The following is a 72,089-nucleotide window of genomic DNA, read 5'->3' on the forward strand; positions in this document are numbered from 1 at the left end:
TAGCTCAGGTAAGGCATTTAGCTGATATAATAATTTGGTTATAATATGGTTAAGTTATAGCCACTATTTAGTTCTAATTGAAAAAAGAATCTTGCATGTCAGAATTTTCTTCAGGGAATGAGCTGGAGCATATTCAAGGGAATTTAGTGGTACCTGTGGAAAAACTTTGCGCAGGCATGGAAGCAGCAGCTGGCTTGATTGCATTTATTCACCATGGGGTAATGAAGCCAAAAAAGAAGAGATAGTGGATGTATGCATACAATGAATGGGCAAAGAGCTGGGTTCTATCTGTGCTTATAGCATAGCAACAAGATCTACTCACTGAGAGGTTCTGCACAACACATAGCATTCAAAGCCACCATATTTTTCGTGATTACATTTTGAATCTCATTTTCACAGTTCGTTGAAGCTAAAGGCTTACCAATATTAGATGTATAATAGGGATACTGAGTTGTAATAGCGAGTACTAATATATAATTCAATATTTGAGTTTAAAAGCTCTGTAGTAATGTATCATTTTAATATTGCATGTCAAGCCTAAGTGAAACAAATACTTGCACATCCCTCCAAGGCCTTCATAATTCGATTTTAAATGACTTAATCTTAGTAAAAAAAATGCAAATAAGTCTTAGCATAAAAATTAGATCACTCCACAGGAGTATATTTTGGGGTGGGGGGAGGGAAGGAAAGCATTTTTCTGACAGTCACTGCGATATGTATAACCTTCACATTATGAGGGGTTTTGAATTCACTGCAGATATTTTCTATACCAAAGAGGATGTATAGTTTCTAACACAAGGTTAAAGATAACTTTGCAATGAAGTAAGAGCTGGAGGATGTAAGGGGAGGGATGATAGGGAGGGAGGGAGTCTGAACTGGAACATTACTAATTCTCACAATGGTAGCTCAGTGAAAAAAAATACTGCAGAACAAACCTGCCTTCATCCAGTCAATTTTTGGAAAGAATTGCAGCCCTTTGGAGCTGAGTTTTTACTTGAAAACCTTTGGAAACTGGATACTGCTCCCAAGAACTTTCAGGCCTTTTGGAGCTGGGATGAGATTCATCTCACTCAGCTTCAGACATCTGCACTGTAGCTGCCTATATCTGAAACCTATCTCCCTTTGTCTCTAGAAAGAAATACACATTTGTAATGTGCAATTCATCTAACCCGTTATGGACGTGTACTGTAGAGTGAAATGAATAGCATGTGTGAAGTGCCAATTTTATCCCTGTTCAATCTAAAAGGCACCTATAAAGACTGTTTCAGATGCAGATTTGAAAGTCCATGAGAGAAAACCCCTCCCCACTGTCAAAATAGGTTTTTAAATCTTTTGGAAGACTATGAAACAGTTGCTACAATTTTATGTATTTAGACTTTAAAAAAAAATAGTAATAGGAACAGTGTAATACACTCTTGGCAGACAAAATGCTACTGGAATAATTTATGACATCAGTGTTTGTCTTTATAGACCAACTTGCATAGAAGTCAACCATTGTACCATAGGGCAGTCTGTAGAGCAGTTGGAGGTCAGGGATGGATTTGCCTGGTCAAAGGTGGAAGCCTTCTCCATATCTAATAACCTAAACCCATGGAGAGAAACAAGAGCTTGTGGGCCCTGTTCATCTTACCCTAAGGTCAATGGCAAGAGCCACAAGTTTGAGTGCCTGCTTTTCTGTCAATTAGCACAGGTGCCTAGGCTGACTAAATAAAGCCACTTGAAGAGCTACTGTAGGTAGGACCGATGCTCCTGTCTGCTGCGGGGAACTGCTTCCTTCTGTGGATGCAGCTACAAGGGGGGACCTGAAAGAAACAAATGGCTGAGAATGTCAACCTGATGCTGAAAGCAGCTGTGAAAAATCCTGTTAAAGGAGGAACAGTTGTTTTATATCACTATTTTGGAGCCTAGAAGACCATGGTATGTTCCTGGCTGTGTTTCTGCTCACTGTGTGACTTAAAACAGGGTAATTATGACTTTTATGTCTTCCAGTTGCTTCAGCTGGGAAACAGGGGCAAGGGTATCTTCTGGTGCCTCTTTGTTTGTCATCACTTCATTTGACCTGTGTAAGCATAGGCAAATTCTGAAATCTTGCAGCTCAACTTCACCATTAAGGGAAATGTGGGGATATTTGATTAGGATTATGCTTCAAATGGCAACACTTTCTTTGAGCTAGGTTAGTCCTGGATCAACCCAGCATAGCTTGTTTGGGAGAAAATCCAAGCAATGAATCAGTGAATCCTTGGAGATGCAAACTTCATTTTGTGGCATCATTCGTATATGCTTTGCCTTTTCTTCTAATTTCTTTTCATTCTCCTGTTGTTGCAATGCATGTTGGCTCAGGTTTGGGAATTGGAGACAAAAGCAGTGAGCAGACATCCCTGTTGGTGTGCAACCTTCTTTTTTGAAACTACTCCACAGAGGGGGCTCATGTAACTCTGCCATTAGCCACACAACTTGCTTGCACACCAAGAACATGCGTGAGGGGGCCTCTTGATGACTCCTGCCATTAAGCTAACCAGTGGGAAGGCATTTCTAAATACTCTGAAGTCCTATTGCAATAGCTCTTTATGTTTATTGATTTATAGAAGCTAAAATGCCTAACATAGCTATATAATACATCACTTGCATGGAGGCAGTGAAAATAATTTTGAAGGCAAAAATCTCAGTAAGGCTGGTACTTCATGGGGAGAAAAAGAGTTTTAATCAGTGAGAACTGCATTAACACAGCATACTAGGCAATGCTGAGCTTGGAAGCATAACTGTAGTAATATCGTCCTCACAATTTTGGATTGGACCTGTATCTCTGCTGTTACTTTTCCTTTCCCTATATTTTTCATAACTTCAGGCTTGTACTGTATGTGCTTTTGGGTGCTTGCACTGTCTACACTGTGTTTCTGCAATTTGTTTGCAAAGTATCTTGTAGGCTGAAGCTACTGTGGTGGAAATTATTAATGATCACCATGTGCAATGCCTAATTAGTACTGGAACTTGAGCCTTGTCTTCTCACACACCACCAAAAATCTCAAAGTGACTTGTATCATGATGGTTGTGTTGCATGTTAATAAAACTTCCAAATTTAGTCAATAAGAGAACTCCTGCTTTTTAAGTGGCTGTTCGTCTCATTGTTGTCACAGTTCTTGATTAATTTGATTTTTTGACATTCTTGCACATTTGTATTAACTTGCTATACAGGGGCTTGAAAGAACAGCACATGAAACTGTTTGCTCAAGTGGCCTGTTACAATTTTTTCTCATAATAAAAGAGCATGAAATCATCCAGCTATCTGCTGGAAAATGTACTAATTATTTTGTGAGTGGGTAAAAGGTCACAGCCAACAGGGCAAGGGAAAGACAAGGAAGCTCCACATAACTGTGCATTGGAATAATGTCTAGGGAGAGAAAATAATATTTATAAATACAGTCAATAAAAATAATTGTAAAGCTTTTCTAAAAGCTTTACCCTGTTGTCAAACAGGAAATTTAGAATTATTTGTGTCAAGACCAGAAAGGCCTGCTCATAGAAGCAGAGTTTTGTACTAGCAAAGCACAGGAACATTTTATTTTCAAATTCATAAAGCAAACTTTGATCATCATGCAGGAAATATGCGAGACTCAAGAAATCCTGCCACTGACCTCTATGGTAGAATAAAACTAAGACAGAAGGGGAAATAACTAACAAATTTTTTAATTACTATTATGGCAAGACTTTTAAGTCCGTTTGAATCCCAAACATGCATTCTAAGAAAGGAAAACATTTTCTTTCATTGAACAGCCCTGGAGAGTGGCTGGGTTTTTCTCTACCATAACCCGCTCCCCCACCCCCCCCACCCCCCACCCCCTGAGATTTTTTTTTTTTCTTTTTTCTTGCATGTACGTGTAAAAATACAAAGTCATTTGCAAGAAGTTCACTTAATTCCTCACTCTTAGCTCACATTTGTTACAGATTTTGTTTTGGCTTCCAGTTTGCCAGAAGGGAAGGGAAGTGTGCTCAAGCCAGGGAATGCTGCTGTCCACTGAAAAATGTGTTTGGATGGAGGAGCTCTTTTTCATGGATGGATTGTGGCTTTTGGCAGCAGAGGTGGCAGGTTGCCATAACTACTATACCATTAAAGAAAAAAAAAAAAGGTTTTAAGTAAAGAGACATTTTTGAAATTACTCTTTTATTAACAGCGCTGGTAGAATCAATCAGTTCAGTATGATGGGTGACAGGTTACTGAATGTGGTCTCTTGGGTGTATGCTAAGGGTATCCTTTTAGGGCTATATTCAGGCATTGGCTTGTAAGGTACATAGGGGAGGAAAATATGTAGACAGCCAGAGAACTGAACTTAATCTGCCTTGCGTGGGATTTCAGGGCTTGGCTAGAATCACAGTATGGTGTTAAATAGCGCACTAAAAAAATAAAAATATATGTTTTTCAAAAACTGTAAGGATGGGATTTACAAATTCACTGAAATGATTTAGAAATATGAGTTACATTTTAAGTCAACACTAAGGGCTGCCTTAACTGTAAATATAACTTAATATGTATCTGTATTCAAGTGACAGATACTACTCAGATAAAAAGCCCAGATATAGCTGGTTAACACTGAATATTACTGGAGTAGACCCAGAGATGGTTTATACTGGGTCAAACCCAGACAAAGGTTTTTCATCCTCGACATTGCACCACATATTATTGTCACTGGCAAATTGCTTTGGCACTTTTTTTTGTGTGCTGTTGGAGTCAGAAAACATTTCACACTGCTAAAATAACCTCTGTCTGTTGCCATACAGATACCAATATAGTTTTTGTGGTCCTCTGGCTACTCCCCTGCAGTGCTTTGAGATGTGTCCCAAATGACCGAGCTATTTATTTACTCACGGGACCTTTATTGAACTAGTCACGTGAGTTGGACTCATACCCCTGCTTAAACAGTGGCTGCCGGGCAGGCTTTATTCCTTCATTCTCACAAATTTCTGGGGTCAGAACCTATGAGACTGTCTCTCAAAGAGCCTTTGCAACCCATGGTCACGGTGCACCTTTAGCTGCGACCTTTACTCTGGTCCCGTGGAGAGAAGTGCTCCCACGTTTTGTTCAGCCTGTGGCTTTCTCTTGTGTGACAACATCAAGACCCCTTGGGGTATTTGTTAATCAATCTGAAATCTAAATCCTTTGTCTGTGAGGTGCGTTTCCTATGGTACATCTTACTAGCCTAAGCACGTGTATCAAAGAAACTTTTTAGTTTACCCACCAACCCTTTGCTTTAAAAGCAGGTGTTACACGAGGAAGTACATTAGGAATGACTGATTCACTCACACCCCTTTGTGAGTTGTAATGTATATTACAGCTACAATTGCTTCCATGCAGCAGTAGGAACCTCCTGGCATATCTAACTAAATAAATCACCTAAGATTTTATTTCAAGCTTTAAACCGGCTTAAAATGATGAACCCATCTGGGCTGCAATCTTCAGGGTTTTTTTAGTAACAATATCCACATTGTCATAAAAAATTGGGCCATGAAGTGTTCAGCTATTACTTCTAATGGAAATCCATATTTATCCTTATAGAATCAAAAATTTTTGTTCTTTACATTTATCTGATAAGTTTAATCTTGTATGAAATTATCCTAAACTGTCTGAGCTCCCTTCTGAGTTACTTCTTGTCCCTTGCTGTATCTAACTGAAAAGTAAAGCATTTTTTCCTCTGTCACTACTCCCTTCTCTTATTTTAGCTGTTCTGCTTTGTATCTTGAAGTTTACCCCAATGGATGGATTTCTGTAAGATCTAAATTAACTCCTTGAGCTTTCCAAAGGTTTTGGATGCTGTCTGGTTATAGCTTACACCCAGCCTCAAGATAGAAAAGATACTGTTTGTAGATACTGTTCCTTCTCAGAGCTTTCCCCCCTCTTTTTCTTTGTAGTTGTAAATAAGAAGTAACTACATCTCCTACTTTTTTTTGCTGATGTGGTTTTTTTTCCCCTCCTTAATCTACTTGGTCTTCAACATCCTCTTTTATATATTTCTAGAAACCTGACTAGCTCTGAAAACAAACCAGGTGATGACTTAAACATTATGAGTGCAGCCAAAGGAAATGGCTCCTGGGGCAGAAGGTGCAGGCTCTGGGGAACAGGAGCCTGAGACTGGAGCTGTACTGGGAAGGCCTTCAGCAGGCTGAGGCAGGCAGAGACTTTTTGGAGGCAAAGTTGTTCCACAGTAACCTCGTAACTTGTTTTAGGTTCTAGCTCTGGCTTGCCTTAGGAAACTTTTTTTTGGGGAAAAAAAAGTGCCAAAAATACACAATGAACTCATCCCAAAATAATAATTACTCTGATGGAAAGGGAAAGAAAACATCCTTTGGTTCTTTCTCCTCTTCTCTGAAGAAAAAGTTCATATATATTACTTCAGATCACTATTTTGTTTTAACTCGGTGAAGGGATAGCGTTTTGATGGTGATTTCCTGCATACATGAAGAGGCTGAGGTTTGCACAGAGAAGTCCTGCAACTTCCCTTCTCCTTTGAAATGAAGCTGAAGAGCATTACAGCGTGCCTGTGCAGCCAAGAGTCTGACTGTGTATTTTGGCATTTGAATGCCAGACTGGTTGGTAATTTCCCCTTAAATCCTTTCATAGCTCAAATTCCTGTTGAAAGAACCTATATCTCCGTAGCCACTGGTTTACCATACGGAGTCTGTCTGTGCTCTCTGCGGCTGCTCTGCCGTTCAGTGTACCCCTCAGAAGCAATGCCGTTTCATGTGCTTTTATTCGGTTGTGTGCAGCATATATTTAAAATGAAATACTGGCTGAACCCCCTTTGGATGGCTGTCAGATCTTAGTATGCCACATAAATATCAGTGTGAAAACATTCCTCCCAGCCCACACAGAATGCATCTAACACTGTTTTTTCTGGACAAAACCAGTGCTAGCACAGCGAGGCCTTCAGCAAAGGACCACTTCCAGTGGGCAGGGCCCTGTCTTAAATTGACCACTTTAAAGTGCTCTGAAAGTTTCCAGTATAATTTTCGTTGCCCTTTAGTTACAGACCACCTTTACTAGGTAACTAAGCTTGTTTGCCAACCCGTTGGGTAGCTGCCATCTAAGCAATTGCCTAGGTGGCCTGCTGCCAGCTTCCAACTGTTTCAAGATGTGAGTTACCTGATGCTTTCAGGCACTATGGGACCAGAGCGATGTTCGCTGCGCCGGTGCCTTCCTGCTTACCAAGCAGATGTTTCTCTGTGGTACCTTCATGGCCTTAGGGCTGCACGGGGTTGGTTTCCAATGGGCCTCCCTACCGGATTGACAGTCAAGTGCAATTTGCACATTTTTTTTGCAAGGATGTGCACCAATACATGCATATGGACCTTCTGTGGTTATCTGCCTGGCTCGAGAAGAATTTACGTCTGCAAACCTTATAAGGGCATATGGCCTTCAATCATCACAGCAGATAAGCAAAATTATCAATGGGCACGAGAATACCCAGCTCCCACCAGCCAAGGGCCTGGGCAAAACACCTGCCTCCGCAGCAATTTAAACCTTGAAAGGAGTAAATGCCTCAGTGCCCCTGGCGCAAAAAATGCAAAATCCACTTCGACTGCATTCCCACAAAGTAACACCCCAAATATGCAAGGGGGGGGGGGGGGGAAAGATGACTAACAGAGCCAGCTCTATAAAAAGGTTTAATTTCTGATGCACACCTGTGCAAAGCACTCGGATGAGCTAGAGATAGGCATGTTCTTGCACATACACAGGATCTGAACGTTCAGGCAGCTTCACCCCTCGAGACAGCCCCAGAGTCAGTGCCAGCGGGGCTCTTGTGCAGTGCTGCCAGGCTCACCCCCTGCTCTCCTCTTCTTCCAACAGTCCCGAGAACAGGGGACACTGTTCCTTTGCTGCCCATCTGGCAGCAGTCATGTCTTACTGGGAAGCATTGCTGCTCACCTGATTCAGCAGAACTCAGGCTTGTGCAGTCAGAGATGTGCAGGAGGGTTTGGCTTTAATTCTACATATTTGGGTCCCTTAGGTAAAGTCTTACTGAGACAAAGGAATAGATGGAAGAAATAAAGACACAGCAGTGAACCAAATTACAGGTAGGCAAAAACATATGCTTATGAGGTTCCTGTGGCAAAATTCATTAAAGCCAACAAAGATTACAGAATGTAACACTTCTTACCCCTTATGCGTTTCCAGGCATCTCTCTCTCTCTCCCATACCTATGCACATGCATTCTCCAGAACTTCATCTGACTATCCTGTCTTACTGTATTTGTTTAGCAACACTTGGAGCAGTGAGACTGTGGCGGCAATGGCTGTTTTAATAAGCTCATCCTTAAGTTGCATGTGATTGCTACAACAAAGCTTTCTTGAGCAGCTGCTTAAAAAAATGTCTGTGCACTTTCACTTAGACATACTTTTCCCAGAATAATCAAGGGAAAGAAAAGAGATTGCCGCCCTGGTCCTCCAAGCATGGAAAATAATATTTTTTCCTTGACTTTTGTTAAATTATTTTTCCCACACGTTTACTCTTCAACCCTATCCTTGGGTCAGCTTAGAATGCCAAGTGATCTAAGTATGATGAATTTATTACTTTGAACTTTGCAGAGCACAGCATAAGGAGAGTGAGGTAACAGTGTAAGCACTGTGGAAAACTTGAATGTTTTCTAGTTTAATTATTGGATATAATTTGAGGTTTCCAAACTTTTTTTGTTGTTTTTTGTTTTGTTTTGTTAACAGGATCAGTTTGACTAGAGGATTGAAATTGGATCAAATCCATCTTGCATCCTCACCTAAAAATGAGATTTGGGTCTTCAAGTTCAGAATCTTGGGAATAGAAGTCTCCCTCCTCATGTGTAACTACATGTAATTTCTGAAGAGGTGAAATGCCACATTGTGAAGAGATGGAAAATACATTAAGAGAGAATGACTTCATCTTCCTGATACAGAACAGTCCCTGCACTGTAATGGGATTATGACAGTGCTGGACATCTGAGAAATTCTATACTGCTGTGTCAGCCCTATCTAATTTGTATACAAATGGATTTCCATTCCCAGTAATGGCTTTCTCTGAGCTACTGTGGAAATAAAAATGGAATTTTGGCAAGATAGGACTTGCCAGAATCACTTGGTGATATTGCAGCTCGCTATGCAGCCAAAAATACAGAAGAGGTACTGATGTATCTCTGAGATGGTAACACTTGTGGAATTCTGTAAGAGACAAAAAGTATCTATAAAGTAGAGGACAAAGTTGTGGCATAGTTTGCACATCTTCTATTTCTACCTGCAGGTGGGCAGGAGGAGACAAGGAGTTCATGGAGGTTTTGCTCTGCTCTGGGACTATGGCTGAGGAAAGATGCAGGGAGGGAAGAAAACCTGTTAGCTAATTTTTACTGAAGAGCGTAGTAGATGGCTGATCTCCCTAAAACCCTTTATGCAGGGTAAACGGTAAAACCGCCTTCTAGCATGGGGCTTCCACTGCACCCTTCACTGATGTTGACCACTGTGTGCTTTCTGATGGGTGGCAACCCGTCTCATAACCAACAACTGTAAATGTATAAGCAAGATCTTCTGAAACATCTTTATATAGACTATGTAGTAGTAGTAATACAAGTATGTAATATTGTGCATACATATAGACATACCCTGTACAAGCACTAGCAGGACAGTTCTCTTGCAATGTGGTTCCAGCAGATTTATATATAGTCTTAATAGAAAAATTTGTCTAATAAGGACAATTTTTTCTGAAGACATTGGGACGCTCTATAGGTATTTGCAGCTCTGTAAAGCTTCACTGCCTTTGAACAGCCTAGGAAAAAAGCTATTCTGAGGCATATGTAAATTGTTTCTGTAAATAAGAATCAATTTAATTTACAATTTGTAAAAGAAAGTAAAGCAAAACCTCCACATTAATAAAAGGCAAAATCCAAAATTAATTAAAAGGCCAGCAATCAATAGATTAGACATGCACATGGGGTAAGATTTAGACAGGATGAGTTTGCTTTCACTTTTGGAAAGAAAGCATCATTTCCAGGAACAAGAAAAACTCCAGCTTAGTGATGTGGAATGAGAAAGGATAAGCAAGAAATCAGCATGAAAATTGAACTGTAATGCATAATAATAGGGTTCTATTAGAAATATAAGTCTTGGTAATAACCCATCTTAAGAGCTACACTTCAACTGTCTCACCAGCCCAATCCCCTAATTACTGCTCTTATCTTTCCTGCGACACGTATGCTGTGCCACCACTTCTGCACGTATCATACACGGCCATTACCTGTTCCGGCAGGCTTTTCCTCCTCTTAGATTAGTTTATATGGCTAATTATGAATCTCATTCTGAATATCTAATCCACTAATTCTGCAGGATGTTGCTTTTGGACAGATCCCCTGGATTTCATGGGGACTTTGGGGAGGCTCAGATCTCAGTACGTACAGTCTTTCTGAACTGCAGCAAACAGGAACTTTGTCCAAGGCTCTGGAAGGGCACCGAATGCCACTTCCTACGCTTCCCTGTTCAGTTTCATGACTTACAAATCCACTTTGACAGAACTCCACTCCACCACAACTGAAGTACAGTGTTTACATATAGAAAGAATATTTATGTTTTAATGCAGGGATCAGCTCAATCTCTTTATGCTTGTCTGTCTCTAGTGGGGCACAAATGGCACACAGTAGCACACAAACATACCATATAGAACACAAATGTTGGACCTATGATACAGTTTATATTTATTACTTTTACTGAAATCACAGAATCAAATGTTTTAAGATTACAACTGGTAAATTATACATAAGTAATAGTTTACAAAACAAAATATTGGCCTTCAATGTGTCACAGTACAGTGTAGACCTTGTACAATTCAGTTTAAATGAATTTATATTTTGCATAACATATTATTTATGATGTAAACTGGCTGACATAGTAGTGCTCTAAAAATGTTAAGTCTCTTTGATTAGACACATACTGGGATGAAAAAAAATTTTGTGACACATCTTGTGTTTTCAAAGGGTACTGGTATTTCAGCCAAGTTATCTGTAATGCACAAAGTGACACTTCCCAGAATATGCTGACACCAATAGCATGTATAAAGAGGCACATGAAATAAACTAAGCAAAACCAAACATTGTGCTTTCCTTTTAGTCTTCCCTACAATACCTCTCTTGTTTTATCTTATCTGATGTTAGGCCGATGACCTGGCAACCGAAATTAAATGGATTTACTGCTATACAGGAGTATACACTTTCTGCAATTTACTTGAATTCAGTATATTATTTCCTGTATCTGATGGGATTTTAACAGTGCATATATGCATATATTCTTGACCGTCAGTATGTTTCATACGATAAACTATCTGAAAATTTCACAGTTCATATGATAAATTGTGTAAACCAGTTCCTAAAAATTAAGACAAATTATGCTGTCACTTAAAGTGGTCTAAGTCTGAAGCAGCTCCTGCAAAGCCAAAAGACGTAATGAAGTTACTCTGATTTCACACAGGTGTAACTAAACCCGGTGTAAATATTTTGCCCTGTGAGTGGGAGTAATGAAGACCCAAGTACCTGTTTGTGTATGTATGTACATGTATGTGTTTATATATTAACAAGTATACACATGCACACACAAAAAATACGCATTTTCATTTAGCCATAGTTAAGTTCTACATGTGCCCATGTGTGTGTTACAACACTGACTGTGCAAGGCTGATGTATGTGGAAATTATCTTAGTGTCCTTATAGCAACTCTGAGCCTCTACAGACAACTTGCAGGGCAAATGACATTGTGAGTTTAGTTTTCGAACTGCAACTCTGCAGTGTGAAGAGCAGCGGAACATTATCACGGTGTTTGGTACAGTGTGCCTGGAGAGAAGTGCTTATACCCACTCCCTGGAAGACTAAGAGTATGTTTGGGGCATTTCAAATTTTGTATGTTATCACTGAAAACTTGGACTTGTAATAACATCTTCTAAACCCCAGAGCTACATGTTGTGGTGCCAGCTGAGGACCTAGTAATTTCTCTTGTGTTAAGAGTTATTACCAGTCCACATGATAAACCAGACACACCTGCATTTGCAACATTATTTGATGCAAGAATGTTGAACTGATACAAGCTACTATCAGTGTACCCACAGCAAAAAACCCTCTTGAAAATGTTACAAATGACAAGTATGAATGCAATAATGCACTCTGGCAACTCTATAAAAACTAATCACTCAATTAAAAGAAGGAACACACCCCTCCAAACAAGCAACTTTCTTTAAAAAAATCACGGTCCTTGCTCAGAAAATTGAATTTTGGCTCTTGGCATAGGCTCCATCTTCCTCAGTGTCGAGGAATAGCAGGGCATTCATTAGCACAAGGAGAAACACTCACCTAAACATATTGCTGAAACCCCACAATTATTAATGTTCATCCTTACGAGTCCTATTTAAAACCTGTCCTACCAATTTCAAAGTCACGGCTTATCGTCATTCCCTGGCATTTTGGAGTGGGTCTTAAGTGAGGAAGTGTCACCCGCTGGCCGTCACAAATTCATCTAAAGCCTTGTGGCTGCTCTGGGTCTCCAGTAGTGCTGGACTGCAGCAGCCACTGGGCAGAGAGGCTAAGCTGGAATTTAACTTGTGTGAATGCGGGCACTGATAAGCAAGGTAACTTTCACCAGTTTGAAATAGATTATCTGTGGTCTGTATTACTGCCCTTACTGTGAAGTTGCTACAGAAGTAATTTGTATTGCTAAATAACCGACTGTAGAAAAGCTGTAGGTTTGTCTATATTGCAGTTTTTTCCTTACGCTGGACACAATACAAGTTCCCTTGAGTTCAGCAGCAGTTGGACTGGATGGAAAGTGGAAGCAAACAGATATTGTTATGTTCAAGGAAACACTGGGAACGCTTTACAGGCTTTTTTGCATCTACCTTTGCTCGATGTGGTGCAAAGAGGTAGAATACAATGAAGTCAAACATTGCAAAGCCTTCCAAATAAGGCTTTTGATTTTTTATAGCTATATATACATATCTATAAATGCATATAAATGGCAGAAAGACTGAAAAAGCAGCTTTCTTAATGGTCCAGTCTTCATAAACCAAATCATACATTGTTTCAGATACATTTTTAAAGAGGCACATGAGTTTCTCTACGCTGTTTTCACTTAAACGTAAGAAGCTGCATAAGAGAAGACTCACGTGCTGTCCTGACAACTCAGAGAAACTTCGTTCACATACAGAGGATGCCCATTGACTAAAAGCCTGAACTTGCTCCCACTGAAGTAAAGGGTAAGACTCCTGCCAGCTTTGGTGGTAAATCATTGAGGCATGCAGCATGAATTGCATGTGCCTATGCAAGGCAAGCCTGTAGCCTGGCTTTTTTAGGAGCTGGTATGGGGTTATTATTTTGGTCCGCAGACCTTTATGACTTGCTGGTTGAGAGATTTTCAAAGTGAAGTGTAACAAGGAGCTTTGAGCATGAGGTGTCACAAAATCAAAAATCTATAACTTCTGTAAGAAAAAGATGGTAGCAGAAAAAGAATATAAATCTATACAGTGTGCACACATGTATACACATATACTCCTGTTTCATGCAGAAAGCTTTCTAAATAAAAACATACAAAAAATAACCAGTGCCATACATTATGTAAACTCACAAGGCGTACTTTCAACACAAATCTGAAGCATAAATTAAAAGAGCAAGAAAGAGAAAGACAGAGACGACAGCAAAACATTTTAAATATAGAATTTGCACAATTGGTACTTTTGTTAAATAAGAATAAATAAATTCATTACATCTGTTCACATACCAGTTGTAAAAACAATAAATTATTTTATTTTTTTTCAGTGCTGTGTTGCTTTTTATTTTTTTACAGTTGTGATTAATCCACAAGATTACTCCCTCTCCCCCTTGTGATAAAACTGTTTCCACAGGAGGGCAGCTAATTTAATTTCCTGTATACAGTCAAACCAAAGATGATGTAGGCTTTTTCCTAACGAGAACGTCTTATTTGAAAAACAGGTGCTCTAAAAACCACCAATGCTTAGGGGTCCAACTCCACCTAATGGCACTGGAGATGTGCCCCAAAAAGTCAGCAGTGAATTTAACACTGAGGATAGTTTCTTTCTACGCAAAGAGTAATACTCCATGTTTCTATCCCCTACACGCGTTTTATGAATTCTGTTTGGCAACACTTGGTAGTAATGTAAACAATGACGTAACAGTGTGAGTGACAAGGAATTCAGTTGAGAACAGAAGTTGAAAGGACAAAGCCACATACCCTGCACCAATTTTTCATTCATCAGTTACATGAGACAGCTATGACTGACAAAAGCAAAGGCTGGAATTGGAAACTGATTAGAAAGAACAGTTAAAAAGCAAGTGTTAACTCGAGCAGGCTGACCTAGTTTAACTTACACTTTTAGGGTTGCTTCCTCGGTCTATCCCCTTTGCCCTCTCACCACGTAAAGGCAACTACTTTTTGCTCATGTTAATTTGCTTCATTACTATGCTGGTGAAAAGAGAAAAGTCACTATAGTGGTTTGATCTCATTTACTTGTCATAAATAAACTCTTCCTATAAAAAAGATACTCTTGATCTAAGGAAGCTGGAAGCTTTAAATTTATACCCGCGTACGATATTACTCTTCTGGAGCCTGAATAGCATCCAAAAGCTTTAACCATCCTGTTGAATATATAATAAATTATTACTATGATGCAAAGACAAATACTTGCATATTCTCCCTCTATTATAATAAAACACAGGAAAAGCAAATGCCGCTTAACGCAGCAGCTGTATGCCGAGACAAATGTAAGTCTATGCTGAGACACATTAAGTCTCCTTAATTTTCCTCTCACGATGGTTTCTACTTGTTATGAAATGTTTTGAGAGGTTCTAGAACATCTGTAATACATACATAAGAGTAAAAATTAGATTACTTGAAAGGAAAATAAGACACTTCAAAGTGATCTTATGTTAATAGGTAGAGAAGGCATAAATCTTAACTTTCCAGACTCTGCAAATATTCAGAGCCTTGATCTCAGTTCTTAGCGTGGGATCAGAGATTAAGTGGGGAATTTTCCTAAAGATCCACAGTTTTGCATAGGACTACTCCTAAAAAGAAGGCCACACCATTTTTGAAAACTGATGATGACTAGTAACATTCATTGGTAATTCATTTTGCCAGAGGAGGCAGCCCTGCCCCTATTACTGTTTATTTAGAACAGGGTACAAAAATAGATACTTCCCCAGGTTTCATACTTGTAGATACAGCAATGCTGGGCTGTTTCGAAATCATCACATGCTTTCTAAGAGTTCATACAAACATGCCACAGTTGCAAAAACATGTTTGTGTCAGCCTGGAGCAAGACCTGCCCTTGCTACACATGCCAACAAGTTTTCTCTACTGATTCCATGACTGGGATTTTCAGAACAGCCTGGGGTATTTCAGAGCTTGAGTACCACTGACTTACAGCTGTGAGGCTTGTCTGAAAATCCTCCTGCAGTCTCCTCTCTCGTGTGTGGATGAATGAAATAATAAAAGACAGATGGGATACTATTTTCGTTAGTGTATTATAACCATTTCTTTTGGTACCTGTTATCCTCGGGCTTAATTCAAAGCCTGCTGATATAAAAGGAAGCAATTTTATCAGGGTTGCTATCAGGCCTCCAGCTGTTACCTGCATATGGTGAAATGCCCATCCTTGGTCACAGAACTTCTACCAAACCATACTGGGATTTAGAAGTTGCTGCCAATGAAAACTATTATGAGCTACTGCCTGTACTGTGGAAACAGTCTTATTGATATTGGGCAAGTCCTCCACATCCTGATGTGGTTCGACTTCCTAGTGACCCCTCTTCCTCCCAAATATGGTAGATATACAAAACATGAATGCCTTTTATAGCTCTAAAAAAACCCCAAACACACACAAAACAATCAAAAAAGACAAATAGATACAAACTTTTGCTGGTAAGATGAATACCAGAGTTAGACATGATGGACAAAACAGTGATAAAATATTAACTGCTTGCTGTGTTTTTTTGACCTTTATAGCCTCTTCAGAAGATGTAGGTACATTACACATTGTTAGATTCAAGGTGGAAGCCATAGAGAAAACAACAGAGAAAGCAGTTGAACACAGCCTCAGAATATCTGAGTTAGAAGACACTTGATTATCTTACCTGTAATTTTTGGTTCTCTAACTAGTTTCTACAAAATACAGTATGCCTTTATTTTATGGAAAGAAGCAGCTAGCAGCTCTTGCTCATTGACAAGGATCCCAAGCTGTGACACAGCTGGAACTAGTGGAAGGTTCACAAGCAAAGTGTACACAAATTCCTCCCAGAAGCCAAATCCTCCTTCTGTGTGTGCCTGACATATAAATGGTGAGGAGTTGCTGATGGTGCTGGTATTTGAGCAATGTACATGTGGGAATCCCTGGTCAGCAAGCTGCTGCAGTGCTCCTTCTGAGAACTTATTGGTGGAAACACAGTATTCATCACAGAATAATGATCTGCTGTCAGGAAATTCCTAGCATGAAAATGTGTTTCCTTTTGTCAAAACCAAAAGGTATTATTTTTTAAAACCAGCAGCAAGCTCTTCATTTTCCAGTAAAACATCTGCAGCCCTTTCTGAAGAATGGAACAAGTCCACAAGGGCTGCAGATATACTTTGGTCAATCACTTTGCTGATGTAGTTTGTCTTTTGATTTTTTTAATAGAACCAAGTGATATAAAGTGACATACCAAATGAAAGATATTTACAAAACAGTATAAAATAAGCTACTGTGGTATCATGGGTACATGTGACATTTTCTAAGGACATACTGTATTAGAGGTAGGTGAAAAAGGGGAGATGATTCTGTAACCTTCAAATAATCCAGGATCCTCCATTCACTAGTTTTTCTTCTTTTGCATTATTTTATTTTATATTTTTGCAGACACAGAGGGCTTATAACAACTTTAATGCTTCTTTTTTTTTTTTTTGACATATTTAGATCACCCTACTATTATTCAAAGCAGTGCACATCTTCATTTGGTCCAAATAGGCAGATTCTGCCCATAATTTGAGACTGTATGTAAGTACATTGAAGCCTTTGCTTCTCTCTGTCTGGGCAGACCTAATACCAGTATGTCAACAATGGCTTAATCAAACCTCTTTTAAAGAAGATCAGAACCACAGGTTAACACTTTTTCAACAAGCACTGTTTAAATGCTGATGGTCTCTGAGAGAGAAGACATCCCTTAGCTAATTTTCCATGCCCGTCTTTGCACTGGACAGTCCTGGTGTGCCATCCCGTGTCGCACGTTCGAGAACAAGAAAGCCACGGCCCTGTAACCCAGCGTGGTTGCATGAGCTGTGGAGTTACTTTGCTGCTGCTGCTGCCACTGCTGGTGACAGAATTAGTCATTTGCCCTTGCTTCTTTGGCACAAAGAAACTATAGCGGACATCCACTGGCTGAGTTGGATCAGTTGCAAGTATCTGCACAATAAGAATCTCTTTTGTGGCAGAGTGTCCCATTGCGTGCAAGAAATCATCTTTGTGACTCCAGCCGCTGTAGTTCATGACAGTCCCGTTGATGTCAATGATTGTTTCTGATGTGGAGATCATATATTTTCCATTGACAAGGTACTCACCGTTTTTCTTTTTGAGGGCCAGGTAGGCAGTGAACCTGCTCTGGTCCTTAGTCTTGAACTGCCGAACTTTGATGTGAGTTGCCCCTTCCGGGATTTTCACTACATCTGTGTAGCCCTTGCTGAACGAAGGAAAAGAACAAAAGAGCATTCAGTAGCTAGCTCGCCACAAGCCTCGAGTCTTACAGCAACGCCTAATGAAGTCGTGGGCGTGACACACCTTGCTTCGTTTTGGTTCAGGCCCTGAATCCATCTGGCTTGAGGCGCATCTAAGATTCATTTAACCAGGTTCCACTGTTTGTCTATTGTATCGTTCTTTATGTTTTTGAAGAGATCTCTACTGCACTTATTTCAAGTTGCTTAATCTTTAGCTTTAGTAACAATTTTATGTGAGTCAGATACAAGAGGAATGAAAAATAACAGATAGCTTATATATTTCAGCAAAGGGTGGGAGATATGAAATACGATGCACGCTTTGCCTGCCAAGGAAAAGATAATGAGATATGCATTGGTTACAGCTGTTTCTTGCTGGTTTTGCTATAATGATGATTAAGGAAAGCAAGAGCAGAGGAACAGCTGGGCAGAGGTACCTTGGGAACATTTGAAAATAATCTTGATCACTGAGAAAAAAATTGTTTACTTTGAAATTCACAAAGCCAAAGATTAATTTTCAAGTGTCTAATATGGGGTGCACCCAAATGTTTAATTTGTACCATCACAGAGTCCTCTCCATTGCTACTTACTAAATATCTTAATTCAGATTTTGAAAAAGTTATTTAACTTTTCCACCAAAAGTGACAAGCATTCAAAACCTGCAAGTCTGCTGGAACTTAGCACTATCTCAAGTATGTTATTTAGTTTAACTTTACTGATACATAGAAAAAATCTAAAGCCTATACAGAGCTATAAGCTACCAGCTGGACTTTGGAGACCTGATTTTCATTTCTAAATCTGTGACAAAACCATTTTGCAAATATCTCATATCTGAAAAGTTTAGCGCTGAAACTTCTAGGAAAAAAAGAATGAGAAGATATACTAAAAATATATAAAAGTGAAGGGGTCTCTTTTGGAACTGTTTAAAGGACAGACTGCTAATTTTTGAGAGTTTTTGACTGCACAAGTAGAGACCACACAAACGACAGATTAAACGTCTGGTCTATTCTGCTGCTATTTCCAATTACGGGACAACTGAAACTCTATTGGTGTAGCATCTCCAAAAAGCTGAAGGAATATGGTGTGAAAAACAGGCTGGGGGGCAACTCTGCTCTACAGCACTGCACAAATCTTTTTACATAACAGTTGCCAAAATAATTCTGTTAAAATATGTTATTAAAGTTACAAAATCATTTGTTCAAAAACGAAAAGCAATGCTGGAACATTTAAGTCATTTACACAAAGAACTGTAACACTCCATGTGCACAAAGAAGCACGGCAGCCCTAATTCTCCTCTTTCCAATTTTCTGACAATTTGGCATTACTGCCTTGTGATGAAAGTTCTTAGGACACAAGTTTTCCAGAAGATTATGTTTTGACTGCTTTAAAAGTAAGAAGTACAAACAAAAGTTACTGCAATTTTCTGCAATGGGAATTATTAGTTTCTCCTTGTACATTTAATAGTTTTCCTGGATATTTAATGTACAGACTGCTACAGTTTGGTTTATAATGGACATCAATGCAGGAGCTGCTAATTTTCAGTGGAGAAAAGATAATTTTACTGTAGCCACTGCCCTTTCATATGTAAAAACAGTTTACAGACAATTACTATTCCACTATTTTAATGACAGGTTTATTTTAAAGTCAATTACTCACAGGCTAAGGGAACTGTCTCAAACAGTATTTCTAGTAAAAAAAGAATCCTTGTCACTCCAAAATTCAATCAAAATCATGTTAGAACATACTTGTTACTTACAGGTTGACTATTACTTTCTAAATGAGGCAACTTTCTGAATGCATTGAGGTTGAATTAGTATTTTACTCTCCAACCAGTCTCATTTCAGTTAAAGGTGTGATTTGAGGAGTAAGATGGTAACCTCATCGAAATAATTATAATAGAAAATCTCCATTTCCAAATATACCTATGCTACAAATCTGGCCTCACTGAAACTGATGGAGACCCTTTAAGATTTTTGCTGGAGCTTGGATTCCAGCACGAGGATCAATACTGAACCACATGAAATATATCTCACACTTTCTTCATTTACACATCCTAGACATTTCAGTATTGACAAACTGGAAAAGATTTGGTTTATATAATTACTAATTCGGATGGAAAGTCATTCTTTTTGGCAGAGGTGTTTTGGCACCCTTAGGTGAGTAATCATTGGTTTACCAGGAAGAAAATCAGTTATGCTTATTTTTAGAATAAATTCACTCTCAAAGCCATTTTTGACCACAACTAATCAGTGTTTTGAAATGTATAGAAATAAAAGGTCATTTCAGAAGTCAGATTTCAACTTTTGATAGCTTTCAATATCCTATGTAAAAAAATGCAAGATATAAAAGAAAACCAAGTTTATGTACATTTTTAAAGATGATACACTAATGCAGTTACAGATACTGAGTAGAAATTGTCAACTGAAAGTTTCTAAGAGTAGATCAGTACAGCAGTCCTTTGAGACCTTGGAAACTATATAAATGATATTTAAAAATCCTCATTTTTCTATGAATCTTAAAGACTTGAAGAGGGAGGGAAACCGGAGTGCAGACAGAAGGCAGACTTACTTGAAATTGGTATCTCAGTACAAAGCTTAATGCTGCCCGCAATGTGGTCAGGGAAAACCATGGAGGTGTTTCTTTTTATTTTACTTGTATTAAGTTTTATTATAGTTAAAAGCTGAATTCTGACAGAAAAAGGGATAACTGCTATAAATATTTTCAATATATAAAAAAAAATATCTATCTGGAGATTGATATTTTACCAATGGACATGAAGGGACATAGCAAATGCCATGCTTAAACCTACATTTACTTCTGACAACTCATCTAGTCATCTAAGCTCCACATACACTCAGCAGTGTGAAAAAGTATTTTTTGGGTATAATCCTTCTCAGCTATTAAGGAAGGCTTTCACAGCTGCTGTCTGCTTATCTCCACTAACTACACAAGGAATACGTATCACTACATCAGGTGGGATGTCCTCATTGCTATTCAAAGTTAGATGAGATGAAACACATTCTCAGCACATAACTTGCTAACACAGCATCATCTGGGAAACGCAGAGTTTCAGATATACCCACGTTAATCTGAACCCAACAACTTTCTGATTCACTCCTCTCTTCCCTTTCCTCTCGTAACCATAAGCCATCTGACACAGCAAGATTAGCAAGGAGCACGTGATGCTGTGCCTTACTGTAGGCAGACTTCCCATTAATGGGGTGTTCACCTGTATTACTGGCACTTTATGTCAGAAATGAACTGGGCACAGTGTTTGCCAGTTGATTATTTGCCAGTTTCAGGGTCATTAAAAGGACAGATGTAAACATCTGGAAAATGCAATGAAGCACAGGTAATGTACTTTTTTGCTCAATCTTCATATGAAAGTAAATTGCATTTAGAGACAGAAAGAAAGCAAGCACATAGCAGTTACTATCTGTACAACAACATACATTTACTAATACTCAAGATCAATACCTCTTTTTGGTAAAGGTTCCCATGACTTTTGTGCAGCTGGAATTGTCTCCTCCACACACACCACATTTGTCATACTGGAGCTTTGAACCAATGATGCCATCACAACCAGTTCGGATGCATTTTCCCCGGACACAGACTGAATTACTATATGGTCGACATTCAGTACCGTCAGTTACCTAGGCAATCAAATGACCATTAGTTAAAAGTACCAGGGAAAAGATTTGCTTTTGTCGATCTGACTGGCAAACCCCATTTACTTATTTACATCACCTATTCAGAACAGAGCGCCTATCCTGACAGGCCAGACTTGAGTTTCTCTAACATTCCCAGCACAAAACGATGAAATTTAGCAAAAGGCTGAAAGCAATGACAGATAATTCCACTGAAACACACTACAATGACCCTGGCTTTAATAATGATCTAACAACTTTATTAAAAACAGTACTTGTAGATAGCCTTGCATTTGAGCTATCTACACCTAAATGTTACCTTTGTAGCATTTAGAGGCAGAAAATTGCAAGCATAAGCATGGAAGACATTTCAGTTCAAATTGCATCTGATATAATAAACTGACTACAAGTCACATCTATACTAATTGGCTAATTATTCTGCAGTAATTGGCTCCATAAGAGTTATTCTGAACTCCCTCAACATAAATCAGGGTAAAACTTACTCTCTTACTTATAGTATTCTTTTTTTCCTCCAGAAAACCCCAGAATGACAGATGACTCTCCAGGCAGAAACTCCTTCCTCCACAACTGAAAGCAAACTAGTGCAGAACGCACTAAGAGGCCCATATTTTTCATGGATCCACATACTGAGATGTGGAGAAACTTACCTCATTTTAGAGGCCAGTTCTAGTCCTAATGTATAACCAGTGGGTCAAGCCATTAAATCTAACCACACAGTTAAATCTTTGAATCATATGACTAACTTCTTTTCCGTTTTGTAAGGAACGATTTCTAAGACACAAGACATTTCTAAACTGGAGTATGAAATCATGATTGGAGATGCCATTACCTTCTGAGAAAATACCACATAATAGCCAGTTCCTTTGGCTCGGCAGGTGAGCTTGCAAACATCCCCGGGAAGTACTCCAGCATACTTGGGGACCCATTCAACAAACGTCTTGACACCCTTTGCGTCAGACTGATAGCCATTCCTTGCTTCACACTGCTCTTGTCGAAAAGATTTAGCTGTAGAATTATTCACATCATTAGTGACTATTTCAGATCATGCTGCAAATATCATTACGCCCATCTATTATTCCCACTTATTTTTTACGTAATTTTTAAGTTACGTCACTTCACCTCTTTACTTGGAACTGGCCTTCAAATGCTTCAACTGTTTTAGCTTGGAAAGCTTCCCATGACATAATAAGCACTAAAGGACTATAGTTTGCATTACGGTTCATTTTCCATGACTGAAACTTCTTTTCATTCAAGTGTCCTTTCTGTATGGTGTCAGGGTGGGAATGGGGGAAGAATTACAGTACTGTATTAATGACGAATGTCTTGCCTTGGTAAATACAGTTTGGAGAAATGACAACGGACCTTTGTTGTTTCCTTTCACAGTAGATATTAAATATTTACTATCTATGAACTTAAGAGACTGGAGCACGAAGGCACTCACCATTTGCCGGGCAGGGTGCGACATTGCAGGAGCGGTAGATGGCCCTCTTGCCGGTGCAGTACCGGCCGTTGTTTCTAGGAGCTGGGTTATTGCAGTGACGATAAGCAAACTGAACTCCTCCGCCACAAGTACGGGAGCACTGTCCCCAAGGTCCCCAGGACCCCCAGTTACCGTGGCTTGAAGCCTGCAATATATGGAACAGTGGGAGGTAAGGACATTATCCAAGTATGAACAAAGGTGCTACATCTCAAAGACACTGCTAATGTTTTCCTCGATTGAAGGTGACTCCTTGGTCATTTTAATGAGGGGTAACAGTCTTAGGAGCCTTCTTTCTCCCAGCAGAGTTCATTTCTGTCTTTTACCTGCACATTGATACACCTCATTTGGCACCGTGCATGAAACAAGTCAGTACCAGACCTTGCTCTGCACAGCCACCTTCAGCCTGTTTCATAGCAGACACCCATGCACCAGAAACACTGTCCATAGTCTCATGTGTTGTGCTCTTATTTTTTACTATTCCTACCAACAGGGCCCCTTAAACTAGCTCCAGGGGATTTGGCTCCCAGAATACGTTCATAAGAGTAACCTATGATTAATTAAATATAATTATTGTGATGGGTAGGTATTGCTTTGAATTACTGGCAAGAGATGGAGTTGTCAGATACAGTTTGCAACTCTGCTCAATTGGCTACCTAGAAAGAGTACTGCAACAGCACGTAAAAGTATATAATTCCATAAAAAAGGGTGTTGTAAGGGCTGTAACTTGATCTGAATGACTCTCATGGTAAGCTCTGCATGTCTTCTGTGGGCTACTGTCTACCCAGTAGATTTAGAAGTATCTGAGCTCTGCAGCTGACAGCTCTCATGAGCCTGGGGGACTCTTCAGATGTATAAAGTTGACAGAGGGGACTTTGTCATTGGAGGTACAAACTCTTCCGATCCAGAAATTGTCTTCTGGATGAACTTCATCCACCTTTCTCTTCACTACAGTTAGGGCCCTGGAGCCTTTCAGGTGAGGGCTGTAAATTAAATTTACAGATTTAATTTATCTTGCAGTCCATTGCCAAGAAGTCAGGAAGCTAAGAATAGGCCCCTGACAATTTCCATTTGCCTGAGACCTGACTTACTGAATGGACAAACCTTCCACTCTGAAGGGATGCTCCCAATTTTCCACGAATGAAGGCTTTCACACTTTGAGAAGAAATTATGTTTCCTGAAACTCAGCAGCACTTTTCCTATATCCCTTACCACTATCAGTCCAATTACATGCTAAAAAATAAGACAGCTTTCAATTTGACTTCCATAAAGTCCCTTTCACTCCCACAAAAATCAACGCCTTTGAGGATCATGCCTTCTAACATTCCCTAGGGTCACAGCTGGTAACTTACTGAGTAGTATTTCTTCTTGGTTTTGTCAACACATTTTCCCTGGAGGCAGATCCTCCCTTTTCCACATGGTGTTCCCTCCACAGCAGGCAGCTTCTTAGTCAGACAAACCATCTGACCTTGGCGCACAACTGCACACCAGAGGCGAGAGCACACATCCATACCGGGGCACACTGTATATTCGGGTCCAAACGCCAGTTTGCACTGACGAATGGCATCGTAGGTTTGGCCGGGAAGCTCCTCAGGACCCAGGATGTGCTTTCTTGGTTGGTCCAGCAAACAGTTACCTAAAAGAGCAAACCGACCTATTATTACTCATTTCCTAGTTTTCTCTGCAGTGCTGCAAATCTGTCATTCAAGTTAGGCAGACCGATAATGACAGCAAACCTCATTCAAAGGATGCTGATGTGAATGGAAAGGCTCTCTGAGGTGTCTTCAGGTTTTGCACAAGGTCATACCATTGCGACTGCGTTCTCACCCAGCAGCATACTCAGTGCCAAGCTGCCTATTTCCAATTTGAGGGTGTAAAGGAGTTTTACTCAGGTCCCTGTGGCCTTTCATCCTGGTTTCCTTTATTTGAATCGTCTCTGAACACATTCCACTCTATTCATCAATTTGTGATTTAAGGAATGATTAAGACTCATGGCAAAGTAAGCAAAATTTTCATTTGAATTTTGAGACAATGTCAGAAACAGTAAAGCTTCTAAAGGGATGCCAGAAAAATCACAATCAGCAGATCGGTAGCCAGTGAGGCACTTAAAAAAAAAAAAAAACAACCAAGAAAAAACCCCCAGCAGATCAAAAGAAAAATACAAGCTGCATATCAAAACTGATGTTGGTGGTAAATCTGGACTGGGCTTTCCTTGTAAGGAATGATACCTGGCTGCTTCTGGAATTAGTTTGAAGAGGGCTATCTGTTTTATACAAAACTACATGAATAACGGAAAGAAAAGAGAAAAATAGCATAAACAAAGAACTGTATCTGTGTTTTCAGATATATGGCAGAGGTCAACATTTGTCTGGCCCACTCTAAACAATGAGAATTCACATTTACATTCTAGAGGATCTACTGATATATTTTTTTTACTATTGAAAACCTCACTGGTTGACATGCAGAACTATTTATTCAGTATAAACTCTTTTACACTTCATGAAAGGGGTATGTGGTCTGGGCAAGCTTCACTTATCCTTGGCCAAAATAATTTACCACAATTTACCTCACTTTGGAAACTACACTAGTATTCTTCAGTTGGATCACGTGTGAAAAAAAAGGTTATCTATAAACACCTCACTATTTACACAAAATGGAAGAGAATTTCAAGCTATGGCAGTGAATTTAAACAAACCAAAGACGCCATCTCTCAATGGCTTGGTTTTTCCCTCCAGAACACACACTTACTGCAATTATTTTTTTCCTCTAATGACTAAGGCCATTTAGCCAAATCAGCCAAAAATTATTTCTGCATCATCACTTACTAGCAAAAAACCCTGTCTTGTTAAAACTGTTCCATTTGTCCTTTGCTGACCCTGATTCACCCCAGCCTTATCTTTAATCTGAATTACCCTGACTTTTTTAATGCAGACAAGGTGTGCCAATGCTACTGAGGAGCTGAGTGCCCTGAGATAAAGATAATTAAAAGTATTGAGGCTTTCAAGGCCTGTTGTAGTGTAAAATATTAGAGACACAGTGAGGAACCACAGATTTTTTTTTCCTGGAGTTTCTGAAAAGCGCATAATTGGCAAAAGTTGCTGTGAAAAATATACTTTGTAGAAGTAACAGCAGAAGCCCTACTTCATACACCTTGTGATTAGGGAGGAAGCTAGTACAGTGTTAGGGCAGCGGTAGGAAGGCACTAGCACGTCGACATTCAGTAGTAGACACTACTGTTGTATATATACTGCAGTCTATTGAATTCCCAAGTGGAACAATTATTCAGTATTTTAAAACATCTTAATAACACTTAATTTCACCATGACAGACACTGCTGCCCATCACTGAGATCTACTGTGACTGAAATATTTGCATATACTTGATCTGTCAGTCATTCTACTTAACCCATTTGAATGCCTTTCAGATGTAACGAAGTTTCACAAGCTTACTTAGCAAATACAGCATTTTCCCCCCTCCAGAACACAGGGGAATGAGATTCAAACTTCTCCTTAACTGATACTGCTCTGAGGAAACATGTATAATTTCTATAAAGCCAGGTGTTCCAGCTGATCTCACATGATAAATTCAAAACTGAAGATAGCAAAGGCCCCTAAGGATTCCCCACAGGAAAAATAGTGGCAGTGTCTATGTTTAGACAGGTTGCAATGAAGTGCAGGTGTTTCTACCGCCAGCTGGTCCAACCTCCTACTTGTCATGGTAACAAAAGACAGAGTTACGAAGTCGGAGAACGGTTTGCCCTGGGCCCCCTAGTTGAGAAGGCAGAGAGGGCTTCAGTCCACTACGTTATATTGCAACATACAGAGTACACCTATACTGCTATTCCCATTTTTTGTCCTGTGTACCAAAGAACATCTGTGTGCCCTGGGACACAGCAACATTGTTGGCTGATGACAGTATTAATTAAGCCATCTCATTATCTCCTCAACGTTATGTGTAATATATGTGGAAAAAAATAGGCAGAATAAATCTGTGCTGGAAGCAGTTTACCAGGATACACGTTAATTAAACCAGAAATAGTCCTTGTTTCAGGTTGCACAGAGCACTGAGTTCTGACTAAACACAATAAATCGCAAGCAATCATACCACAGCCTAGTTAGTGGTTGGCATGACAATAAAGGCAATTAGTACCTTAGGAGAGGGCTGGCTAAAAGCAGATGAAAATAGATGTCGCTGTCTTCTGGGCACTAACTGAGCCTTTTCTTCCTAAATGTCAAACTGCCGTCTGGGCTTATCTCATGAGTGTAAACCCAATAGTGATATCATGACAATGATGTTTATAGTTCTCAGAGTGAGCCTCAGGGAATCAGCACCTTGATCTTCCCCAGACCTCCTGGTTGACCTTGGATGGGACATTTATACTGGGATTTATTCAGCTGACTTTAACTGCATGTGATGCTGGTATCTGCAATTCAGTCAGCTGTCAGATGTTTCACTACTCAGGCAAATGAGTTTATGCTGCAATTCAGCACCACTAATGGAACTGATGAGGTCAGTCAAACCACTGATGCCACTGATTAGAACCCTCTGCACTACGATGGGAACTTAACTAGCCAGTTTAGCAGTAGCTACCTACATAGTAAATACCCACATTTTATATAGCAAGTCCACTCCCCAACATCGCTTTCCAAACTCAGAAAGTAGGAACATCAGCACTTGAAAAAGTGATGTTAAAGAATTAAGAGAGTCAAGACTGTAGTGTTTTCTGTTACAGCACTATGGGATGAATATCCAAATCTATATGGGAAACTTACTTAAAGCTTTGATAAGACACTGTCTGTTCTTATGTAATGGACTATTGCTCACAGATCCAAACTTCTGGACTTCACATTTCACTATGCTTACCCATAAGAAGCAGAAGATGAAGCACTTTTATTTCCTTACACCAGTGCTGCCATGCCCTATTTGTCACAAAGCACAATTTATAACCTTATGCCTATTCACGCCAAAAGCCCAGTGCAAACTGCTTACGTGGCCTACCAGAGAATGGAAGAGTCTCCTCTTGTTCAGGGTTTCCCACTTAAGCTTCCTGTGACTATGCAAAATTCAATCACAAAGATCCTAAAAGAAAGTCTGGTGTGTGAATATCTGTATTCTTTTGTTGCAACTGCTGTTTTGTGCCTTTCTTACCTACATTAAGCCTGCAACACTGCTCAAAATTACACCTGAATGGTTATGTTTTTTCCCCTCTGCCTAGCAGCACTTGAGAGGGAGAGGATTTTCTTCTTTCTATGGGAAGACTGCAGGAGAGCTCCTTCTTGAAAACAGAAGGGAGGGAAAAGACTGCAATGGTACGACAGTACACCTGCCCCAGCTAAGCAAAAAAATGAGCAACCCAAAAAGCAGACATATGCTTATTCTGAAGGAAAGACAGAAATATGGCACATTTGAACTGGTTTATTATCAGCCCAAAGCAGTGTGAAAGGCGGCATCAGCATGCTTTGCTAGGATCCTGTGGTTCTGGTACACTCAGTGTACATTACAAACGGGAATTATGGAGCTATGGATTCATCCACTGGCTGGAAGAAGAAAATAAAACCAGAAGTTCCCTTCCTAAAATAACACATCTCCTTTCAACACAATAATTTGAAGAAACTGCAATTTAAATCATTGACTTCTATTTTTACTTCATAGATACTGTTTGTATTCTAAGACAAATTTTTGATTTAAAATAAATAACTGAAAAATTATAAACTCTAACAGAAAAGAAAGACTGTTACTTAGAAAAGGTCTCTGAAGGCCTGATCTATCAAGAAAAGATTCCTTCAACACTGTATATTTGAAATCACACCAATAGCAGCAGTAAGAAAATTAATTCCCTGAGGACTATGGAACTCTATGATGAGAGGTTAAAATTTTCTATGAATTATTTCACCATATCGATAACTGTTTGAGACTACACGCTTGAGTGATAACTACTGATGAGTATTAGAAAGGGCAATGTACCCTAACTCATCCATTAACAGACTGGCAGATCCTAAGCCCTCTACATGCAGTAAAGAACACATGATTTTCTGAAGAGTGTCAGCAGCTGAGGACTGCCAAACTTCTTGTACACGAAGTCAGCACTCATGACTAACAAGGAGACCATAATGCAGCTCTGAAGGATGGGAAGCTCCTACCTAATTTTACTGGAAAAAAACCTGGCAGAATTATATTCTTAGACCTGTAAGACTAATTGTTACAGCCTTCCCTTACTTCCACATTGAGACTGGGTCCAGCTCATGGATAAGGGTCCAAATTTCAAGCATCCCTCCAGGTACAAACAAGCCAAAGGTTAGGTGGGTGGGAGAAACGCTCTTTTCTTTCTATATTGTTGGAGAAAGTAGCTAGCTGGATACATAGTAAAGAGAAGAAGTCAGGTCACAAAAAAGGGAAAAAATGAGAACAACGTTTCTACTTGCCTGCAGCAGGAAAGGAACAGAAGAGAAAAGATAGTTCAGAGTTCCTTGCACTCTTCAAGAAGACATTCATGGATGGCGAGGGAGGTCCCTTTTTTATTTTTGCCCCAGTGAACTGTACTGTACCTCAGTAACTAAACTCAAAAAGAAAAGCTCTCTTCATATCTGGAAACTAACTTGTAATATTAAGTCAATGCCAGAGCAATATGGGCCACAAAACAGGGCAGTACAGATTAATGGATCCAGTAAAATTGAAAGAAAAAATGAAGTCATTCTTCAACAGAGGAAAACAGGAGAAAGTATCTCGGAGAGCACTGAAATTAGCCAACAAAATATTTAAAAGCAGAAAAGCCTTTACATTCAGCAGACATACCATACTTTTTATCCATAAGCATTTTGGTTACCATAACAACTTGATCCATTCACTCAATTATGTCATTTTTATCTCAGCATTTTGGAATTTGAACAGTTTGTTTAAGAACTGCAGTTGCTTTGGGAGCACAATGAAGACTTTAAAATTCATTACAGAGGGAAGACTATGCTTTTTTATTACCACTTTTGGAAAATGAAAGTCTTGCACTTATCCTCCAAAGGGTAAATGACATATTTAACAAATACTAGTTACACGACATAGAAGGTAAGCTCCTGGCGCAGAAGTAATCTTTTATCATGTACAGCAGAGGAGTCTTAATTTTTGCTTACAGACCCTCTACATAAACATAATAAATACAATGGTATTACAAATGTCATAAATATAATGGCATTATAAGTAAAAGAAATGTCATTAATAGTAAGAACACATACACTCTGCTAGCTGTAGTCTAACACTATGTAGAGCATTATCAACCATTTTAACTTCTGTGAGGAAAAAGCCATTTCCTTGTGTCCTCTGTTTGAAGTACTCTCTGAGCTATTACCTATGGCATTTGGGAAGACAAGACTAATTCCATGCTTTTGAAAAAACCTCTCCATGTTCCAACCAAATTATTGCCAACACACACTCCATCAACTCTTTCTTTTCTTTCATGCAAAGGGAGGGTGAGACTCTGCCAGCCTTTCAGAACTTTGCCTGGTTTTGCAAGCACTTCCAAGATAGACCTGAAGATGAAGAAGCTGGTACGGAATGTTCTTATTAAAAAAACAGAACGCAGTAAAAATTAACATGTAGCTGACACAAGGTGTGATAATACATACCATGTCCATCATCGAAAAATTCTGTTATAGTTGCTGAAGTGCATTTGGACCAGGGTTTTGAAGCATCAATGCTAGTCAGAATGGAGGACATCAGGCGCTTATCTTCCATGGAGCCGAAGTTCTCCTCACAGAATTTGGAGTCATCATGAGAAAGCCCAAGCAAATGCCCTATATAAATGAAATAAATAAATAAAATGACCTGGCTATCCATAACAGAGTTTACCAGCTGGAGCTCACAGTCAAGGTAAAATGAATTGCATAATTTGTTCTCAAATTCTGAACAGTAGCCCAAAGCAGGCCACTTGAAACAAGGTATCTCTCCTTGAAGACAGAAAAACTGTGACAGTTTACGCCATTACATATAGCAAGGCAGTAATACCATCAGCTGACATGTCATTGAGCTGTGCTAACTGAAACCTGATGAAGACTAAAGTGAACTTTACTAATTTATATCAGTCAAAAATTTAGTTCTTACTGTTTCACCAAATCATCTTCAGCAAGAAAGCCAGATACTTCACTCTGTAAAGATGTTCTGCAACTGTTTAGAAAAGTGCTACAATATCTTCCTAAATGGACAAAAATGCTAGTATTTATGGAGCAACTAAACAAACTGTATGCAAATTCTTAAAGTGCGCTCCTCACTGAAGTGCAAGTACCCTGTAGAATACATCAAACAATCTGAATAATGATTTCAAATAGTCTCTTCCACTTAAGTCTTGTCTTGTGGAAGGGTTCTTTTTAGTGTTGTTTTGGTTAGTGTTTTAGTTTTGCTGCTTTTTATTTTTAAATGTATATGCTATTGGAAATTTATACTCCAGAACACAAAAGAATGTGCACACAAAGCAGCACATAATGGAACCTGCAAAAATCCTTAAAGTCCGGGGGAGTTCAGTCCAGTGCTATGTAAGTTCTTGAAAGTGTGACAGCAACCTCTTCTGTAGATCAGTGATCCCCATCTCTTGTCTCTGGGCAACAATAATAGATTGCAGGCCACACGCTTTGTTCCCTCTGTAAACATTAGGATTAATTTTTAATTTCTATGCCCACACTGGATTATTTCACAGCCAATTTACTATCCAAGAGGTAGAAGACTGAATGTGAACAGCAGCTGCAGGGAGTTCAAGGCTGAACTTAACACTCACGTCTTCAACCTAGGCCAGAAGATGATTCATCTGAGACCCAGGGCTGGACCAAGAGTGCTTTAATGATAAAGACAAAGACTACCTACCCATCAAAGCTGCCACAGAAGAAATTAACTTGATGGTCTCAAACAGCAGCTGAAGAGACACATTGTATTATTCTGTAATAACTAAAAGCCTGCTGTGTGCCATCAGCTTCAAGTTTTGGTGTAACTGCTGTAGATTGGCTGTAAGGTGACACAGGTAGGGACTGATAAGATATCCATAGGAATAGGCTTGACAATAGTAATAACAACAGTAATACCTACCATACAGGCTGGAAAAGAAGAAAATCAGGAAATTTTACCTATTTGCCTTATATAAACTTGTTGTTACGCTGTTTTCATCTGCTCTGGGGGAGAAGCCAAGAGGAACGAGATGGAGGCAGCACTCACTGGCAAGCTGTATCTGAGATTAGGAAAGTTGCTATCTGACCAGAACTATGTGTTAAGGCTGCCGAAGATTAGAAATCAGGGTTTCTGTCTTGTGAGAGAAGCCGAGGTAGCATCTGGCAGCCTTGCTCAAATGCTGGGTTCCTGAGCCAAGGGTGGAGCTACAGGAAAAGTGACAAGAGGACTTTGGTCTGTCACTTCCAGTTGTAACAGTGATGGCTGAGAACAGCCAGTCTGTCTTCTGCAGCTACTGAATCCTCACTGGAAGGGAGGCGGGAAGGAGAACGAAGAGGGCTTTTCTCTTTTTTTTCTTTCTTCCCCTGATGGGCACACATTTATCAACATCATTCAAATACAGCCACTATTTAAATAAAAGGACCTGTAGTATTTTAAATGCTAGCGAGAATTTTTTCAAGGAACCTGGGTTAACACTTAGGACAGCTAATACTACTTTGCCTGTTACTACTGTTGCTAATTGCTATTGCAATTGCATCACAAGTACATTGCTGCAAAAAACATAATGAATCAAACTTTCATACAGAAGGCATGTCTAATTACTGGTGTGTTTTATATGCAAAACTTGGGCTTTTCTTTTCTGATAGGTAAAATCACTTTTCTTTGACAATACTTGTTATATATGGGCCAGATAATACTACTTTTATTTCGTGCTGAGACGTGGCTGAATATCAGTAGGTATATGTCACATTTCAATCTGATATAGCACTATATAAATACTTGCTCTGAAGAGATGACAATGTCTGTATTTTTAAAGCCAAATGCTGGTGTTGAGCAAAATAATTCACTAGTAAGATTATTATTTCAGACGCATTTCTCTGACAGAGTAACCAAATAATCAGCATACCACTTCTAGCCCACTGAACAAATTCTGTGGAAGCATCACAAGCTGAGCATTCAAGGATTCAGCAACTACTGTGCCAATGAGGACTACCTCTGATTTTGCCAAAATCCTAGATACTGACAACGAGCGTCTCTTCAGGAAATGCAGATTATGTTATTTTTGGCTGCTGTTCTGTACAGTGTTATCACTAAGCTTGCATTCATGCTAATGCACTGAATGGCACCAGGTCACACCCCATGTCTGAGAACTACAAGCAGAGCTGACAGGTTAATGAACTTCAACACATGCCTAGTAGTAATATAACTAGAACCATTTTCTGCTGACATTGAATAACTCCTTGTAGCATGTTAACCAGTGCCCTGCTAACTTAAGCAAACATTTACTAGAGAGGGCTTCAGGCCTATCCCCTAGCTTTTGTTGATGGACACTCAACATGTGGCACAGCTCCCCCTTTACATCAGAATGACACACACTCTGCTTTGCAAAGCTGTTCAGGAGCTTCAGCCAGTTTCTTCTATTTACTTGAATCCATGCACCTGAATATTCATATACATATGTATATGATATACATATAATATCAATTAAACAGAAATACTTGCAAAAAATTAGCCCAGCAAGCAAGAAAATACCATGCTGGTTAGACCTAAGCCTCGCTATAGCAATCTTCTCTGAGACAACTTGCATGCTTAAAGGTTGCAGGAGGAATGCTTTTGTATTTAATGTCCCAAGACTGTTCATAGTTGTAGAAATTACTTCACTGCCGCATGCTTGTGGAATAAAGTAATGAGGTTCTGTCAGTGGAAAAGGAGTTCATTTCTAAGTCATTGGACTTGGTACTAAACAGCTCTGGGAGAATAACAAAAGCTGGAGAATTTTCTAAAACATTCAGCAGACTAATGTCACATGGCACAACATAATGCACGTTCAGTGTAGGGTATGAATAATAGTTGGGTACAAACCAGCAAACTGAGAATTTTTCATAGTGCTTAACATTTTATAGCACCATTCAGGACAACCAGAACTCTGTGATATGAAGGACTCAGTCTTGTAGGGCAGAATTCAAATTTCTTAACACCCTCTGACACCACTCTGCAACACTCTACCCATTTAAGATACAACTTTGCTCTCTATATGAATTCCTTTCTTGCACCAACCTCATCAGCCCTGGCTTTGGAAAGACCCCTCTGTCTTTCCTACGTGCATTTTTCAGCCCCAGCTCCTCCTGCAGTGCAGTCTGTAAGCAACCCCAGCTTAGACTACCTCCTATCAGAGCAATGCGGTCACACCACATCAAACTATGGAAATCCTACAGTCAGACAATATGAATGCCCCTGGAGAAGGCCTACAAGTATATTGTGCTTCAGCTTGCTCCTGGCTTCCCTAGCTAAAGATGATGTAGTTTCCTTCCCTCTCTATACTGAAAGATGCTCTGACTCTGCAGAGAATGTTATCGTTGAACTGTGGACTGAAGTTGTTGTTCTTCCCTTTTTTTCCTCTTTCATACAGACAAAAAAAAAATAAATCCTTCAGATATGATAAAGCTTGCAGCCAAATTTCAAGCTCTTCACTCTGAGCATAGGGACTGAAAATTTTTCCATAAAATGACTGCAAATTAGTGTCCCTCTCAGAAGTGGCTGGACAGTCTCTGTGGAGAAGTTCTGAGTAAATAAATAAAATGAAATGCTTCTCAGGTGACTATTCAGCACAGAACATTTCATCCCAAGTACTTTGGCAAAAGCGCAGGGAACTGCAATAGGGTCATCTTCTGGTAAGTGTCAAGCTACCGGTTTCACCTTTAATTAGACTGCAGCATAACTTCTATACTTTACAGTGATAAATGGGGTGAACTGAGGATATACCGCATTAACCGTGTCTACTTTGTCATATTAAATCAGGGTATTGTTCTAATGCATGACAAGAACTAAGTCACTTGGCAGATTTCAGCTTTTTGAGGAGAGGCTTCCCAAAGTATTTGTGAATCTCTCGTTACTTTTAAATTTTTCAAAAATAATATTTAAAAATCGTGACAAGGAAAGAAGCAGTAAGTAGCAAGTAATTGCCAAAATATGTAATTCTCATTGTCAGTATTTCAGCTTCTAAATCAGCCACCAGTGATAGTGAGGATAGTAGCTGTTTATAGCATTAAGTGTATGGATTCTAGCTGTTCATACCAATTTGCCAGTTAACTTTGTATGCATGCTTACAAACACTGTGAATGCAACTTTCAAAGTTTTATGGAACTAAAATTCATCACAGCATAAAGCTCGCTCCATCCTAACTTTGCCTTTTAAGATATTCTGACCAGACTTAAAACAGATTACAGCATATGACAAACTTCCAGTGACTCTTAAAACTGTTTGCATTTCATTAAAAATAATCAATATTCAAGATGTCACTGCAATCTGTAATCTCTAAATACTGCCTTGCTAAGGTATGCTCTTTTTAGCAGAGAAGTGAGAACAACAAAATACTTGTAGGCCTGTGCCCTTCATCCTTTTGCATCCAAACTGAAGAAGGGACACTCCCCCTCCTACTCGAGAGGTCTTCCCATCACCACCCCTTGCATGCGCGAACATGCTGGCATTATCACATATTGCTCAGGATATTAGGGTGGTTTCTGGCATTTACTTGTGGGGCGTTTCCTTTCATAAGAACACAAGTGAAAAGGTTACAGGTGATTCTTCAAGTGATCCTGTATGTAAGCATAATTCCAGAGAAAGCTCTGGCCAAAAGCAAAGGCTTAAGAAACACAAATCTTACAAAAAAGGCATTTAGAAACAATGCCAATTTTAGCATAACACCATTTTGTACTACTATGACCTTCAAACCAGGCTATTGAAAAAAGAGAAAAAAAAAAAAAGGCTCCCAGCAGCTGTGTAAAATGATGACTGATTGAGAATGGGTTAGTAGATCATCTGATGTTTTCTAGTTAATGAAGCATCTTACTGGTGTTGACAGTTCCCACTGAGTGAAAATGACATAATATAATTTTACCAGCAGGATGGTGTTTAGTTAAGTTATGTTGTAGGAATGCACAAAATGGTAAAAGAAACAGATGGCCAGGAAGCAGGGTTTACCCTCATGCAAGTGAAGAGGAGCTAGCCTTCTTGTAAACTGGTTGCTTCCCAAACAGCAAAAAGACCAACCACCTAACACAGCCCTTCCTCACAGCCTCCCTTCTCCCCCTGAGGTGAGACGAAGTGTGACTACATCAGTAAGCTGTTGAAAGCAGCATGAAAGCAACCTGCAGACTTTGGACCCTAGTATATTTTGGAATACCATCTGCAAGGGGATCTTGGCACAGCTCAGTCTGTTTAGATGAAGTGAAGCAAGAAACGAAGCAGTCACCAGCCCCCGGATCCCGGTTCACCTGCACTGTCTGCATTCCTGATAGCGGACCTTGCACTGCACAAGCTTCCCTACTCCAGCAACAACTGAAGGTCAACACTTGTTGTAGCCAACAGGAAATAATACCTGCAATGGCTTCAAAAGAATTCCTACACCTTGTAGGAATGGGGTGTATATTCCTAATAGAAGGTGAGAATACTCCAAAGCAATTATGACAAGTCAGCTAAAACTTACATCCTCTCTAAATATCAGGACACAAAGAGCTCTGCTGGTAAATCAGGAGGGCATCAGAGCTATGTTGGATGTGTGGTGAAGCACACTGAAGTGCAGCTATCTTCTTCCCAGGAGTGCTGGGAAGAAAAACAGAAGTTTGAATACTTTGAATTTTCTTAAAATATGTTGCCAGACAATATGCAGAGATCCTCTGAATGAATAGCATGCAAAAAATATTCTCATTTATTTGCCACTGGTGTCTCAAGCATAGGAATAAACAAAATAGAGTGTCTCTAGTGCATAGCAAGAAAACCCCAGTTTTTGTTAAAACACAAATTGTGGTGGCCCTTCTGGAGAAAAACCTCAATAACCTTGTTTATGGAAATACACAGATCTCTAGTGCTTGAACTGAACAGCATGTCAAAGCACAGCTTTTGCACTGAATTTGACCACAGGACACATGCAAAGTGACACGGCATGCTAAAAAATGCTGCAGGCATCATAATTTGTTTTCTCAGAAAAGCTCAGCTCTGATGAAGCATGTGTTTTTCAGTGAGGTCATGCCTTTCACCTAATTTTCAGTGGAGATGACTGGAGTACAAAAGAAGGTCAAGTGATTTGCCCAAGGTTACTCATTGAGTCCCTGGCTCTCACAGGATCAGGATTCAGGAAGCTCCTGGCTCAACATTCCTTGGTCTAATCACCAGCCCCTACCTTCTGCAGGAGCCTCTCGCTCTCTTCATTGCTAAACAAAGATTGCATGTGGTAGCTTTCTTAAAATAAAACCATTTCTTTCTGCATGTACTGTGTTTTTTAACTTGTGTGAGTACTTGACTCCTTATTAATAACTGCATACTGATATGACTCAGAAATCTTCCTGAAGTCATGAGAATTTTGCAACAACGATGGACCTAAGCAATAACGATTAATAAAGTTGTTTTTTCATTAAAAAGAAGTGCTTTGAATTGCATAAGCTTACAAAAAACCATGCACAGAATATAAAACTGGCTATTCCTCTTTCTTCATACTTGAACTTTCCTTCCAATTTTCTTTTGACTGCTATCCATCACTTATGAAAGAAAAAAGGAAAAAAATAATCACTCTTTAAAATATCCAGCCCAGAGACAGTTTTTAATATTTCTGTCTAAAAAGAGTTCTTCAGACTGAATGAAACAATAGTCTGAAGTGTCGCTTCTTTTCAGGAGCAGACATAAAATAAAGCCACAATCATTCATACACCAGTCCTGCAGACTTTACACAAAACAAACTTCTGCTAAAATGGCTTGTTATAACATACTTGTATGGGAGATCACAGATATATTACCCCCATTTGCAGGTAAGAGTCTGTCCAGGCAATGTGGACTAGGCAATCAGAAACCACCATGGCCACACAGACTCAAATAATCATTAAAAAGATGTGGTCTTGGAGGTCTACACTACATCTGCTATGCTAATTAATGGGGCATGTAGAAGATAAATATTAATTTTAATGAAAAAGTGGGAGATGGTGACACCTATTTCACATCTGTCCAACTCAGCATAACCTGCAAAGAATGTAATTCGTGGCAGCTCATGCTAAATGAATGAACTGTCGGAGAGCAGACAGTGCAAGAATGTAAAAATTGCATTGCCTGCTGCCCATTTATTGGGTAATTCTGCCTTCCTCTCTGTGCTGGAAGTACTTTCTGCACAAAACTACATGATCATATCAGTAGTATTTACCTGCCAAGAAGGAAAGTAATCCCTACTTTCCCCTGCAGTCTGGAAGACTGGGGGTTCAGGCACACACAGATGAAGTGGACTTCTTTTAGAATCACGGAATCATAGAATAATATAGGTTGGAAAAGACCCTTAAGATCATTAAGTCCAACCATAAATCTAACACTGCCAAGTCCACCCCTAAAGCTGTCCCTAAAATAATTTTTGATAATGATTGTTCTGAAACATCAGGCAAAACACAGTTTCATTCCCAATTTTCTTATGGTTGCAGAGATGCTGGTATTTCACTCTATATATTTGGCTTAAAGTTATGATGTTTCAGGATCTGTAGCAGCTTGTCAAAGCATAGCACCTGTTTAATCTAATTCGTTATGAGGTTACATATACACAAAGATCAGCACAACTCAAGAAAACCTCCTAAAACTCAGGCAATGTTAGTGCTGTGTCTGAGTCGCTTCCTGAAGTCTCTGGTTGGGAACTTGGCCCTCCATCTCCTCACTGCTCTGGCTGAATCGCTTCACAGGCATTGAGGTGGCAAAGATCCCAATCAGATTTAAAAGTACATGACAGATAAAGAAAAGCTCAAGCATATTCAGAACCTGAGGATTCAGTTTTTCTACATCATATCAATTTCCCCCTTCCATCTCTCCACTTTTCCACACAAAACTGTCTCAGCTTCACTAAAAATGGTCTAAGCACTATGTGTGCTGCATGTGGAACAAGTTTAAGTTATATGTAACATTATAAGTTAATTAAAATATTGTTGGGCAAGCCAAGATTTTTTACCCAAAATTTTACCCAACAACCATTTGTACAGCTGATGTTTGGTTTTAGAAGCATCAGTTAACTTTTCTGCTCCGCTCTTCACCTCTTGTGAAGGCTTAGATTTGACTGCCCATCTTTGCTCTTAACCAAAGGGGGATATATGTTCATGAGAGCTTAATTCAACAGCTTTTGGAAGCAGAAGTTTAGATAGAACTTTGAAAAAGGTTCAAAAAGAAGGAATCAAGGAATTTTCCTGATGTATGTAATCAGAGAGGAACTGGACAAGGGTATTCTCTCCCTCTTTTTTGTTAAGAAAGCAAACCTGCCTAATTACGATTACCTGGATACTTGCCTAAACTTCATCTGTCATGAAGGAAACATTAACGCAAAAGTCAGAGAACCTTCACAATTTTTTTCCTGTGCTTGTGAAATTCTGTGCCCTTGGCAAAGAATCCCCCTTGAAATGAAAGGAAGATTTGTATCTGTCAAGTCTGAAGCTTGTCTTTATCTGCTTTATCTTGACAGCCTTGAAATCAAAGGGCTACATGTTCAGCAGCAGAAAAGAAAAGATGACTGTATTTAGTTAGTTTTGAGTGTATACAAAACCAGCACACGTGGTAAAATATGGAATGAGCATATTTTTGGACTCTTCTATGGACACTGAAAGCAAGACTTCCATTTAAATACCATGCACATCATCCTTGGTTTCGTTTTTTTCTCAAGAAGGGTCAGAATCATAGAGTTTGCTATAATGGTTACATAGGTCAGACACGGTAGACACGGCCCTCTTCCTAGAGAGGCCTACAGCTCAAACACAGGCTCATGCTCTGAATAAATACTTTCAATCCACTGAGAATTCAGCAAAATGGTATTTTGATGTATCTCAGTGAACCACCCAGGCAGGGACCCCAAGAGTGACACCTCACTTCTAAAATGGCTTCTTTACGTACAATTATTCTTTCTTATACAGCACTACACTTTGCTGACAGGACTCACGACATTTTTGTTTTAAGTGGTGCAAATGCCACCAAATGGCAGCACGCTGAAAGAGATTTGGTATTAAATGCATCATTTTCTAGTTTTAGTTTCTCTACAATTCCTTGACTTTAGGTGTTGCATGGTATAGCTGCGGAGGAAGTTGTGATAACTTCACGTAACTGTAGAAAATGAGGTTCTGAGGAGACCCTGAAAAGCCACCTTGTGCACCCCTCCACCCCAGGGCAGGATCAGTGTCCCCTAAGCCACAGCTGCGTTAGCCAGGTGGCTCCTGTGAACCTCCAGTAATGGAGAACTCACAGCCTCCCCAAGCAATTCATTCCTGCCCTTAACTGTCCTTCTGGTTAGATGATTTTGGCTAATGCTTAAAGTAAATCTCCCTCGCTGCAATTTAAGGCCATTAGCCCTTGTGCTGTCCCAGGTGGACATGGAGAATGATTTATTACGTGAATTTTTGCAATGATTTTTAAAATATATTTGAAGACTGCTTTTATGTCCCCCTTTGGCCTTCCTTTGCTAAAGTCACATGTAAAAGATAAAAGAAAACTAATGAACAGAGGTTTAATTAGTTCCATGTAGCAATTTTAAAGCTATATTCTAAAAATAAAATACTTGGAAAGAACATCAGTGAACCATATTACTCAGGAGGATAGAAGGAGTAAGAGCGTGCCAGCATAGTTGCAAAACAAAGAAATAGGAACTTTGCAAAAGGTCAAATGAACATTACCACTGAGCAAAAAGGCAGCGCCTTCTGTGCGTCTCCTTTAAAAATAATTAAAAAAAAAGTTCTTCAAGACTGATGGAAGAATAAAGATACACTCAATTTAAGTTATTAAACCCATGTAACTGTCACTGGACTAAATGGGAGCTTTGCCTGCTTAAAGACTCCAGGAAGGATGTTTTTGTGTTTAAAGACTAGATTAAAACTCAAGAGACAAGTTTAATCCTTGGCTTTCCTTGAGATTTTGTGATTTTGGGAAATTACCTATTGGTAAAATGAGCAGTAGCGCCACGCATTTTCTTTTGAATTCTTCTCATTTAGTTTTTTGTAGATGACAAGCACTTTAGGATGGTAGGCTGCCTGTACTGAAGCACGGAGGACTTCTGACCATGACTGCATCACAAAATGTGACACCAGGCTATTAAACAAGGAATTGTCATGCATTGGATATATCCCATCACAAGAGATGTTAAAGGTAACTTCAAATTGATTGACTGTGTCTGTTGGTGGTGTTGGACCATGCTTATTTTCATGGGATGCACAGGTTAGCTTGTAATTCAACACTGTAAAATCTCCAATCCCAAAGTCCAGAGTATTACAGTGAGAATCTAGAGATTTTTGTTTCTTGATGGTTAGTATAATAAGGGATATATGGAGATGCAATATGGTAGTGCTGACCTATGAAAAACATTAAATAAATACTGAGATAATGAGCAATCATAGGTTCTTTAATGGTTTTCTCCAGATGTCTCTGTGAAGCAGGGAAGCGTATGAAATAAGGAAACATGGTTTTTATACAGACCATAGGCTGATAGTAACAAAGATGTGGAGAATGTCTACATACTGTGCCTAGGCTAGCTCAGATATCCCTGCAAAGCTATGGAAGCATAGCTGAAGGAGTTGCTTAGAGTTAAAAAAGACATCTATATGCCACAACATGGAGCTGAACTGATGATTTCAGGCAAGAATCCAGAAGACTATTTTTGCAACAGCAAAGCTAGTGCTGTCCAAACTGATAGCAGCATGTCCTCTGCTAGAAAATAACCATATATGGATCTACTGTTAGTGGCTGGATGTCTTGACAGGCATTTAAAAATAACATTTATGCTATTAGCACTGCTTTCCTTTATTCTGAGGAGAAACTGGATTATCACTTTCAAAGTTACAAGGTTTCCTCCTGTTTTTTGTTGCATTTTCCTGATTTTCTGCATTTGACACTGGAGACAAATTATTCCTGATTTTCCTACAGACATGTAGGACACAAGATTCAGGTCGTACTTCATCAATCTTTGTATATGGATCTCCACCTCTTACTGTCAGCTAATCAGCTGTACTAAGAATTTGGTTGCATCTATTTCTTTCTGTGCTGTCATTTACAGCTCTCATTCATACTCCTCCCCTCATAAACCACTGGTCAAACTCCATCATCTATTTTAACTGAAAGATATAAAATAAACATCTAAAACATAATGTGGTAGAAACCCTGGCAACAGAAGCAGCAGGCTTTATTCCATAGCAGGCTACTTTTTGGCTTCCTATGCACGTATCCAACCTGAGCCCCTAGGCTGTGCATCGTCCTGTTTGGTTGAGCTGCAGTTCCATTTACATTGGTTGCCTTCCAGAGAAAGAATTTGATCCTCAAAAACGCTCTTGGGTCCTTCAGAGAGGAAACAAGAGCATTCAGATCCCCTTGGAAGTCAAAGTGAGGACACACAGCCGTTCTGCGGATCAAGTCAATGGTAATGATGCTGCATCTGCTACCCATGCACGTGCAGCAGGGTTATTTAAAAAACTGCAGACAGTGACTCCTGATTCACTTAGCGGCTCACCTTGCTCTTCCTACTGACAGAAAGGAGCATGTAAGGCTCAGAGCCCTTAGCATCCCCTCTGTCTTGCAGGGCATCTCCTATGTTGCCAGGTGAATTCCACCAAATAATTAAGCGGCTATAAAATTAAAGCTACACCCTACCCACAGGACAGGGGGAACTTTAAGACTTCTGAATTGTAGGAAGAAATCTGGTCTCCAAATAAAGCAAGGTTTTCCCCAAAGTGCTTAACTAAAGGGTATCCATGCCACACTTTTATTTTTCATCCTTTTTTGACCTTTAATTTAATTTAAGTATTCAAGCAATTTTAGCTGTGTTTTCTTCTCAACTTCTCCCACTTCAGGCCACACACACAAAAATCATTCTGTGACTTGACACCCCTCCTTTCTTAAAATCTTATGGTGAGGAAAAAAAAAGGGGATGTTATTTTAAACAACTTCAAACTGAAGTTTTTTTGTCCATTAGGGTACTTATTTATTCATTTCAATTCATGCCTTTTTACATTGAAAATTATAGCTTTTACAGATTCCTGTAAATGTCTAAGTATGAAAATGGCTCTTTTTCAAAAATGTGCTTCTAGATCGCCAAAAATAATTTACTTTTGTTCACATTTTCTTTGTGTGGAATTCAAGGTAGTAATATGTATATTTACTGCTCATCCCTGTCTCTATTGATCTGTGTTCTTTCATTTTTAATCTAACTAAACATTTCTTTCTTGTTGATAAAATAGTAGTCGAGACACATTACTCACCTCTTCACACCCCAGATATATGAACACTGGTATCACAAGAAGGTCCCTCATCCGACCTGGCCAACGGGCACTAACCTTCAGCAGTAAGCATCACTTCTGGATGAGAGAAGGTACAAGCAGTCTGTCTAGCAGACTGGCCTTTGAGTGACAGGCTAAGTTTGCAATCACTTGCCCAAGTTCTAGACCAGGTTCATGACGGGGCATTAGCTTCACAGCATCCAGGTCTGATGCCACTAAACTCGTCTGATGTCAGGTTGTATTTGACGTATTGCTATACTTATCTCCAAATGCTCTGAATTAGTGATTTCAGAGGGCTTTTTTTCTTAATTCTATTCTTGTTTATTAAAATAAGATTTATGGTTTGGGGACTCATTCTGCCACAAAATTTTATGTTTTCATGCAAACCATGATCCCTTTCCAGCCACTACTGACTGCATTTTTTTGTAGCACCGTAACAGCAGTAGGGTTAGGTTCACTCATCATTGAAGGGTCATGTCACTGATATGTCAGCTGCTTTTTCATACTCAGTGACCTCCAATTGCTGAGCCAGATGTATATATAAGACACACAACTCCTGGGCTCTACCTGCTAGCTACTTGAAAATTGAACTACTGCAATGATACTCCCAGAGCAAACTTTACTTTGGTTTGGCATGATGTACAAGGCAATTCAGCAATTGGCTCACTCTGAAAGTTCTCCCTTCCTTGTTATTTCCTTCTAAAAATGTTTAAAAATTAAAAAAAATAAAAATAAAAATAAAAAATAAAATGTTCTCCACTTTTAAATTGCTGTTCACCTACCAAAGTGAATAGCCCTCATCCTGAATGTATTTCCAGAACACAGCTCACAGAACATTAGTAAATTAAAAATAATCAAGATGGCAGCAGTCTCTCTGAAGGACTTTATCATGACAGATGTAATATCCCAAAATACGAACTTTCTTCTGCCACTAATTCTATCTTAAAGCCTTTTGAAGGGCACATGTAAGGCTCCTACATCAAACTGCTGATCTGGGGTGGAAACTGAAACAAAGTCAAACAGTTTTTTTGACCAAACCTTTATCACCTAAATACTATTTAACTTATTTCAGGATTCACGTTAGTACCATATTTTACCATAAAGGTGGGATTTCCATACATTTAGAAAAAGATTAGAATTCTGTTTTTTTCCACAAAAGCCTTCCTCTGCAGGTAAGGTTGTGCCAAGTTTTGCCACAGTAGAGCACACAAGTAGTTCAAAAAGGTTTTTTTTCCACTGTGTATGCACTAAATGCATACGATGGGCTAAATGCTTTCTCAGGAGGGACACAATCACATCTTTGGACAGTAGCAGCAGCCTTTGAATTTTCACTTCAACTACTGCTTAGAAACGACACTGTCAGAAAGGAAACACCTACTGTGCGCCTTCACTTGCCTTCTGATCCCTTATTAGTTAACCCTGAAGTGCATATGTATACAGCCTTAATCCCCAAGTGAGTATCTGGACCAGGGGAAATCTGGAATTAATTGCGAAGTATTTTGGTTACTAATGCAGCTGTTACAAGTGTTTGATTTGGCAAGCGAACAGAAAAGGCACTGCATACCAATTTCGTGAGCCACTGTAAAAGCTGCATGGAGGCCGTCATCTTCAATCACTGCACAGCTGCGCTCAGGAGAGCATATGGTCCCAACGTCTGCCATTCCCAGAGTATCACATGAATGATGCCCACATAAATCCTGCCCAGGAAGGGAAAAAAATTAAAAAATTGTTAAAATAAACTTCTACACCCATAGGTAACAACAGGTTAAAGTCACCAGCCCTTTGCAGACATCAGAACCTAGATAAAAACATCAATATAAGCTTCCATCTAAAGACATCAATGCAGTTTAAAAGCACAATGACCTAATCCCACCCTTGGTAAAGTCTTTTTTTTTTAAAGCATTTTCATTGACTTTAGTAGGATTTTAATTTGTTAGTTAAATTTGTATTTCTGCAATCCATACAGAGGCTCAAACTTCCACTGAGTTAGGTACTCAAAATACATGCCATAGAAGCATCTCCTCATTGACAGTAAAAACAGAATATTGTTTTTATTTACAGAAGGTGAATCAGGGCAGAGAGAAATCTTCACCTTTCTTCTTGGTCCTTGAACCAGAGATCATCTTTCTTTTCCAAAGGCAAGTCTTATCCTTGCACTTAAAGAAATGAGATTACTATATATTCAGCCCTGTGTCACATCTGTCAAGTAGTACAATGATTAATAATGTATCACCCAATATACCAAGTATTTAAGCAATTCTCAGCAGTTGCTTAAAGGGTCAGTGATATGACTGTAAAATCCCTTGATTCCTAGTCTTACTAGTGCAACAACTTGATCACATTTCCTACTTGTAGATATAGGGTGTCTCTAAAAACTATGCAGGTAGCATTAGTTTTTTTATTTCCATTCCGGGATGATAATGATCATGATAATGATGAAGACGGCTTTGGTCAGATGTAGTTTTGATCATCAACAGTAACTTTTCAGAGCTTCTGAAGCAGAGGGAACAATACTAGTCTGAATGTACTTTTTTTTTTTTTTTTTGGTTGAGAAGAAGTATGTACCATGCTATTTGAAACACTTCAACATTTCATTGTGGTTGAATGAAATTGTCATTTTCAAGGCATGATAGTATTATCAAATGTTATTAGCCAAATGATCAAAGAGTAGCTTTTTCCCCTTCATTTTTAAGACTCTATTCTTCCTTTCAGATCTCCTTTTACAAAGTCCTTCTTTTATGAAGCCTTTCATAATTAATCCATCTGAGTAACAGATATCCTGTGTGGTTTCAGGTCCACAATGTTCACAGATTAGGATAGTTTCTAATTTAGGCAAACTTGAAAATGCACAGGATTCAAATCCCACTGAATTAAAGGAAAACACAGTGACTTCACAGATACTGTGACAGAGCATCTCTTTACAAAAAATAGTGTATTTTTTTTCCCCCAAGATGAAATAAAGAAATTTTCAAGCTAAAATTACATAGCAATATTACATATATGGATCAAGAATTTCGGGATTAGTTCTGGCTTCCAGGTGTCTGGGAGTTCTTTTTGGTAAGTGCGCTCCCGATGCTACTTAATGTCAAGATTTAAATGCTGCAGTACCCATAAACTAAACAGCCTCATGAGAAGAGGAGGAATAAAGTTCAAAAGTATTTAAGCTTCCAAATTTTCACAGCTATAAGCCATGGTTTAAAAAGAACTTCCATTCTGTACCAGTGCAAATAATATATAGACAGTTCTGTCCCTAACCCCACTGGCTCCCACCCTTGACATCCAATTATCTCCCCAGACTTCACCTCTGGCTCTGTGACAAGTTACACAATAAGGATGCCCATTTTCAAGTACTTTAAAAGAAATGCATTTTTTTTCCAGTTTTATTTAGGCAAATAAATTTCCTATAATTTTCAGCATCTCTGGACAAACGTTGGAAGAAGCCCTAAGAAAGCTCATGGTATCAAACATCGGGGACGTATTACAAGATACAATCCTTAAACTCCTATTACTTTTGCTTGGGTTAATACCCATTTAGCCCTTTATGCATCACTTCTGAATCTGGCCTTTTCAGTCTAAGGGTACATTTTACATAGAGTAAACTCTGTGTAAATCTAAGTGGTTTACCTACAGCAGCATGAATAACAAAACTCAGAAAAAATGCATGTGCAAACAGTACCAATAAAAATACCTTTTCATGGTGACATAATCAGTCTAAATAAGTAAGTGTAAACTGTATAGGAAGCAAGATACCTTTATATTAGTGCAATTTGAACTGAAACCATACAAGCAGTTGAACTGAAATTCTTATATAAGTACCAAAAAGCACATAAATCAGACAGAAAGCAGCCTACTGGAGGAGGTCTAGATTACTCTCAGGTTGACAGTGCCAATAACAGTATAAAACATTAATTCAGGTCTTGTCTCTGCATGCAGATTCTGTGTCATTTGGTCCTTTCTTGTATTTGGGTGTCATTATCGCACACATACTTACATCAGTACTGCTCCCATTGTGGGCACAGTTCTATCAGCACACAGATGTCTTATGGCAGTGCACGATTTATTTCCATTCGCATACAAAAAGAAGCTAGGCCAGTGATATGGCTATGAAGCTATACCAGCAGACGCAACCAGACCTCACGATTCTCCAGATTCGATGACACAAGTATAATTACAAGAATACAATCTATTTAAGCAGGCAAACCCATAAACTTCCTTAGAGTTACTTCTAATGGGATGTGTGGAGTATGGAAAATTATGACAAGGATGTTAACAGTAGACAGCCCTTCTGACTCTTGGCTGGTTAGTAATCCCACCGTCAATATTTTGAAAGCTATGCACAGGATTGCATTACACCACCTTCATTAGACATCAAAGAAATAGCTACATACATATGCAAGCACTAATAGACATAGCAATGTTTGGTTACTTTTCATATGTTATGTATTACTGACATTGCACCACACTACGTGCCCGGGTTCTCCTCAGAAATCCAGTCACTTCATCAAACCGCTGTTCCTCCATTTCCATCATTTCTCAGAGTATGACACATATCCACACATCTCAGCATCCCACTAGTAACTCTCAAGGCAGTGCTCACTTGCGTAACAGTTGTCTAGGCAAGACAAAGCAGGCTTGTACTTCATGAAATACCTTAACTTTGGGTCAGATAAAATTAGTTTCTTGAAGGGCTGTATTAGTTAAAGGTTGCTCCTAGGAAATCCTTCAGCAGAAAATAAGTGATTCTGAAAACTGCTTATCTGTAAAATTAACTAGCTCCAACACCCCACAGACAGCTGGAAAACAGCTGTTTTCAGGTGATATGGGACCAACGATCCCCGTAAAGGAGGGGAGCAACCTCACTGTGGTCAGAAAGCGGTGGACAGTGATACAGTAAAGCCCCACTCCCTTCAGCCAACTCTGCAACCACATCCAGGCTGCCTCCTCAGCAGTCTATGCAAGGTGCCTACTGAGTCCCAGCTGGGAAGTGGTGGAGAAGCCTTGTAAAGGATCTTGGAAACAAGGTCAGGAAATATTTTCTGGCATTAGCTTCTTTGCATGAAGCTGTGGTTGGGGAGGGATGTCTATGGGTTGCCCATCTTCTGCTAGAGCAGGGCATATATTGGCTATGCTTTGAACAGAGAGCATGTACTGAGCTTTCTGGGTTTTGTTGCAGACTTCAGTCCTCAGTGACTGCATGAGGATGCTTTTTTTAAGCTAATGCTGACACTGCCAATAATCACTTAGGCAGATTACTGAAGACTCAGCTCCATTACGTTCTCAACTCACAGTCTCATTTATTCTTTATTTCTCTTGCCTCCGCATGATTTGAACTTCAATGTAGCATCACATAGTATGTATTATATATATAATTGAAGCCTACCAAGTGGCATCTGTAAGACAAATATTCTGAAAAGTTTGCTGTCAGGTTAACTCACCATCCCCTAGCTACATGGTCCTTCCCAACAGCATGGTTTTGAGTGATGTTATTGAAGATCACATCTGTTTACACTTACACTGATGTAAATCTTTATGGCAAAATTGCTTTTGACTTAAATGTCCTGTAGCTGTACTGGCAAGAGATTATTTGTTACCAGAAACAATAGTTACCTTCTTGGTTTTCCCAGGCACTCTTGGAAAACACTCTCAGAGTTTTATGAAGTAGTTTCTGGGAGTACAGTGTAAGTTTTTATTTCCCTTGTAAATATTTTTTTTTTGTTTTTTGGGGTTTTTTTTGGGGTTAAAAACAGGCCCTGATGTAACGCTGCAATCTCAAAAATCTGTGTGGGTCTTCTCAACTTTTCATACTTAGCTAAAACACTAGGAAAGCCAGGACTCATACAATACTTAAAATCAGCTTCCAATTACTATTTCACTCCGATGTATCACATCTATTTAAAAAATTAATTGCTTGCTCAGATCTGTACACTCATGCAGTTGCCTCCAAATAGTGGCAGAAGCTTTGAAGAATGTTTCTTGATATTTCTAACGAAGGAACGAAGAGTTTGGCCCTTGATCTGCATTACAGTAGTTTCAAAATAGAAGAATGACTAGGAAATGCATTTGCTACGCAGGCGTCAACAGATCTTAAGACTTAAGCTTTGGCAAAGGAATGACTTAGGAAAACTGAGTTGTACATCATACGACTAGTAGTTAATTAGACAGCTTATTAAAGGCCAAGTTTTCTTGGCATTCATATGTACATTAAGAGCAGCTGGCTGTTTGCCATGTATACGTGGCATTGTTGTGAATGAAGATAACCGTTGTGGCACCCTGCTGGAGCAGCTGATTTATTTTACCTGAAATCCTGTGATTTGTGCAGTACACATAAAAACAAGGATCAACTGTTTAGTGAAACCTGATATTAGACCAGAGCCAGTGGACTGGATTCAAACCAGGATTTAAGCACCAATGTGGACAGTTTGGTGGACTGTAAGGGCAGAAGAACAAAACTGGCTCACAGTCCTCTGCTCTTTGAGTTACCTACCCTTCTTAGATAGGCCTTGGAGTCTGTGACCTTATGGGCCCCAAAGTGCCACAGTTCTACGGTCCTGAGCAGCTTAACACTTGGCTTATACTAAAGCTTGATTGGGGTTGAGATGCTCAATGCTTCTCCATCTTTTCCCTGAGGGAAGCAAGCTTACAGACGTTCTCAAATCAGATGTTCAAGAAACCAGCTGGATTAGGCTATCAGGCACAGCTGCACATCACCTTGTTTTAAAGCACAGCTAACAGCTTTTACATCTCTGTGTGTCTGCTTGCTTGCTTTTCTGGTTTCTTGACAACAGCTCATCAGTTAAAGCCTTTGTCCAGCAAGAAGGTGATCCAGCTTCAAATTCCTTTCAGGGAAGAGGATACTCAATAGCATGTCGCTCAGGGGAGTGCACTATGGTCTTCACCAGACCATGTTCTACAGTGAAGGTCTGCACGTGTCCGTGCACGCAGGGAGCTGTGGCTCCTCCTGTGACAGCCCATGTGTGAAAGGTCTCCCTAGCCCAGGCTGCAGTCAGTGCTTATGGCGCTTGGTGAAGGGACCTAATATTTGGTCCCTGTTCCTCAGGCTGCTTCTGTATTTTACAGTGAACAGTCTTGTGGTAAATTACAGAAACAGTCTTCTCTCCATGCTTTGGGAACCCAGAGCGCCTTGCTCTAAGCGGTGCGCTCCAGTCAGCAGCTTCAGGTCACGATTTCTCTCCTTCTCACCATATGAATCTTAAATTACTTGCTAAACAGTGACATAGCTTTGGTCTGAGGGGTGGAAAGTTTCCTTAACACCTGGAACAGCTTACAACCTACCGGTTACGGACCTCTCCTGAGAGGTGGGCGATACAGACCTAAAATCCCTCAAGCAGAGGAAGGAATTAAATACGGCTTTCTGACTTCCTCCAGCAGAGATCCCACCGCAGCCCTGCACAGGGAGGCTGGGGTCAGGCGGTACTTGGGACCCACACATCCACCCTCCCGCACGCCCCTCTGCAAAGTGGGTGAAAGCTGATTAATGGCACAGCAACGCAGAACGGCACACGTGGAGGAAAGTAAGATTCACCCCAACAGAAAGGATTATGGCTATCATCTGGAAAGGCAAAAGGAGCATGAGACCAAAGTTGACAGACTGCAGAACGTGTAATGGAAGTAGGGGCTAACTGGTGAACAAAGTAATGAGGGCATGGTCTACTTTACCCCTCAGCCGATAGTATGACACAATGACACTTAAAACTATGACACTTTGCAATCCAAAATGGTGGAACGCTGCCCCTGCTGTGAAAACTCCTCTTCCTGAGACACTAGTGGGTCCCACTCATGGGGACGGCCAGGTTTGGGCATCAGGGAGAGGGCCTGGCCATCACTGTGAGGTGAGGAAGGACTCACTGGGATACGGCTTTGTCCTCTGGCCATATTTTGAGAGGATTACTGAAGCCTGGTTGCCTTCCAACGAAAACCAGAATGGTGAGAACTGTCATACCTACCAAAACAAAAATCACCTATTTTCCTCCAGTAGTTTTAACTTAAAAATTGAGGCTGTCTTCCTTTAAGGTTAATATGATAAATACAAGCCTGAGTTTTGGGCATTTGAATCTCAAATGTACAGAGCTGTCTTTCTGATTTCTAAATAAGGTGAAATTTAAGAAAACCCAATATATGTGTGGTGTCTTGTTGGGCTCAGTTTAGCACATGCATGCTATACTTGCTGGCTTCAGAAACTACCTCCTCACCAGACTGGATATTTAAGCATGTTCTTATTCTTCCTCTGTATGGTACAGGGACCCTAGAAACTTATCATCCAAGGACACTGCAACAGAGTATTAGAAATACTATTACAAATAGAAATCCTAAACTGTATTAAGCTTTTATGTTCTGAATGGACAGATTAACAATTTTTTTTTTCCCCTAAAGCACAGAAAGAAAATACAGCAGCATTACACAAACCAAAGATTAATTAAAAATACTGACAAAATGCACATAAAGCATTTGGACATCACATGGGGAGGGGAAGGGCAAAGTTTCAGTTATGAAACTGGTGACTTGTGAATAAGGAAAAACGTAGGATGTAAGTTGCCTAACCCATAGTTCCTCTGTGAGGAAACGCCACACCATCTCTGTAGAGTAGTATGAATCACGCTACTTCTCCTGCACAAATTATGTCCCACTTTATTTTCCCCAGGGACATTATCTAAATGTATTAGATTTGCAACAAAACTGGTGACAACTCTGAAACTGATAGATACATCACATTGTAATTTCTTCAGACTAATAATACTAAACATTAGTGAAATATATGCTATTAACCATTGGTGGAGTGATCTGTTTTATTAATGTGGAATAATAATTGTAGGAAGATGATAATGCAGAAAGAAAAAAAAGAAGAAAGAAGAAGAGCCAAAGAAAGCATGTGTGCCATGCAATGAAATTATCATCTATAGAGCTAAGATAATCTAAAGCTTCCTGTTTTATTTCAACAGCACTGTCAGATTGACAGTCAAACTAAATCACACACATGAGACCCACATAATTACTGTGTAGAAAAAGGCAGGCCAGCGGCCTTTGGCTCTAGCAGGAACTTTTTGCTACAGGCAGGCATGATGGTACTATCATAGATTATGCTAACAAGCACTTAGGAAAGTATTTTTCCTTGTTCTTGTTGCCTGTATCTGCTGTGAGAAACATCTATTTTAATTTTCATATGATTCAGAACTGGAGGGGAAGGAAAGTAAGAGAACTGGATTTTGTCCAAATGCATTCAATAGTTAACTTGAAATTTAACTAAGGGTCACTAACGAAAAAGATTGGATGAATTCTAGAGGATAATTGCAGAGCAGGCTAGACCTTGGAAAAGAACAGTTTGAGTTCAAGTGCAGTTTGCAAGTCACATCATGTATGTTTTTCTACTGTGATAAATAACATGGCAAGTATTTTGTTGCACCCATAAAAACCTGAAGACTGAAGATAATCCACTTCCAGCTTCCGAGAACTGTTCATAATAAAAAGGCCTGAAACGGACAAAATTCTAAATTTACTGTTGACTTCACTTCCATTGAGAACAAAGTGAGCTGATCGCCAGAGGAAGAGGGGCTTTACAAGCTCTTTCTCCTCTCCACCACACAGCCGCTTCTCTAGATGGGGCAGAGGACTCACCTGGCCACCAGATGATCAAATCCTTGCATCACCATATTCCACAGAGGATGCTCTGAGGATGCATGCAGCCCAAAAATTTACAGCTGCTGTCAAGGACTCAACTTGAAGAGCAGGGGACCCATGTATTTTCTAAGGCTGTTACGGCCAAGAGCCACCTATAAATCCTATGAAAGCTCTCATTTATTAGAAAATGTTCACCATTTGGTACTGACAAGTCAGACCTCTGTCAGGCTTGATACTGGCCATCATGGATCAAAACAAGAGATTGAGACCACTGGGAAAATATACTTCTCCTTACTAGATTTTGGGAATTCAAATAATCACTCTGGGACCCAGCTAAGTTTCTGCAATATTTAGGGATAGATAAGTTCTGCGTCCACTGAAGGTTTTCACAATCTCCTACACAGGTGATAATAATGACCCAACACGTTACTGTAGTTTTCATTGCAGTTACAAGGTAAACATAGGATTCACTGGAGCTAATGGACAGCTACGTGGTCCTTGCCGCCACTAATAAGCAATACAGAGCCTTAAAATAGCTTTAACATATTGCCTGTATCACCCAAAACTGAACTCATGTTCGTATTTATTTACTATTTGCTGTGCTCTGCAGCAAGATTGCTTTAAAGCCCTTATCAAATTAAATACAGGTTATGACTGAAAGTGAGTTGATGTTTTAATCCAGAATCAGTAAATCTCCTTCTAAAAATCTTTTTGCATGGGAAGTACTTCCTAGTATGAATGAAGATGATGATAGTAACTTAAACTGCCAGCACTAATTTTATAATAAGGGAGAGCTGCCAGCACATTTGTAGTCCATCAATTGTTTTTAATTTATCTTTCAACAGGTAATGGCAACAGAAGAGGAGGAAGTGATGGTGCTGAATTCTGACAGGACTCTTCCTTTATAAAGAACTCAAGGAAAGCTACTATCTTTTCAGGGAGCCTTTTTTTGGTGTCAGAAATAACATCCAAGTGAATGTCACTTCAGAACAAAGATAATTATTATATTAGAGACTTGTATGGCAACAGGCATGCATAATTTAGATTCTAACTACACATAAACAGTTACATACAGCTGAGGACTTGCGTTTAGCTGACAAATGATTTGCAAATATTTTTCTGTTGACGCAGAGACACAAAGTTCAAGGTGGCCTCAGTTAGTAAACAAAGATGGAAAATTTACCTCACACATTTACCCCATGCCTAAAACCCAAGCCATTTAGAAGAAGACATCTGGATGTTCAAAAATTAGCATGACGATATTCAGAGCCCATCAAAACATGCAGCCATGGCTTGGCGTCTAGTAGCTAAGCAACGTACTTTATACATTCAAAACATAGTTGTAAAATGTGGATCCTCCTGCCAATTGCTGACACTTCCATTGAAAAGCTAAACTGGAAAAAATCTCTCTTTAGTTCAAAGTGGGGTTGTTTTCTCTGGGAAACATCTCTACTGCTTTTTCATCCTTTAACCCTTTTTGAGTTTACATTCCAAGAGGAGCAAACAGATTCATGTTGACATTTTGAGTGTAAGCATATAAAAATCGTGTGGACTCACACATACTCCCTGCAAAGAACATCATGAACACATGTAGCAAGAAACTACAGCCTTGTTCTTACTGAGTCAAATACTGACATGTAATGCCAAACAATGTGCGTGTGCACACAGCAAACCATTAAAGCAGATTAAGTTATACTGAATTGCACTGCAGAGCTAATCCTATAGTTAAACCTGTTAAAATGTAAACCAAGAAAACGGAAGCCTGTGCTTTTTTCTTGCAAAGCATTTGCATGCCTAAGTAACAGTGCAAGCAATATCTGCATTGTAATAGTGGAAGGAGACCACAGGAACGGTGACATTTTGTTTAGTTATGTACTACTTACATGCAAAAGACGTAACTATGCATGAAAGATGCATTGCTCATGAGTCTTTGAAAGTAGATTACTGATTAGCAGAACACTCTTATTCTGGCAGGAGGGCATCCATGCAAAGAATTACAGACAAGCATCTGTAAAGCAAATGCACTTTAAATTCACATCCTATCTCAATCCAAATTAACTTAATAATTGATGTTAAAATTCACAGTCTGCCACCCTAAGAGTTTCTGAGTTGTAATAAATCCCAGGGAAATAAATGGGAATACTGGCGGAGAAAAACAAACTTTAGCGAAAAGTGATGGATTCTGGCCCCAGCTTAAATAATAAGCTGTTCAAAAGGATGTTTACAGCAAAAAGGAAGAAGAGCATTCTGACCCAGCCTAGCTAGCCTGTTTTCATTCAGATTATCGCGATAACAAAATGAAAGCTTGCAAATTAGACTGACGGACTTTAAACTGCTAAAAAAGGCTCCTGCTGTACAAGTGATGCCTGACTGACACAGAACCTAATGTTTCAACTATTTACAGCTATAAAAGCAAGCCAGGCGCTTTTTTTCCCCCTTCTGGAGCAACTCCTTCCACAAACCATCCAAAGCATCCTTTTTGGCTGGCTCCTATGATGTAGAAAAGCAGGAGAACTCAAATGAACGGAAAGTCATGCAGCTATTTTTTTCGTACTTGGGGAAGGGAAAAAAAGAAAACACCAAACCCAAACCACTAAAGGGATATTCTTACAGAAGAACTTCACTGCATAAACTCTGCCACATGTCTACTAGAGCAATGTCCCTTAACGACCTCTGGCAATGCAATTAATTAACCAACTGGGCAGGGAGCAAGGCACAGTTCTGCATGGGTAATACTAGCCAGATCTGACCCACAGTTGATCAGGACACCTATTTTTCATTTGGGGAATGAGAAAGAGACTGAACCCCTTAGTACCAGCCCAAATCAGTCAACTTCTGCAGCTCTGTTTACCTGCGGTTTGCATTTATGTCCTACCCTTGAACCACAAGTGCTGCTGGCTTCCAGTGTGGCAGAGCTATTCTTGCTGGAAATAGCATCTCAACGCACTCAACATGGAAGTTGTGTGTACTTTTAAGGTGTTATCCACCATTTTCACTATCAGGTTTGTTTGGGGACTGATTAAGGCTAAAGAGTGCTATCAGCCCTTTTTGCCTGGACCACCCTTGCAGAGAGAGAGGGGCTGTGTGTGAAAGACCTCAATGCGAAAGCCAGAACAACGTCACTTCTCAAGCACAGACACATCAGGCAGCCTCAGACGAGTCCCCCAACCAGGCAAATTACTACCTCTCCACCTTGGCAGGAGTCCCAGCACTGCACTGGCACAAATGACAGTGAACCCATAGTGGGGATGACCTTGCAGGGGAGGGGGCACACACACAACCGCATACCCCATTTGTTGGGTTTTCAATCCCTTTTCCATCCCTGGCAGCTGTGCACATGGGTGCTGGTCCCCGAGACGCCATGCAAACCAACAGAAAGGCCAAAGGTGTGAGTGGGGAGGCAACCGCCGGGCAACGCAAGGCAACGTGGCTGCAGGGCCACCAGGCCGGCTTGCCGCAGCCCAACCACCCCGCGAGACATCGTTCGAGGGACACCAAGTTGCTGTCAGCTGTGGTGATGCCTACCTCGCGGGTGAAGAGGATGGCGGCATCGTAGTGCTCGTCATGGTCGTCGTCGAGGCGGTTGTGCTGGTGCTGCCACTTGCAGAAGTTCTTGAGAGTGGTGGCGGCATTCCTGTTGACCTCCAGCCCCTTCTCCTTCTCGCCCAGGGCCACCACCTTCACCACGGCCAGCCGGACGTGGTTCTCCAGGCTGGCGTGGGCGTAGAGCCGGGAGGCGATGGAGGCCAGGGTGAGCAGGTAGTGCTGCAGCCCCTTCCCGTACTTGCGCACCATGGAGGCGTCGGCCACCAACAGCAGCTCCACCTGCCGGGCCCGGGAGACGGAGCGACGCCGCCGCCGCCGCCGGCCGTCCCCCGCCGCCGCCCCGGCCGGGTCGCGGGTCTCGCAGCTGGTGCGGGCCGGCACCGTCTCGAAGCTGAAGCGGTCCCTGAAGAAGAGGTGCGGGGCGCGGGCCGGGCCCTCCCCGTAGATCCGCGGCCCGGCCGCCTCCCCGCCCCGCCGCGCCGGCCTGACGGTGTAGCGGGAGCGGCCCACGGCGAAGAAGCCGTCGAGGCCGCCGCAGAGGTTGAAGACGGCCAGGGAGCGCGGGCTGCCGTCCACCGTGCCGCGGTAGTAGCAGCGCGGCGGCCCCCCGGCCCGCGGCGCCCGCGCCCCCACCGCCTCGTCGCGCTCCAGGTCGAGGAGGAAGCGCTGCCCCCCGGCGTACAGGACGTAGCCCGCCTTGCCGCCCCCCGCGTAGGTCGGGTCGAGGCGCCGCACGACGCCGCCGGCCCCGCGGGGCGGCGGGGGGCGGCGGGGCGGCCCGGGGGGAGGGCCGGGCCGGGGCCGGGGCGGCGGGGCGGCGGCGGGGGGTGGCGGCGCTCCGTCGTCGGCAGGTGCCGGCGGCTGGGCCAGAGCGAGGTGCAGCCCGGCGGCCAGCAGCAGGGAGAGCAGCTTCGGGAGCATGCCTGCCTGGCCGGCGGGAGCGGCCGCAGCGGCGGTGATAATTAATAGTAGTAATAATAACAACAGGAGTTGGGGAGGGAGGTGGAAGGAGCCGGTCGGCGGAGTGCAGCAACGTAGTTAAGGGAAGGAGAGAAGGGGGAAGGGTGGGGGGGGGAAGGGGAAAAAAAGAAAAAGAAGAAAAGTTCTCTCTCCCAAACTCGAGTCAAGTGTGAGTGGGAGCGAAAAAAATGTCAACAAAAGCCGGTCGCGTGTGAACTTTGTGTTTCTCTGCAGGGAAGAGCCGGGAGCACATGGAAGGAGAGAGAGAGAGGCAAAAAAAATCCCAAATCACTGCTGCTGGGGAGGCGGGGGTGTGGGGGGGAAAGGGAGAAAAAGGAGGAGAGGAGGCTCGGACCCGGCAAGTAAAGAAGTTTGAGCACTTCCCACTCCTCTTCTAGTTCTCTGCTGTAGTCACCGGATCATCACCAGCAGCAGCAGCAGCAGCAGGGGCAGGGGGCAGGTCTGCTGCGACTCGGCACTTTCTCGGGCTCCGGTGGGCTCCCTTTCCTTCTTTTCCCCCTTTTGTTTTGAAGAGAAGGAGGAGAAGGGCAGAGAAGAAATTCAGGCACCAAAAACCGCCTCGGTCGTCTCCGGTGAGATGGTTAAAAAGGAGAAAAAAAAAAAGGCAAAAAAAAGCCCAAGAAGCGGAAAACGTCCCGGATTTTTGTAAAAGCCCCCTCCCTGTATCTTTTCTGTTGTTGTTGTTGTTATCCCCAGTCTGTCGATGTGAACAAGAGGAGAAGGGAGAGAAATGTGAAGATGAGAGGAGGTGGAACAATGAATTTATAGCGGAATGCCATCCTGCAATGGCAATTTCAACAATTCGTCACTGCAGGCTGCCTCTTAAAGGGAGAGCTTCAAAACCACCACTCCCACACTTCCTTCTCATTTAATCAGACAGAGGGAGAAACTTGAGGGGAGGGGGAAGGGGGGGCCTGCGGGGGGAGGAGAAAAAGAGGGAGCGGGAGCGGGAGAGAGGGAGGCAGGAGAGGGGAAGAGCGGGAGGAAGCCGGGGAGGGGAGAGAGACCGGGAGAAAAAAAAATACGCTTGTGTGTGAAAAACGCAAGGTTTCCCTCGAGTCGCTTAAAGGCACAGTCACCCGGGTTCGAGATGTCACGGCTGGCCGCGGACGGTGCCGCCCGCTTACCTCGCGTCCTGCCCGCTTCCCCGCTCTCCGCCTGCCGCCGCCGCTCGTCCGCGCTGTTCGCTGGGGGGGGCGGTTTACCCCCGGCTCTCGGCGGGGGGGAGCAGCCGGGGCTTTCCCCAGAGCGCCGGGGATGCGGCGCGGCGGGGGGCGGGGGGCGCGCCCCCGTGTCCCGGCGGGGCCCCGGCCGCTGCCCCTTCCCGGGCCGGCGGCAGCACCAAACTTCCTGCCTTTGTCTGGGCCGCCGCGGCGCTGCACCCGGCCTGTCATTAAGTCCCGGCAAGCTGTCATCTCGCTCGGGCGGCCGGCGGTTTCCCCCGAGGAGCAGAGAGGGCGGGAAGAGTTAATGCTTGCTCTGACCTTTTGAATGACTCCCGATACTTAGATCATCCCCCCCGCTGACTGACACACACATCCACTCACCCTATCCCCTCGCCTTCCTTCCCCCGCTTCGTGCTCCCGCAGGGACACCACAAAGGGCAGAGGTCTGCACGTACGTTTTCGTCTGCCCTTTCCACCTTAACGTTGCCCGCAGAGCGAGAGGAGGCTGGCACACGGCTCACCCTCTGCCGAGATCAGGGGCTGGAAGGGGGCTGGAAGGCAGCCTGGGCTCCGGGAAGGTGAGAGGAGCGGGACCCGCTGCCGCTTTCCTCCTGCCGAGGGGCGCGACGCAGCATCCCCAGGTGCCTGGGCTTGCACCGAGCCAAGCACGGACGCATGGCGAACACCAGACTTATCTCCTGTTTCCTCTCCGCATCCCAAGACGCGTGCCGGGAGCAAGTGCTCTCTAGCTGCAGGACTCCAAAGGGGACGCAGCTCTCCCATCTCGCCCTAGCCTGCAAACGGCACCTCGGTCCCACCACCCTACCGACAGGGGACTGATGTCCCCATGTGCAATTTGCTTTTGCAATGTGCGCAATGTGCAGATGCGCTTTGCAGAACCAGGACCGTGGCGGTGGGATGTGCAGAGAATGGCGGAGCAGCACCTGCCTCCAGCTTCCAGAGGCTGCTTTGAGAGGAACACTTCTGATCGCTTCTGTAAAGAACAGGTTAACTACTGCAACAGACGTTTCAGAAATTAATATTCCAATGTAAATGATTACATTAACATAACCCTGAGGTTATACTTGTGAAATATTTAATGCACCAAACTTCTGCAGGTGTTCTTTCTTCTTTTTCCATTTTTCCGGAAATGGTGATACCTGCGAACATAAGTTCATTTCTCAGCCTCCTGGTATTTCTTTTTCTACATTTCAGTATTTTATTATCATCAAAAATCCTTGACTGCAGTCAGTAACTTCCAAAATCAAGAGTTATAGATCAGGAGGGTCACGTGACATTTTTGGGGCATTGGTCCAGGGCTATTCAATATTTTAAAATGTAAACATTTTCTCAGTTACTTTAAACTAGTTACAAAGTTAAGACAGTCAAAAAAATTTTAAAGGGAGGGAAAGATAAGGTGGCGGCATATTCTGATTAAAAAAATAACCTGTAATTCATTTCCCTCTTTGTCTTGGATGGCTTTTACTTTTCATTGGGCCCAGTAGATCTCTGTTCAGCACCAACAATGTTTGTATTGACTTCACTGGGACCTGGTCAAGTCCTGGATTTGCATATATGTCTGGGTCCAAGCTCCCAGATACCTCTGGGAGAGGTGCTAAAGATGACATCTAGGATAAGGAATGCAATTTGGATAACAACCTCAGAAACTCTCGTTAAAAAGTGATAGTTTGTCAATGAAAAGGCATATGGTGCACCAGAGGCCGGTGTAAGGTTCTCCCATGCTACAGCATAGTTCCAATTGTCCGGCCGTACAGCCTAGGAAAAACGAATGCTTAGAAGTGTTCATGGGAATTGAATGGTGCATGTCACTGCTCTTCTCTTGTGTTATCTTTGATTTCCCAATTGACAGAAAAAGTTGGCCAAGCTTCCACAATGCCCTGTTTCACCAAGCAAGGATCTAGGTTTTCTGGGAAGGTACAAATTAGCCCATGCAGATTACCCCATAGAAAATGAAGTCTTTCCTATTTACATTTCAAAACTGTAGTAACTCAGCAGGGCAATAATGGAAAGATAGGTCAGTCATGCCTCATGCAACAAGAGGAACCCTCTTCTAGTATGAGAGTCTTGAAGTGTAAGGATCAATTACTTAAATGAATAATCTTATTTTTCCTCCCAGTTTTGCCCTCTTAGCCTCTCTTTACAGTTGCAGCATTGCCTTTAAACAGGAAAACCTCTTAGCATGTCCCAAGTTTAGGTGACACTAAATCCTTGTCAAACAGTTCTGACCTGGAAATCTCAAAAGCTAACCTTTCCCAGCTGAGAGACAGAGGACCACAAATCCTCAATTAGCTTTAAGGCCCAGCACAAGTTTTGTACGCTTTGGACCAAATTAAGTCCTGATGTAAAAAGCCACAGTCCTCTTGAGTCTCTGGGAGCTGCAAACTGCTTTCATTAAGGTTGTGTTTCACCCCGGGTTTGTCCATGAAACCCTTTAGGATCCTTCAGGTATCAGCCTTGGCAGCTGGGGACTCCTGATTATGTACTCTTCTAGGCACATAAGAAATACTGCTTTAAGCATTATAAACACTCACATGAAGGAATAGCTTGAGAGACATCGAGATACTGACAAAGTCACTGATCATTTTATCCACATGTCCTTCAAATTGTGTCATCACCTCTTTTTCAGTTCTCAGTTGCATTACTGGGGTAGAAAACCATGAAACCCAGGTGTCAACAAATTAGTCCTGTGTCTGCGTACTGCTCCCTGATAGCAGTCAAGGCCTAGTAGAGATGTCCTACTCAACACTGACTGTTTTTCAGCTTTAACTTAGCTCTTCCTCCTTGAAAATTAAAAAAAAAAATTCTGCTCAACATTTATTGCTCTGGTGTTAGGAGTGTCTGACATTTCTGTGTAATTGCACTGGACAGATAGCAATTACTATGGAAGATACTAGGTTTTTTTCTATAAAATTATAGGAAGAGACAATAAAACAGAAGAAATTGCATGCTTAGCATGTTCTAAAGTAATATCAACCGAACAGGATTTGATAGACTTGTGATCAACACTGGCCTATAGCTGGGAACTGGACCCAGGCTTGGGTAAGTTCCTATCCAAGATCCTACCTGTAGCAACACACTTCTTATCATGGGACAGCTTTGTCCCTCCTGAGAAATGAAAGCCTCTATTAACTTTATGTGACATTTTTAATATACCTGTCGGCAAGATCAAGCTTACCTGCAACAGGAGGCTGTTTGAATCTTTGTTCCCCAGAAATCTATTAGTGATACTTTGCTGCTTCTCAAATCCACCATGGTTTATTGGTCTTGCCAGCAGTTTTAACAGTACAAACATTATGATTATAATGTTCAAGTCTATTTGTTTTAAAGCTTTCCTATGGGGATGCATTAAACCCACTGAGGACATTTATTTCTAAAGTGATCATTACTATATAAAATATTCATTATAAGTAATTTTGCAAAGAACTCTTAAAGATGAATATTTTTGGTTACTGTTCTGGAAAGGACTAGGTATACTGGCATTTGAAGTAAGTTATGCAGCCTTTGACTGTCACCCTAGGACAGTGGCATAGTCAACATTGTCCCTTATTTGGACTATGTGTCTTTACGTAGCTTGAATGCTATGAAAACCCTTTCAGATGGAGACCTGCTGGCAGTTGTTATGACTGACTCTTAACTTGCTTGTTGATATTGAAATGGGTTTGTGGTTGATAAATAAGCCGACATCACCATTATTGGTGTTCCTTCCTGCCAGTCTCACCAGATGTGTTGGGAACTGAGTGCTTCTGGAGACGGAGCTAACTTCTTCGTCCTTCTCATATTGCATGTTGCAAAGGCAGTAGCGGGAAACTTGCTGTGGGCTGCACATTCTCCCATTTCCGTGGCTGGCATTTCGTCCACACACAGCTGGCATTTCTGAGGAGTCCAAAGTTTTGGTAGGTCCTAAATTATTTATTTAAAGGTCAAGTAACATCTACCTCAAAAAAACAATTCAAAAGTATTTTCACAATGTAGGCACAGGCTGGTGGTCCTCAGTGCGCAAGTTCCTGGATGGCATTAGCCAGGTTGTGCCTCTGTGCCCCTCACAAGCCACCAGTGTGTATGACCACCACCTGTAGTTGTAATTGGCCAGGTTTAGAATAAAAACATCTTCAGTTATAATAAAATCATGAACTAGGTTTAGAATAAAAATATCTTCAGTTATAATAAAATAATGGACTTAAAGCAGTCGTATTTGGTAAGAAATGTAAGTCTTTTTGGTGTGAAGCACTGTAGCTTTAAGGCAAAATGTTTTACTTGCTTCTTTATGGTCAATGACATCTTCAAGTACAGCCATGTGGGACTGAAGGAGACGCCTTTGGCTTGGGGTTTATGTTTTTATAAGTGGCATGTGTAAGTAATGTATCAAGTATATAACAGTTCCAGCAGGCTGAAAATTTTACATTTGACATCAGCTTCATTTTTCTGTAAGATCTAAGGGGGCAGCTGTAAGTGGTACAGTGTTAAAGCTGGGTTGGGCACCATTTAAATAGCTGTATTGTTTTAGTGTAACAACACAAGAATATTGTGAATCTGTGAGTACCGTATCAAATTAAAATAGGAAACTGAGGCATGGCTAGAAATCAAATTCTTAGGGTATCCACTTATGGAGGAGGAAAAGAGATATCTGCAATAATAACCGTATATAGAAATTTATCACATAATGAATGTACCTCTTGCCTGCATAGCAGGATCCAGAGGAGGGGCGAGTTTACTGATCAAAAGAAGCTATGACATTGTCCAGTCAGGAGGAAAAGGAGGCGTAAATGACAAATTCTGTTTCCTAGGTATTGACCTAGAGAGTAGACTGGAATGGGGTCCTCACATTCCTGCAACTGTTGCAAGAAATGAACTCACATAAACCATAACACAAGTGAATAATTGTGACCATTGAACCTACTATGATTTTTGTTTAAAAACACATGTTGGGTGGAGGCAGTGCTCTGCAGGAAGTATCAGATGTTAGTATAGCATCAGACCCTTATCCTTTTTTTTTTTTTTCTGAACAGCAGCAAGATAATCAGAGAAAGGCTAAGATGTTAAACTTCCCTTATAAAAAATTGTTATAAAAATGCATTTTAAAAGTGCAAGATATGCACATGATATATTCTACAGCAGTTCTTTCAGAAGACTAGAAGGCCTGAAAAACTCTGGAGTCTAGTTTGTACGAGGAGCGGCAGGCATTTAATTAATCTCAGTCCTAGAATTTTACAGCCAATATGTGGTCTCTGAACATCTCTGCTCTAGTTAGCAGAACATCTGTAGTAGAAAACCAGAACTTGAGTAAATCCAAGTATTCTTGCGCCCCTCCAAACCTTACCGCTTTTTATCATTATTTCTTTAAATATTTTTCCAAAGATTTGTATGTTCAGCTTCTCCCTGTCCTCCCAGCTCCATTCATGAATCTACCTTTTCAGCCAGCTATGTCCCTTAACATCTTTAATAAGCCATGTCTAAACAAAAACTAATTCAATACTGATTTAGTAGGCTCATTTCCACCCAAATCTTGTTTGTTCTTTTTTGCACATAGGCTGAATATATGTTCTTGCATATATTCTGAAATAGCTGGATCTGAAATACCGGGCCAATTATATTAAAAGAAATACCTCACATGTTCTTTTTTTTTTTTTTTCTTTTTCTTTTTTTTTCAGTCAAGTTCTCAGTTGATGCAAATTGGGATAGTTCCATGTGGGCAAACTGTTAGAGGCATAGCTTTATGAATTTACACATCTATAAATGATATTCCAGTACTGTAGGTGGAATATCTTTTTCCATGTCATCTGAGGCATAAACCAGAAAATGTACTCCCCTAGACTTCAAAGTCCAAACTGTAAGAGTGATTAAAGAGAAATTTAAAACAAACATTCACTTGCCAGATCTCACCTGGCATTAATACACACGCTGCACCACTTAAGATATCAAGTTCTGGTTGCCGTGTGCACAGATTTTTCCATCTGAATCCTGGTTGCCCTGAAACTTGGGCAGAGAGGACTATGCAGGTCCTCTGAGGCAGGAGCCGGGGGAGCGCTGTCAGGTGGCACCACTGCCAGGCTCAAAGCTTCATCTGGCTTGTCCCCACTCAAAATAGAAATCTTTGCCATGAAAGGAAAACATGGAGACCCTGCAACTTGCTCTCCCCACAGATACTTCTCTAACATTAAGCCCCGAGTGGGATCATTTTGTGAGCACTTCTTTGTCTTGTATGGTGTCTAAGAAGGCACGTAAGTGCACACAGGGTGCATTAGGGTATGATCATGGGTGTGCTCTGGGAGTGACTTTCCCTATCACCTCCACTTTACTGTGCTTTGGTTTGCACCAGGTAGGGGGCATGGAGCACACAAACAGGATTCCTTTGGGATGAAACTAAACCAGAATATATGTTCCCATGGACGTACAAGGCACAGGACTAAATAAATCCACCTAAAGGCATACTGAGTAGATGTCACATCCTTAGCACCAATTGTTATGCTGTCCAGATCGCCTCCTGTTCAGCTGCACTGCTTCCTAGAGTGGAGAGTCCTGCTACTGCTGTTGAACGAACATCAGAAGGACACAAACAGGCTGCAGTGTCAGCTGAGGGTTACACAATATTCCTTGTCAGATGCAAACGTTTTAGACACTTTTGCAGGCTAGGATGCTGTATGAAGAAATTATAAGAGAATACATATGTCAGACAGGGGACTGGTCTTCTAAATGTATTCTACTCTCTTCAGCAGTGGAAAGCATACATTTTAATGATTAGCACATATCTTGTAATGCATGCGCTTCCGCCAAAGGGGCCAGGAGGTCCATGTAATATTTAAATGCTACGTTAGTCTTATTTTAAGGGCTTAAATGGGTCTCAAAGGGTGCATAAGGCTTATGCTGGCCTTGGGCATAAGGGCACAATTCACCCTGAAAGAAGAGACCAAACATAAGTCTCATCACAGCTGCAATATTCATTTCTGGAATGCACCCAGCAGGTCTTATCCAAGCCACTACAGACAGGCAGTTTGAGTTTTTCCAGTTCCTAATGATTACACAGTATCCTGGAGTCAGTTGGACAATTTCCACTGTGAGTGAAACTCTTTGTATTTAATATCCCCCTAAAATAAAAGTGGTATAAGAGAAGGGCCTCAGTACTTTTCTTCTTTTATTTCTTTTTCTTCTTTTATTGCTGTTGTTGAAAAGGTTTAGCCCACAGGGATTGGAGCACTGGGCAAAACTACAAAATATGCAGTACATCCTGTTACACCAAAGTAGGCAGATCCTCTCCCCTAACAACCAGGCTGGTATAATGGAAGACTTTGTCTACTTTTCCTGACCATACGGTACTATAGCTTGCACATTATTTCATTATGGTTTTCATTTCAGGAAGTTAAATGGTGGAAATCACTAAGCATCGTGATTCCATTTTCACCATTGTTCCAGGAGGGGGTGTGTTTAAAAGGAGTGGGTAAATCTCCCTGGAGCTCTATTACATGATACTGCAATGTACTACAGGAAATTATTTCCCTCTTTACTAGACACCCAGAATATCATCAAATAATAAGTCTTGAAATTTTTCAGCATGTTGCAAAGAAATTTGCAAAGAAATAAACAAATGAAGTGCCTAGCACATATAACATATGGACAGAGCAGAGAATAGTTTGATCTTAAGTTGATCTGAAAAACTTGTCCTTTCAAGATCCATCTATCATGATCTTAAGCAGGAGAAAAAACAGAGCAGGTCCACTAGATAACAACACTACCTCCATTATACATCATGCTACAAAATGTCATTCTTATCTCTTGTGACCTGGAATAGATTTACATAGCAGTATAAAAAACACATGCACCCATGGAGGCAGGCTACCTTTCAAGGTGTTAGGAGAACAGGGCAAAAACCCTCTAAATCAACCCAAACGTTTGCTCTTCTATGTAGTAAGAGCTACAGAGATTTCATCATGGCCTCAAGGCTGTTTCCCAAACTACCTACCCTCTCTCAGAACCCTTTGGCTTCTCTGCTCCCTTGTCTGCAATATTTTCAAATTTTTTTTGTCCCAAGAGGACATTTTGAAATGTGCATGGCATGGTCCAGATCATAACCACACTAGGCAACCTTTCCTCCCTGATGTTTACTGGGTTTTATATTCTCCAGTATGAACTGAAAAATGTGTGTACTCAAGCCCTTGCCAATGAACAGCGTGACTTTCCATGGTTCATAAAAACTCACCCATCCCCGGTGTGGGAAAACCTTATCCTCTGCACAGAGCAGGAGTTCACTACTTCAAAACACAGAAACCATATGGTGACATGTTTTAAAAGAAAACATAACAAAATAATGTCCCACCCATGACCCTTCCCAACAAAACCCCACCCTTTTCATCCTGGAAAACTGACCAGTGCAATCACCTGGTCTACCACAGGGTTCCACCTGCTGTTGCTTGAAGAAGGATGAGTGTTAGCACCGTGTTTGTGTTTGGCAGCTATAAGTCAGCCTGTTGTCAGCCTTGCCATCTCCTTCTCTGGTCACTGACTTATGCCCAAGGTGGGGAGAAAGCAGAGGACATTAAAGGGCAGTTTGTGCTTGTGCCTCTTCCCCTGTTGTGGCAGGGAAGCTCTTAAAACTGAACCTCCAGCTGTATGTGCAGGAATGTGCACACAAAGTTTGGAGTCAATGGATGTTTGGGCTTGACAAGGGCCACGTGTTCACACCCAAAATACTCAGCTTGACGCATCTATGATATTTCCAGGGAAGAACGACAGCCTTTGGTAAAGTGTTCCGATGTTTATTAACCTTAATTGTTGAAAAGTTGCATCCAACTTCTAATCTGAATTCTTTTAGATAGTGCCCAGCCATCACATCTTGTTAAAATTTTGCCTGGTAGTCAGAAGAATCTGCTACTTCTTTTTCCTAGTGAGTAAAATTTTAGACAATAGCCATGTCCCTCTAACATTTCTTTGGGAGGCTAAAACATAATAAGGACCTTGTGCCTATCAAAAGATCAATTTTTCAGTATTTCAGTTATTCTCAGGGTCTGTGCCTTAGCCTCCTTCAAGTTATCAAAATTCTTTCTACGCTGTGGATGTTGCAGCTCAACAAAGCAGTGCTGTGCAGTGTAAAATACATGTACGACTTGACTTGCCAAACTCTGTTGGGCAGAGCACCGCACCAGAAACTCACAGCAGCTTCTCCCTCTGCTGTTACAGGGTCCCTGCTTCTCTGGAGAGAATGTTCCTCTTCTAAGATCATGGCTTGCAGTCTTTGTTTCCAGATGTACTGCTCTGTTCAATACTTATTCTTGAGGATTTTAAATTCTTCATGTCAGTGTCCAGCCCATTTTAAAACTTAGACTGCCTCCCAAACTTATTTTATGATTTTATATTGATTTCCACATCACTGATAAAAATATTAAATTGTGTTGTGCCAAGAATTGTGTTCTTTGGTATGCAGCAGAAAAGCCTTGCTTGATAATAAGCGTTTCTTTACATCACACGTTGAGGTTTATCACTTTCCAATACAGTCAACGTTCGCTGCATTTTTTCTACGCCTAGGCAAATCCACATGAACCACACTGAGCAACTACACTGTAATAAAGCTGAATAACAGTGCTGTGTCATATAGTCACTTCCTTCTTCTTATCCTCTGTCTGCTGGAGCATTTGTCATTCACGCCCAGGGCTGCCACCTAGAATGTCACTGCTGAGGTCCCACAGAATGAAGTCAGGCTTCCTGAGTGGCACTGACAAAGATGTGACCTCACACCACCTCTGTTTTGTCTGCTCATACGTGTTCCTACGCAGAGTGCTCAGATAGCACGTCCCTCCTGTACTTCACAGAGACATAAAAACCCCTGTCCTTTCCTGTTTGCATCTTCTGAAGAACTCTTGGGAAATTCTCATTGCAGTTTTTTTTAGTCTTACTTAGAACATCTGTCTACACTTTTATGTGATCTTTAACTGATCACTCCATTCATTGGTGGACTTCAGACAAATTTCTAGTGAAGAGCAATATAGCAGTCTCGGTGTTGGGTTTTAAGTATTATGGAGAAAACACTTAGTGGGTGAGAAAAATCTGCATATCCTTGACAAAAAACCTTAATGCATACCACTGTGCAAAAGCTGTACATTTCCTTGGAAGTGAGGGCTGAGTGAGGCCCTATATTCTGTTGTGGGTTTTTTGGGGTTTTATTTTTTGTTTTTAATCTGTATGTTCATTTACAGTGACATGGAGTAATCCCCACTATAACTAGCCAAGGAATTATGATGCAGCAGTCTTGCTCCCAGTTTACACATGTTGAAGTTAATGACTGCACAAAATGCAAGGCAGTGGCATATCAGACTGTTCTCTGCAATATAAACCTTGTGGACCTTTTCTCCTCTCTCATTGGGCTAAACCTGTTTTAACAAGCACCTGGAACGGTTCAGCTCACATGTTCCTGCTCTGTAAACCCAGAGTGACTTCTTTACATGTTTCTCTTGATTAAGTGACTTGTATGGGGCAGAGGCAAGATTCCAAAACAAAGCAAGCAGATGCTGTGGGTCTGTGAAAGCCACATGAAGTTGGAGCTCCGATGGCTTTCATTAAATTGTTGTGTAAGTACCCGGTATTCACATGGCCTGATGAATTCTAGTAAACTCTGCCATTATTTTGAGTTTCAAACTCTTTCTGCAGATTTGAAGGCACTATGTGTGCATGTATATTTGCCTCCATAAGCTGGGGATTTTTTTTAATTTTTTAATTTGGAAAGCAAAATGCTCTTATTTTCTAGCCTCTTTACACTTTGCTGGGCTACCAGGAAACACTAGGAGGGTTATTGGTCAACAGCTCTTATAGTAAAAGTTAGTAATGTTTCCCAGTAGTAAATGTTGTGGGAAAGACATGAATTCTTTTCAGGTTCTGAATCAGATTCTTTTTTTCCTTCAACCCATTCCTCAGATCCGGGGAATTCCAAAAAGAAGGGTTTTCACACTGAAACCAAGCCCATCTATATTGTTAATGGAACTGTCAAACTACTGTTTTTACAATGTGTGATTCAGAGAACTCAGCCACCCACACGCTAACGGTAACCACAAGAGGCAACACTTCAGAGCATCCTATCTGAGAACCCATCTATATGGACATTTCAGACAGACCTGAGGCTCCTTTTCTTATGCTTCGAACTGCCTGGACATGAGCCAGCTCTACTTGGAAGTCCTGCAGACATGTTAGCTCAGTTGTGTGTTTGAGCTAATATCAAAGCCCTTGCAATCATCTGGGCTGAGATGATGCCTTGTAGGTAAACCTCAGTCCTCAGGTGATTCAGAGTTTTGTTGCCTCCGTGGATGTCAGGAGGAATTTTGCTTCAGAAGAAAAACACGTAAGGGAATATGTGTTTTTCTGCCATCTGTTGTGCATGTAGCATGACCATTGCTCTTGCCCAGCAGATTTTTCTACAGAACCAATGCTTAGTCTAGAGCCAGTTTCAGGGAGCCTCTGTGCACCTAGCAGCCTCCTTGTTGAACACGAAGCAGCTCACTAACAACCCCCACCCCGGCCCGTCTTTCTCTCCCTTACTTTGTACCCACTCAGGCCTGGCCAAAATCCAGTCCTCAGCTGAAGCCTGTATGACTTCTTTCCTAGTGCACACACCTTACAAATAATAAATAAATAAAAAAAGTAAGACTTGCATCAGAATCAAAACAACCAGAAACCCCCTGCCTGCAGTCACGTGTCACACCCAGAAGCAGTATCAAGGGTTCTTGGCTCTCAGTCTCGGCAGACAACAAGTTTGCACCTGAATCATTTGGAAGCAAAATCTTTTCAGGAAAAAGGCATCCGGTCCAAAATATAGTATCAATTCCTTTGTTTAGTTTAGCTGAATCCCATGGTTTTTCATTTTCATCTCTCAATCCTCCCTACCAGAGAAACAAATCTCCGGTAATTTGAACACATGTAAGCTCTTCACGAACTCCCAACACTGGTAACTTGTTCCATATTCTCAGTACCATTTGCATTAAATAGTTCCGCCACGTTTCCTCCATGCTCCAAATGCAGAGAAACAGATGGGTAAACAAAGCAAAGAATGGCTATGTCTCACTGCACTTGACTTTTTGTTTGAAATCTATGCAAACTTTGGGACTAATGAGGCCATTTTAAAATAAGGGAAATTCCTGTAAAAACTTTTTTTTTACTTCAAACAAAATGAAACGTGGAAGCATTCTGGATTACAGCATGTAAACTGATGTGAAGATAAGATAGGCTTTGTTTTGCTTGAGACTCAGAAAGATACTTTAGGTAAAGTTCCTTGTTGTTGGAAGCCTACTTACCTTATTGAAATGCGATTTAATGTTATAATTTACCAGCTTTTTTCACAACACTTACACAGAAGTAGGAGGAAAGTGATAGCAGGATGTCTTTGTATGGGAGGTTTGCTGAATGATTTTTGAAAATTTTGTTAAACATAAAAACCAGTGCAGAATAACCGTTCTGCATTTTTCTTTTTTTTTTTTTTTTTTTTTCCTGAAAAGTCAGACCCATGGATGACTGTGTCTTTCACTTTATGTTGATACTGTCTGTACCTGTGAAAAACCCACTCAAAAATGAAAATAGAAATAATGAAACCTTTGTTTTGTAAAAGGACATACTTCAAAAGGTTGTTGGGTAGTGTTCTAATCTGGGACTGAGACAACTGGTATTTCACTGACTCAGGTGACAGTGCTTAATGATTGCTAGCAGTATCTAGTGACTGTGAATGTTCAACCTGTATTTGCTTTGCTTTCTGTTTTGCCTCTGAGTGCCTCCACTGAAGAAGGCAAGAAAACCCTTCTGAAAGGCTGGGAGATCTTTTTGCCAAACCTTTGCAAAAAGGGTCCTCTGCTAGGGCAGCACAGGTAGCGTGGCCTTCTGCTGCGCTGGCTGTGTGGGTCAGCTGGTTCTTTCTATCTCTTTCCAATGCAACAAGGGGCTGGGCAGCAGCCTCCAGTAGCATCCCTTGGGGAAGGATGTATTTGACTTGTCGCTCTACCTGGAAGCCCTTCACTGCCACAGAGCTGTGAAGGGACCAGGGATGAGATGGGACATGCTTGTTGGAAAGCAGAAGACCCAGTTGCTGAAAAATAACTAAACAGAAGAGTTACCTTCAGCTTAATGGCTACAGGTTATGGTTGGTTTTTTTGTTTGTTTGTTTGTTTGTTTTTTTAAGGGCTGGGACCTTTTCTTGTTGTTTAGCATGACAACATAAAGAAGTTCCTCAATTAAAAATAAATACAGATTTGGTACCTGGAAAGGCTAATTTCTGCTTCCATAGATTTAAAAGACTGAAACTCTTACTCAGATACTCAGAGGTTTTCTGGAAACCAGACAAGTCTCCAAGCTGAAGGCCCACAGTAAAGTGGTCTTGAAATGTCTAGTGCCTCTTATATATACATAAAATTCTGTAGAATTCTGGTTTTAGCACTGTGCTTGGTAAATAAGCATTTTCAAAACTTAGGTTTTTATGCTTTACCACTGCTTGGCTTTTTTA

General features: G+C 40.9%; 1 protein-coding gene across 2 annotated transcripts; it reads right to left on the reverse strand.

Moving 5' to 3' along the window:
- Window positions 1–10,673: 10,673 nt before the first annotated feature.
- On the reverse strand, window positions 10,674–57,518 carry ADAMTS5 (ADAM metallopeptidase with thrombospondin type 1 motif 5). 2 transcript variants are annotated; one of them, XM_027791175.2, is made up of 8 exons: window positions 56,439–57,518; window positions 44,845–44,977; window positions 30,495–30,662; window positions 24,234–24,517; window positions 22,846–23,029; window positions 22,234–22,409; window positions 21,214–21,389; window positions 10,674–17,705 (listed from the first exon to the last, which is right to left on the reverse strand). In XM_027791175.2, exons 1-8 carry the CDS (start codon window positions 57,378–57,380, stop codon window positions 17,132–17,134), a joined length of 2,637 nt encoding a protein of 878 aa, XP_027646976.2. In that variant the 5' UTR covers window positions 57,381–57,518; the 3' UTR covers window positions 10,674–17,131. The 2 variants fall into 2 exon arrangements, with proteins under 2 accessions (XP_027646976.2, XP_055657707.1); XM_055801732.1 differs by lacking the exon at window positions 10,674–17,705 and adding an exon at window positions 17,722–18,062.
- Window positions 57,519–72,089: the final 14,571 nt, after the last annotated feature.

Source organism: Falco peregrinus, chromosome 4 (assembly GCF_023634155.1).
Source record: "Falco peregrinus isolate bFalPer1 chromosome 4, bFalPer1.pri, whole genome shotgun sequence".
Lineage (NCBI taxonomy): Eukaryota > Metazoa > Chordata > Aves > Falconiformes > Falconidae > Falco > Falco peregrinus.

Excerpts from the sequence above, each read along its gene's own strand:
- ADAMTS5 (XM_027791175.2), bottom strand. The coding sequence starts at position 57,380 with ATGCTCCCGAAGCTGCTCTCCCTGCTGCTGGCCGCCGGGCTGCACCTC. Across the intron at positions 44,978-56,438 it reads CCATCCTCTTCACCCGCGAG|GATTTATGTGGGCATCATTC; the intron begins GTAGGCATCACC and ends CTTCCTGGGCAG. Across the intron at positions 22,410-22,845 it reads CGCACCCTGCCCGGCAAATG|CTAAATCTTTTCGACAAGAG; the intron begins GTGAGTGCCTTC and ends ATAATTCTACAG.